This window comes from Cetorhinus maximus, chromosome 12 (genome assembly GCF_964194155.1).
Source record: "Cetorhinus maximus chromosome 12, sCetMax3.hap1.1, whole genome shotgun sequence".
In the NCBI taxonomy this organism is placed as follows: Eukaryota; Metazoa; Chordata; class Chondrichthyes; order Lamniformes; family Cetorhinidae; genus Cetorhinus; species Cetorhinus maximus.
The window spans coordinates 116,952,492-117,013,439 of NC_135890.1; the positions used below are offsets into that span (position 1 = coordinate 116,952,492).

General features: G+C 45.3%; 1 long non-coding RNA gene across 1 annotated transcript; it reads left to right on the forward strand.

Moving 5' to 3' along the window:
• The first annotated feature begins 38,341 nt into the window (after positions 1 to 38,341).
• LOC144687904 (uncharacterized) lies at positions 38,342 to 60,693 on the forward strand. Its single transcript, XR_013578239.1, has 2 exons — positions 38,342 to 38,431; positions 57,657 to 60,693. It is a non-coding gene; the product is annotated as an uncharacterized LOC144687904 (long non-coding RNA).
• The last annotated feature ends 255 nt before the right edge of the window (positions 60,694 to 60,948 follow it).

A 60,948-nucleotide genomic window follows, 5' to 3' on the forward strand; every position in this document is an offset into this window, starting at 1 on the left:
CCGCTGTCGTCAATGGGATTTATAATGGGCTCACCGCATTTTATGGCCCCGTCCCCACCGAAACGGGGCTGTAAAATTCTGCCCTTTAAGACTCTTTAAAATGGCTCAAAGCACTTCACAGGCACAGGAGCACTCCACTGAGCAACACAAAGAAATATTAGGACAAGTGGCCAAAAACTTGGTCAAAGAAGTAGGTTTTCAGGAGCAACTTAGAGGAGAGTGCTGGGGTGGAGGGGTGTAGGGAGAGAATTCTAGTGATCAGGCAGATGAAGGCATGACAGCACAAGAGGCGAGAATTGGAGAAGCATAGAGGTTTTGGAGGTATGGAAATCCCTAAGTGTAATACAATCAAGGGATCACATCATGCCAGTCATAAGTCTCCAGAACCAAACTTCACTCAATCCCAGAAACTCAGGACAACGAATCTGCTTATGTATGTGCTCCATTTACAAGAAACGAATTTTCTTTTTAATTATTTTCTGCATCAACATTAGTTTTCTTTTAATTTGTGCTCAGGACGTGGGTGAAACTGCTGAGGCCATTTATATCCACTGCATTTCCCTAGTCTTGTGGTTCTGAAACTGGATCCACGGACCCCTTATAATAGTTGATATTAATTGTGTTTAAGTATGCAGTGGGTGAGCATTAACTGGGGATTCACTTGTATCCCTATTAATAGACACAAACTGAATCTGTGGTGGTTGGGTTTGGAGTTGTATGCTTGTAAGATGTAGCTCTGCAAATAAATGCTTATAATGTGTAAAGATTGGCTCCTGTTCTACCCTTCACCAACTGGCTTTCTGGATTATAACACCTGGGGTCTATAGAGAATTTTCAGGGTATCCAGAAAATAATTGAGCAGCAGCCGAAGGGGGTCTTGGTGTGAGCCAGAAGTGACAGCTGAGTGCAGTTGCCATATCTGCAGTGCAGAATGGCCTTGCTGTCTCACCTCTGAGGGAGCACACATGGAGGGGCACTGAGTGTGACAGGAAAATCAGCCTTTACCAAGGCTGGTAGTGAATGCAAGGTGAGTTCAGCCTTGTTCAGGAGAAGAGCTACTTTTAAGTGTTTAAACAGGCACACCCATCTAACTGATATCTGTAAGTATATTTCTCAAAAGCATTATTAGCACACTGTTTGCATGCAGCACTCTTAAATTATGAAAATGATGAAATATTATAATTTAGATGGGAGACATATAGAATTGAATCATAGAATGGTTACAGCACAGAGAGACCATTCAGCCCATCCTGTCTGTGCCATCTCTCTGTAAGAGCAATTCAGTTAGGCCCACTCCCCTGCCTTTATCTCATAGCCTTGCAATTTTTTTCTCTTCAGATAATTATCCAATTCTCTTTTGAAAGTCATGATTGAATCTGCCTCCACCACACTCTCAGGCAGTGCATTCCCAATCCTGTGTAATTAAATCATGCCACCTCAGATCTATTTGTCAATCATTTTAAATGCTTCTCAGTCCTTCTGCCAAAGGGAACAATTTTGCCTCATCTATTCCATCCAGACTTGTCATGATTCTATAAATCTCTTCTCAACCTTCTCTTCTCTAAATAGAACTTTCTATTCTATTTGAGAAGGGATCTTTCAACAAAGAGCCACTGCCCTAGTTGAGGTGGGTTTTTAAGGAGCGACTTAAAGGAGGAGAGGGAGCTAGAGAAGTTTAGGGAGGAAATTTTGGAGCTCAGAGCCCTAACGGCTGAAAGCACAACTTCCAATGCTGAAGTGAAGAAAATTGGGGAAGGGCCAGAGCCCAAAATTGAAGGAGCACAGAGATCTCAAGAGATTTTGGAGTCAAGGAGACCACTGAGTGGATTAAGGGATTGTATCGTGACAGCATTGGAGAAGATGGTGGCATAGTCGTAATATCTAATGGCCTAGTAATCTAGCAACCTAGGCTAATGTTCTAGGGGCATGGGTTCAAATCCTACCATGGTAGCTGGTGGAACTTGAATTCACTTAATAAAGCTGGAACATAAAGCTAGTCTCAGTAACGGTAACCATGAAACGATCATCGATTAACGTAAAAACTCATCTGGCTCACTAATGCCCTTTGGGGAAGGAAATCTGCCATCCTTACAAGTGATTCCAGACCCACAGCAATGTGGTTGGCTCTTAACTGCCCCCTGCAATGTTCAGTTCAAGGGGCAATTAGGGATGGGCAAGAAATGCTGGCCTTGCCAATGATGCCCACGCCCCACGAAAGAATAAAGGAAAAAAATTAACCCCCTGGATCAAACTTCATCTAAACCCGGAGTTTCACAGCCAGGAATGTGCAATACCCCAAATGCTGCCAATTTTCTTCTTTGGCAACATTTTTTTTAATTTTCCCGAGCTGTGGGTGAAACTGGTGAGGCCGTTTAGATTTATTGCTCTGTCCTAGCTACCCCGAGAAGGTAGCAATGGGGCTTCCCCCAGGGAGCTTGCAGGGTGGCGGGACTGCAAGTGATTATGGAAATAGGGAGATTAGGATGTAATTACCATAAACTGACAGCCCAACGGGAGCAAACTGAACAGTGCCAGGGAAAGGATTGTGATTAGCTTTGTTGGTAACACTGGGCCCATAGGTGGCAGTAGTAGGATTCCCAATGACTCCAAGGAACATCTGTTGAAGTGATTTGTTTGAGTTCAGCTTCCAAGAAACGTTTTGACACGGTCAGGCTCCCAGTCAATAAGCAGCTGTCTGTGGAGAAAGCAGTTTCTTTCATTTCAAAGGCTGAAACTGATACAGACAGATGTCGATCATCAGCCTGCTCTGGTGCTGGGATCGTGTCACTGGTCTGTGCCTCGTTTTGCAGACCCGGCCTTCACTCAGCACCTTGTTTGTTCAGCAAATCCACAGTCAAACTGGTTCTTGACTTCCCACTGAAATTCTAAATCCACATCTGCTCGAAGAATCAAAGGTTCTGTACACACGCGGTTTTGAACCATTTCAGATCAACTGCAGTTGATTTTATCAGCGCACATTTACACAAGAACCCATGTCAAATCATTTAGTTATAAAGCCCCAGCTAGCTTGCTTCCAAACAAACAGCTTTCTTCACATGTTGACTGAATTAGTCCAGTTTGCCTAAAGTTTGATAGGAAGTAAAAGACACTGGGAGAGACGGAGCAAAGAGACATTGAGAGACAGAGCAGACAGACACAGTGAGAGAGCAGACAGGCACTGAGAGACAGAGCAGACAGACACAGTGAGAGAGCAGACAGACACTGAGAGACAGAGCAGACAGACACAGTGAAAGAGCAGACAGGCACTGAGAGACAGAGCAGACAGACACAGAGCAACAGAGAGAGACAGAGCAAACAGACACATAGCAACAGAGAGAGACAGAGCAGAAAGACACAGAGCAACAGAGAGAGAGCGAGCAGACAGACACAGAGACCAGCAGACAGACACGGAGGGACAAAAGGACAGACACAGAGAGATGGAGCAGAGAAAATAGGCACAGAGACAGAGCAGATAACACAGGGATGGAACAGGCAGATATAGAGACAGAGTAAACATACAGAGGGACAGAACACGCAGACACTGAGAGAGAGGCAGTCAGACAGAGGATACAAACACTGAGACAGTGCAGATACTGAGACGGAACATTGGAGCAGACAGATGCTGTGACAGAGCAGACAGACAGACAATGAGAGAAAGACAGAGAGATGGAACAAGCAGACAGCAGATTTATGTGTTGTGATATGTGCAAATGTGATCTTCCATTTTCTAGAATGCTGTGATACTGTGCTTCATAGTAAAGTAAATATAAACAATATCTAACGGCCTAGTAATGTAGCAACCCAGGCTAATGGGTCAAGGAGCCACTGATTTAAAAACCAGAGCTTACTGACATAAGAAAAAAAAAACTACAAATAGAAAGCTAATCTTTTGATTGTAATTAGCCAATACATCAAGAAATATGGAAAGACCATTCAGCCCAATTCTGACCAGTCCTCAAATCGACTATGCACAAAGTGCTCCACTCAACTATTTAAATAAATAGTCTTTACCCAGAACATGCTGCCTGACAGGGTGATGGAAGCAGATTCAATGGTAACTTTCAAAAGGGAATTGGATAAATACTTGAAGGAGAGGAAAGTGCAGGGTTAGGGGGAAAGAGCAGGGTTATGGGGAGTGGGACTAATGGAATATATCTTTCAAAGATCGGCACAGACATGATGGACTGAGGGGCCACTTTCTGTGCAGCAAGATTCTAAGATTGTGTGAGGACCTGTGAAGATTTGCTTGGCTGCCTTTAGTGAGCCAGAGAGGGGTTTATCCTGAACTGGTGATATCCCTCTGCCTGACCCAGGATGCTATTTGGGTCAATAATGTAAATGAGTGCCGCATGTCCCGATGGTGCTGGCCTGATGGGCCATGTGTTTGTGTGATTTTACCTGGGAGAGCCTGTAAGTTGGGCCATAGCTGACTGGAAAGCCTTTGATGAACCTAGGAGACTGAGCAGCTCATTTAGATCCTTGCAGCTCCCAGCCTTTGCTCTGTGTTGGCTGTGGGTAGCATTTTCACCTCTGATGTAGAAGGGGTATAGGTTCAGGTCCCAATCGAGTGACCTAAGAACAAAATCTAAACAGTCACAGGAGTGCAGCACTGCTGGAGGAGCTTTTTGATGTGACGTTAAAATGAAGCCCTGACTGCCCTCGTGGGTGGACGTAGAAGGTTCCATGGCACTATTTTGAAGAAAAGCAGCGGTGCTCTTCCTCATTCCCAGCCAATATTTATCCCTCAACAACACCAATAAAACTGGCTATCTGGTCATTGCTGTATATGGGAGCTTCCTTTGCACATATTGCTGCTGCCTTTCCTACATTATAACAGTGAGTGTGCTTCAAAAAGTACTTAGCCGGCTGTAAAATGCTTTGGGATGTCCTGAGGTTGTGAAAGGTGCTATATAAATGTAAGTCTATCTTTCTCTACGCCGGAACCACAAAAACAAGCTTTGCTTATAAGAGGACCAAGTGCTCTTTTCAGGTCTTCAGTCCCATTGAAGAAGACAGGGGGTAGCTCTGCGCACACAGAACAGACCTTTCCTTAGAAACGCTATTGTCACAATGTTGGGAAGGGCCAACGACATTTTCGAGTGCCAGTCACATCGTTGTGACATGAATGCATCATTGCCTCACATAGAATCATAGAACATACAGCAGAGAAGGCCATTCAGCCCACTGCCTCAGTGCCAGCACTTCACAAAACCACCAAAAATTAATCCCACTATCCCAGATTACTCCCCATGGTGCTGTGTCCTCATCAGTTTTAAGAAACTATAGAACTTTCCTGTATTAGATATCATGATCTCTAATGTAACCAGAGCCAGGGAGAAAAATCATGGGCCCTGGTGCTTCTCCTGTTTCCCAGCCCCTCATTCCCCCCCTCCCACTTTAAACCTTCCCCTCAATCATGCATGATATATTTTCCCCCTTTCAAGATTCACCAATCAATTCACCAAAAATCACAGAAAGGTCCTAGTAAAATGATGATGCCCATTGTTGGCATCTGGTTGCAAATATCTTCTGATATATGCAGCATGGGTCATTAATATTAAGAGCAACAACAATATGACGCAGTGTTAGTTTGTGTGCACCCTATAGGAATCCCACTGTGACTATGAAACAAGCCAGAGAGTACAAATCCGTCACACGGGATCAGAGGTGAGCTGGCAGGATGGATACAGAATTGGCTTGGTCATAGAAGACAGAGGGTAGCAGTGGAAGGGTGCTTTTCTGAATGGAGAGCTGTGACTAGTGGAGTTCCACAGGGATCAGTGCTGGTTCCTTTGCTGTTTGTGATATACATAAATGATTTGGAGGAAAATGTAAGTGGGCTAATTAGTAAGTTTGCAGACGACAGTAAGGTTGGAGGAGTTGCAGATAGTGAAGAGGATTGTCAAAGGATACAACGGGATATAGATCGGTTGGAGACTTGGCGGAGAAATGGCAGATGGAGTTTAATCCGGACAAATGCAAGGTAATGCATTTTGGAAGGTCTAATACAGGCAGGAATTATACAGTAAATGGCAGAACCCTTAAGTGCATCAACGGGCAGAGGGATCTAGGTGTACAGTTCCACAGGTCACTGAAAGTGGCAACGCAGGTGGATAAGGTAGTCAGGAAGGCATATGGCATGCTTGCCTTCATTGGCAGGGGTGTTGAGTATAAAAGCTGGGAAGTCATGCTGCAGCTGTATAGAACCTTGGTTAGGCCACACTTGGAATATTGCATGCAATTCTGGTCACCACATTACCAGAAGGATATGGAGGCATTGGCGAGGGTGCAGAGGAGGTTTACCAGGATGCTGCCTGGTCTGGAGGTTAGTGGCTATGAGGAGAGGTTGGAGAAACTCGGATTGTTCTCACTAAAGCGACAGAGATTGAGGGGCGACTTGATAGAAGCTTACAAAATTATGAGTGGCATGGACAGAGTAGATAGTCAGAAGCTTTTTCCCAGGGTGGAAGAGTCAATTACTAGGGGACATAGATTTGAGATGAGAGGAGAAAACTATAAAGGAGATGTGTGGGGCAAGTTTTTACGCAGAGGGTAGTGAGTGTCTGGAATTCGCTGCCAGAGGAGGTGGTGGAAGCAGGTACAATAGTGGTGTTTAAGAGGTAGCTTGACAAATACATGAATAGGATGGGAATAGAGAGATACGGACCCCGGAAGTGCAAAATGTTTTAGTTGACGGGCAATATGATCGGCGCAGGCTTGGAGGGCCGAAGGGCCTGTTCCTGTGCAGTACTTTTCTTTGTTCTTTGTTCTTTTACTTTAACAGTATCGTGCAATATTGATAATTTGACAGGAAAATATCCCATTACTTATTTATAACACTGTGCAGATGATAACACTGATTTTGGTGGCTGCTTCAGCCCTCATTAATATGTTCTGCATTGCATCATATGGACACGGTGACAATATTTCATATTTGGGGAAAAATTCAATATTTATAACCCAGATAAACTGCACAAGATCATTTCCATTCTGCAGATGTAGAAGACTTTCTTCTGCCAGGGAGGATGATATTATTCAACATAATTATTTCATACAAGGGGTGTAATTGGATTCTATTTTATTAGTAATCTCAAATAGAAAGATCAAATGACTCCTGAGCAACAAAGTGGAATGATTGAACAATGTAGGGCTTTACTGCCAGTGAGAAGCATTGGAGCCCTCAGGTATCTGCACAACACAACTTTTAAGACGGCAGAGGGCAAAGATTGAATGGTTAACAATTGTACCTGTGTTTTCTTGATCAGCAAGTCTGAAAACTCTGCTAATTGTTGCTTTTCATTACAAGATATTTTCTACTATGCAACACGTTTATCATAATATTTCAATACCTCAAAAAACTCATAAAAGCACCAAGATAGAGTAGGATAATATGTAGGTAGACAAAAGGACAATATTGAAGTCAATGGAAAAAACTCTTCAGAATCGTGTGCTGTGTAAAACAGGTGACTGATTCACCATGAGCCCATTACACACTCCTGTCCTGGCAACTTCACCCCACAAAGCCAGTAAACTTCCATTAGCAACAAAATAAACAGAACTCCAGCCATGATTCCACCTCTGTTCACAAGATAATTATGAATGACAAAGGCCATCTAGCCCAGCTCATCTCATCCATCCAAAATCACATATTAACATTAAGAGCAGGAGCAAGAGCAGGCCATTCAGCAGTCCCAGATTTGGGACATCATGAAAGGTGCTGTATAAAAATAGGTTCTATCTTTCTTTCACTACACCTGCATGCAGTAGGCAGAGTGATTGTAGCAATGGTGAAATTGGAGGCTCAATGCTGAGTCTCTAAGGATATTTAATCACAGAGCAATCAACTAATGTTAGGAAAGTCCCTACAAAGAAATCACTAGATTTACAAAACAATGCAACTCTGTAGCTAATACAACCTTACCATTCTGACATCTCTGGTGCCAACCCACTAACGTATAATTGTGTTGTACACTGTGAATTTACAGCCTATCCACAGGTTCCTTACGATGTTGCATTACATTTGTACTAAATAAATGAGCAAACAGTATTTTTTTAAATTCTAATTGTTGTTTGAGGTGTGAGAGAAACAGGCAAATTAAGTAGAAAAATTTAATTAATAAATAAGAAACTCCAACAGCAAAAAAAGTGTGACAGCAAAATCCCAAGAGAAACAGTTTCTAAAAGCACTTAAGTCATAGGGTTGAGTTTCTATAAAGGTCCTTTATGGTAAAAGCCCTTTATGCTGTTTCTCTAGGATTTAAATTGATTTTTTTCCCAAAGTTACAATGGATAATCGGGAATCCTCACCCCCAGAGAAACTTTAGTCCCACAATGTGACCATCTCCTGCTAGATTTTAAACAGGATGGTGCAGGGTACAGTGAACCTCAGATGGAGTAGAGATTTGTAAAACCTTTCTTTAAGCAATCTCTTAGTGACAAATAGGGATTTCATTCCCAGACTTTGCAAGGGTAATAAATCAAGTGATAGTGGGTCAACACCCTGTTTTGCATCACTCGCAGTTTTTATTTTCTTACATTTACTTTGATGAGGCCCAAGATTCTCAAGCCTCTGGTACATCAACACAGCGTGTCATCAGAATTGTGTCTACTTTAGGGCAGAATGAAAATTTAGATTGCTATTAATATGCTGTTTTAAATTCAAAAGAGGATTTTGAGAAGTTTACAGTTTTTAATTTTGTGGTACTAAACCTTCAAAGTCACCCCACCACCCTCAACCAACCCCCTCCTCAACCCAACTCCATCCCCAACCTCCACCTCACTCCCAAACCCCTAATCCCCCCAAACCTGCCCACCCACCTCCAACCTTCCTTCCACCCAACCTTCCCCAACAACCTCCCGCACCTCCCCCCCGACTCCTTGCATCCCCAACACACACAAGCAATGCAGCATCCAATTGATTCTAAAATTACAGGGATTTCACTTACCGAGAGATCTCTCATGACAGTTGCTGTGCTGCTGCTGATGTTTGGGCAGCTTTGTGGTTTTATATACGAATATAGACGAATTAGGAGCAGGGTTAGGCCACTCGGCCCCTCGAGCCTGCTCCACCATTCAATAAGAGCATGGCTGATCTGATTGTGGCTTCCACTCCACATTCCTGCCTACCCCCGATAAGCTTTCAACCCCTTGCTTATCAAGAATCTACCTGGCTCTGCTTTGAAAATATTCAAAGGCTCTACTTCCACAGCCTTTCGAGGAAGAGACTTCCAAAGATTCACAACCCTCTGAGAGAAAACATTTTTCCTCATCTCTGTCTTAAATGGGCGGATCCTCATTTTCCTTCTGGCGGGCTTTTCAAAAAAACAGTCGGAACCACGAAGCTGCCCGAAGTTGAGATGCAGTAGTGCATTAATGAGTGAAACTGACACTGACAGGTCATCTTAAATAAATCGGAACCTTCTGCCTGACAGTTCCAATTTTTTTTAAGCCCACCTTTCAGGTCAGAAGCTCTGGTTGCTCAGTGTGGACAACTTGAGGACTCCACTGAGCCTGGGGCCCGGTGTTGGGCACCGTCTACACCTCCTCTCCCAGTGCAGAGACTTGAGCCTGTAATCTAGGTTGACAGTCCCAGTGTAGTACTGAGTGAGTGCTGCACTGATGACAGCGCCATCTTCTAATGTCCATGTCCATATGCAGCAAGACCTGGGCCGGGATTTTCGGACCCCGTCATGGCGGGACCTGCTGTGGGAGATTCGGCGGCCCAGCCAAAAGTCCATCGACCATCGGTGGGGCTGGTCAATCCCGGCGTTGGGCAGGACCATAAAATCCTGCCCCTGGACAACATTCAGGTTTGGGCTGTAAGTGGTAAGTAACATTTGCGCCACACAAGTGCCAAGCAATGGCCATCTCCAAAAAGAGAGAATTTAACAATCTCTCCTTTCAATGGCACCACCATTGCTGAATCCCCCACTATCAACATCCTGGGGATTACCATTGACCAGAAACTGAACTGGACTATCCATATAAATACTGTGGCTACAAGAGCAGGTAATAGGTTAGGAACCCTGCGGTGAGTGACTCACTTCCTGACTCCCCAAAACCTGTCTATAAGGTACAAGTCAGGAGTGTGATGGAATACTCCCCACTGGCCTGGATGAGTGCAGCTCCAAAAGCACTCAAGAAGCTTGACACAATCCAGGACAAAGCAGCCCACTTGATTGACACCCCATCCACAAACATTCACTCCCTCCACCACCAACACACAGTGGCAGTAGCGTGTACCATCTACAAGATGTACTGCAGTGACTCACCAAAGGTTCTTCAATAGCACCTTCCAAACCAACAACCTCTACCACCTAGAAGGACAAGGGCAGCAGACACATGGGAACACCAGCATCTTCAAGGTTCCCTCAAAGCCAAACACCATCATGGCTTGGAACTATATCAATGATCCTTCACTGTCACTGGGTCAAAATCCAGGAACTCCCTTCCTTCTGCACCATGGGTGTATCTACACCACATGCATTGCAGTTGTTCAAGAAGACAGCTCATCACCACCTTCTCAAGGGCAATTAGGGATGGGCAACAAATGCTGGCCTTGCCAGTGACGCCCACATCCTATGAACAAATAAATAAAAACAAGAAATGAGATGTTGAACCATGTGTTCTCAGGTGGATGTAAACAATCCCATGGCGCTATATCAAAGAGCGGAGGAGTTATCCCCAGTGTCCTGGCCAATATTTATCCCTTAATTAACTTCACAAAAACAGATTATCTGGTCATCACCACATCGCTGTTTATGGGAGCTTGCTGTGTGCAAATTGGCTGCTAAGCTTCCTACAATACAACAGCGACCACACTTAAAATGTATTTCATTGGCTATAAAGTACTTTTGGACACCCTGGGGTTGTGAAAGATGTTACATAAATGTAGGTCTTTCTTTCTTAACATAGAAGGCCTTCAGTTGCTCCATCAACAGCAGCCATGTTTTTGGCCATTACTTTCACCCTCTTGCTGGTAAAACCGACCTGTATTATACCCGACATGGTGTTAACAATAGAGCAAAACTTTCAGCTGCTTTGGATAGAGCGCTGGATTATAACAGGGAGGGATCTCGATCTCCAGATGTGCCAGTTTCATCAACTTCAACTGCCAAGTATTCATCACCTTTTAACACATAATCTGGACTGAGCAACATCTTTTGACACCTACCAAGCGCCATTGTTACTCTGATCACCCTTCACACCTCCATTCAGACCGAGCTCCATGGCAGCTCCTCCTGAGAGCTGTCTGTTCACACTGTCTTTCAGCTCTTTGCTGTGAGGTGCATACATTCCGCATTCTTCATGCAGTAATGTGGAAAGTTTGATAACCGCGTTTCCAGTACCACATTGTTTGAACATGCAGCTCAATCCTTTCTCTTTGTGCCACTCTCATGCTGCAAGACATCTGCTCATGTAAGAACTGGAAACGGATTAAAGCCAATGAAGACATATGAAGTAATGTTTATTCCAAACGTGCAACCCATTGTAGCGGCAATTGGGGAACAAACAAAATCACAACATCAAGGAATTTGAAATAAAAGTAGAAAGTGCCACAGAAAGAAACGTAGGTTCAGGAGGAGGCCATTCAGCCCCTCAGAGCTGTCCTGCCTTCCAGTTAGATCATGGTTGATCTGTATCTTAACTTCATTCACCCGCCTTGATTCCATATCTCTTAATACCCTTTACCTAACAAAAAATATCAATCTCAGTTTGAAATTTTCAATTGACACCCCAGCCCCAGCAACTTTTTGGAGGAGAGAGTTCTGGATTCCCAGTGCCCTTTGTGTGAAGAAGTGCTTCCTGACATCATTCCTGAACTGTGTAGCTCTAATTTTCAGGGGCTTTTTTCCTTTTGTTTAGGACTCCCCCCCACCATGAGACAAAATAACTTCTCTCCATAACTACCCGTTCAATTATTTCTATCATCTTAAACACCTCAATTAAATCACCCTGTAATCATTTATACTTAAAGCAATGCAAGCTTGGAAGGGCAGATTAACAGTTCAGATTCATGTCTTCACCAAGGTTCAGCAAGGTCAGATTTAAATCCGAAAATGTACAGCTGGTTGGTCAGGATCTGAAAGGGAAGAGTTACTTTTGTCACAGGTTTAAGCTGCCGGCTATGCAGCAGCAGAAAAATCAGCCATGGCTCGTTGGTGGCACTCTCACATCTAAGTCAGAAAATCATGGGTTCAAGACCCACTTGAGCATAAAATAAAAGCAAAGCCTGCTGACCCCTATTCCACTATTAACACCTACTCTAGACCAAAGGTTTAGTCTTTAATACTATCATTATCACTCCCTTTGTCCTGTGTTTGGTGACATCTTTGTTATTTAATCTCCCCCTGCTCTCTAACCCATCCCCGACCTTCTATTTTGTTCCACCTGCGCCTCCCCTCTTTTCTCAACAGCATAAAAACCCATCACCATTCTCTCCAGTTCTGAACAAGAGTCGTATTGGACTTGAAACATTAACTATGATTTCTCTCTCCACAAGCAGAAGGACGGGCAATAAAAATGCTGGCCTAGGGCAGCGGTGACCCCGTCCCGTGAAAGAATTTTTAAAAGATGCTGAGTTTTCCCAGCGTTTTCTGTTTTCGCTTGGCTGACTCTCCAGTGTGGTACTGAGGGAGTGCTGCACTGTTGGTGCCATCTTTCAGATGAGGCATTAAACTGAGGCACCATCTGCCTGCTTGGATGGATATAAAAGATCCCATGCCACGATTTCAAAGAAGAGTGGTTGAGTTCTTCCTGGTGGCCTGACCAATACTATCCCTCAGCCAGCACCACAAATACAGAACATCTGATCATTATCACTTTGCTGTTTGTGGGGGCTCGAGGGATGTGCTGCCCTATGTGCCCAATGTCTGCGGGTCAAGAAACAGCCTGTTCAGTCACATAAAGATCCATGGCAGAAACTCACAACCTGAGGAGACCTCATCCTCGAATCAAGGGACAGCTGACGACAACGATCGTGAAGGGTGCTATATAAATGCAAGTCCTTCACAGCCCACAGCAACCTCCCACAATCAACAACGTGGTAGTGACCGGATAAAACCGTTTTCTTTGTGATGTTAATTGAGGTATAAATATTGGCCAGGACACCAGGGAGAGCTCTTCTGCTCTTCAAAATAATGCCAGGAGATCACAGTTTGATATCTAGCAGGCCAGGAACACAGAGGTTAAAAATTAGCCCTTTTCTGCCTGCACCTTGTAAATATTTCCTGTTTTTAAAAAAAATTAGCTGTATAATTCTTGTTGCTGTGTCACCCAAATTTAGTACAAAACGTGGTGTACGTGAAAAATTGCACAACATAGAATTGCCTGCAGGCAACATTACTGCTCCAATGTTTAACACCTTCTACCAATGTTCCTTTGTACACAAGGCAAAAGTAGTTGGAAAGCCATTCAGAAAGAACAGGATAACGATTTCATTAAAATAATGGTCAAAGGAATGTCATGGAACTGTATTAAGCATTTCAATATCATCAGGATAATACGAGCATATGAATTAGGAGCAGGAGTAGGCCACTTGGCCCCTCGAGCCTGCTCCGCCATTCAATGAGATCATGGCTGATCTGATTGTGGCCTCAACTCCACATTCCTGCCTACCCCCGCTATCCTTTGTCTCCCTTATTAGCCAAGAATCTATCTACCTCTGCCTTAAAAATATTCAATGACCCTGCTTCCACCGCTCTGTCGGGAAGAAAGTTCCAAAGTCTAACGACCCTTTGAGAGAAAAAAATTCCCCTCATCTCAGTCTTGAATGGGAGACCCCTTATTTTTAAACTGTGTACCCGAGTCCTAGTCTCCCCCACAAGGGGAAACATCCTCTCAGCATCCACCCTGTCAAGTAACCTCAGGATCTTATGTCTCAATAAGATCGCCTCTCATTCTTCTAAACTCCAATGGATACACGCCCAGTCTGTTACAGAACCTTGGTTTGACCACACTTGGAGCAACGTGAACAATCCTGGTCTCTATATTGTAATAAATGATTTAGAGACACTGGACAAGATGCAAAAAGTTTTTACTAGAATGATGCCAGAACTGACAGGTTCTAATTGTCAGGAAAGATTGGACACGCTGAGCAGTGACCCAGTAGAGCCTTTAAGATTATGAAAATGTTCGATAGGGTAGATGTACAGAAGATGTTTCCACTTGTGGATGAGCCCAGAACTGGGACTCATCAAGATAAGACCATTACCAATCAATTCAATAGGGAATTCAAGAGAAACTTCTTTATCCAGATAGTGGTTCGAATGTGGAACTTGCTGCCACACAGAGTAGTTGAGGTAAATGGTATAGAAGCATTCAAGGGGAAGCTAGATGAACACATGAGGGGAAAAGGAATAGAGGGATATGTTGCTGGGGTTAGATGAAGAGTAGGTGGAGGCTTGTGTGGAACATAAATACCGTCACGGACCAGTTGGGCCAAATGGCCTGTTCCTGTGTTGTAAGTATGTGGTAACAATTTGTGCTTTGCTTTAATGAAGAAGGTCAGGAAAACTTTCTGATTCCACAGGCCATACTTTATAATGTTCAGGATAGATGCCCATTGCCAATGGGCTATAAAGGGACAGAGACCCAGAAATTGGTTGCATCAGCAAAAGGCCTGATGCCTTTTTTTCTGTCATAACCGCTACAGCGGGCGGGGTGCTTCTGGCACCCATGCAATGCCCGCCACATTGGACGCTTAAGCTCCCATTTTGCACCTGAAGAACTGGCATGCTGCCAGCAAATTTCTAGGCCAGGTATTTCTTGCAGAAGTTTCGAATGGATTGAACATGGGAGTTAGAAATTGTCCAGTACCTGACAGCTCTGCGTAAAACATCCTCTAAACATTCCTAGAGATTGGAGAACTGATACACAAAAGGAATCCAATCAAACACAGTTGTGATCTCAAAGTCATTTCCCCGCCCCCCGCCACCACACTCACCCCATCACCCTGTACAAAGCTCTGGTTAGACTATATCTGGGCTACCATGGGTAGATCTGGGCTACACACCTGAGAAAGAATATATTAGCTTGGAAGGAACGTGGTGCAGGTTCATCAGAATGTTACCAAGGCTCCAAGGATCAGATTATGAGCAGAGATTAACTAGGCTTGTATTCTCTGGAATACAACAATTGACAGAGTAATTTAAATGAGGTTTTTTAGGATTTTGATGGGAATTTAAGGGTAAATGGAGAGAATCATTGGGGTGAATTCTAAATGGGGTGTGTATTGCTCACCTACCCAATTGAAAAGTCGGTCTTAAGATGACCTACTAGAAAAGGCTGCCCCGTAGTGATAATACCCTGGGAGCGGTCCTAACAAACTGAGAGAGGGAGTTCTGCCCCTCAAGGACAGAAACATAGAAGCATAGAAAAATAGAAGCAGGAGTAGGTCATTCAGCCCTTCGAGCCTGCTCCGCCATTCAATATGATCATGGCTGATCCTCTATTTCAACGCTATACCCCTGCTCTCTCCCCCATACCCCTTGATGCCTTTAGAGTCTAGAAATCTATTTCCTTCTTAAATATATTCAGTGATGTGGCCTCCACAGCCTCTGTGGTAGAGAATTCCACAGGTTCACCACCCTCTGAGTGAAGAAGTTTCTCCTCATCTCAGTCCTAAATGGCCTACCCCGTATCCTGAGACTGTGACCCCTTGTTCTAGACCCCCCCAGCCAGAGGAAACATCCTCCCTGCACCTAGTCTGTCCAGCCCTATCAGAATTTTATAAATTTCAATGTGATCCCATCTCATTCTTCTAAACTCCAGTGAATACAGGCCCAGTCGACCCAATCTCTCCTCATACGACAATCCTGCCAACCCAGGAATCAGTCTGGTGAACCTTCGCTGCACTCCCTCTATGGTAAGTATATCCTTTCTTAGGTAAGAAGACCAAAGCTGCACATAATACTCCAGGTGTGGTCTCACCACAGCCCTGTACAGCTGCAGTTAAGACATCCTGGCTCCTGTATTCAAGTCCTCTCGCAATGAAGGCCAACATACCATTTGCCTTCTTAACTGCTTGCTGCACCTGCATGGTTGCTTTCAGTGACTGGTGTACAAGGACACCCAGGTTCCTTTGTACATCAACTTTCCTGGGACAGGAAGTCTCAGCCTCGAGAGCTATTGACCAATCTGATTGGACAGCAGCCGAGTATTTCTAGCAGCACCAGAACTCAGCAGTGGCCACTACTGGGACTACAAGTAGTCCTGAGGAGAGGTTCTTTGGATGTTGGACTTGTTTCATTCTTTCACAGGATGCGGGTGTCGCTGGCTGGGCCAGCATTTATTGCCCATCCCTAGTTGCCCTTGAGAAGGTGGTGGTGGGCTGCCTTCTTGAACTGCTGCAGTCCTTGTGGTGTAGGCACAGCCACAGTACTGTTAGAGAGGGAGATCCAGGATTTTGACCCAGCGACAGTGAAGGAACAGTAATATATTTCCAAGTCAGGATGGTGAGGGGCTTGGAGGGGAACTTCCAGGCGGTGCTGTTCCCATGTGTCTGCTGCCCTTGTTCTTTGAGGTGGTGGAGGTTGCAGGTTTGGAAAGTGTTGTTGAAGGAGCCTTGGTGAGTTGCTGCAGTGCATGTTGTAGATGATACACACACTGCTGCTACTGTGTGTCGGTGGTGGAGGGAGTGAATGTTGAAGGTGGTGGATGGGATGCTATGAAGTGGGCTGCTTTATCCTGGATGGTGTCAAGTTTCTGGAGTGTTGTGGGAGCTGCACTCATCCAGGCAAGTGGAGAGTATTCCATCACACTCCTGACTTGTGCCTTGTAGATGGTGGACAGGCTTTGGGGAGTCAGGAGTCAGGAGTAACCACCTCCTTCCTTCCTGCCTTCTAACCCGAGGCCGTGAAATAGTGGGCTGGCCACCTTTGTTCTGTCTTCCCCAGCCACACATATTATTGCCGTGGAGGCTCTAGTGATGTCACTATGCAGCTTCTAAAAAGGTCCATGTCATTGTCTGCACTGACATGCACACAGTATCACAACACTTACCTGGCCACTAATTGGCCTGTTAAGGGCCTCAATTGACCTAAGGGTAGGCAGGCTGGCTGATACCTCACCCACCCACCGTATTACGGGGAGAGCTCCAGGTGGGCTGGGAGGCAGCGGGTTAGCCTCCCGTTCTATTTGACATGCCCCCGCCTGCAAATGTGCCGAGGCGGGGGGGGGGGGCATAAAATTTCCCCATTTTCTCCTGATGGGACAGTCTCAGACAAGGGGATATAACCTTAAAATATAAATATAAACTTAAAATCAGAGCCAAGCCATTCAGAAGAATGTGTTTTCGCTTCCAGACAGAGTTGTTCATAATCCTGGCATTTGCATTCACTCCGGACCAATGATTTGTTTCTTTACTACAACCACTCCCACTCTTTTGTTCCAGGACATCCTTGTCACTTAATCTCTCCCATCCTCTACCCTATTTCTGGCCTTCCCTGTTATTCTTCATCCCCCATTCCCTGTTTTTTAAGGTACAAAAAAACCCATCACATTCCTACTCTCCTTCAGTTCTAAAGAAGAGTCATATTAGACTCGAAACGTTAACTCTGTTTTTCTCTCCACTGATGCTGCCAGACCTGCTGAGCATTCCCAGCGCTTTCTGTTTTTATTTCAGATTTCCGGCATCCGCAGTATTTTGCTTTTATTTTATTCAGTGGAACAGGTGGGTAACAATTCATCACAAAAGAAGGCTGATGGAAGCGTGGAACTCTCCCCCACAAGAAGCAGTAGATGCTAGCCCAATTCCTACTCGTAAACTTTCTATCAATAGATTTTTGCTAGACATATGTACTAAAGGATATGGAGCCAAGGTGGGCAGATAGAGTAAAGATGCAGATCAGCCATGGTCTCATTTGAATGGCCGACAAGCTGAGGCTCTTCCCATTTCTATATTCCTTCCATTGCTCTCCCCACCTGCTCCAGGCTCATTATTTTATAAGGTCTTCATTTGCCAACTGAAGCCTCACAGGTTTCATGTTTCCCTTTAAATAATTGAAGTATAACTGTCAGTTTATAAACCATCACCTGTATTATGCAGAGTATCAAGCATTTTAAAACTAAAGAATTCAATTGTTCTGAGATTATAGCAGCACTGGATCAGCTAGCAATTCAAGATTAGCTCCTCCCTTCTCCTGCCAACCAAGAGGGACTGTCTCTTATTGTGATGCCAGCATACAGAAACCATGCCCTTTTTAAAATACTGTTTTTGAAAATGATGTGATTGGAATCTTTCTTAGAAAATGTTTTTTTAATCCCTTAAAGATTAGCTGCATGTTTTGAGGATTTGTTAAAGCTTTCCGGGACTCAGGGTTAGCACGGTGGAATAATAAGGTAAAGTAAAGATTTATTTTTCATGGTTATTCGAACATGAAGAGGCTCCATCTGAGGACCACAACAGCTAAATACCATCGTTGACCATCCCCCTCCCCCAACCCTCTCATTTCTTGATAAATTTCATACTCGGTGATTCTCCTCGAACACATTTTCAGCACTTTCACAAAACTAAGAAATAACACTTGCACTTCATTTAAAAAAAAACATTTCTTCAACTGATAGCTTTGTGAGAAAACTTGGAGGGCACGTTTTGCTGATGTCACTTTCTGTCACCGCCAGCCTGTCTTCACGTGACTGAGTAGGTGCGAGATGATTTTTTTTCAGAAAATGGTGGAGGTGACTGGGCCTCCCCAAGATTGGAAAAAGTGGGGTAAAAGATAAGACAGACATAGCTGTAATGATACATTAAACGGAGGCCCTGTCTGCCCCCTCGGGTGAACGCAACAAATCCCACGGCACTACTTTAAAGAAGTGGGCAAGTTCCCCTCAATGTCCTGGCCAATATTTATCCCTCAATGGATGTCACTTAAACAGGCTACCTAGTCATTTATCTCACTGCCATTTGTGGGAGTTTGCTGTGTTCATGGAGTACAAGGGTAAAGATGTAATGATAAATTTCTACTTAACTTTAGTTAGGTCACAGGCAGAGTACTATCTGCAGTTTTGAGTGTCACATTATACAAAGGACATTAAAGTCACAGAAAGTCCAGCATAGATTCATCAGGATAATACCAGGTTTGAGAAACTAGAATTACGAGGAGACATTATGATACTGGGAGGGGTTGGAAGCAGAGAAAGCTAAGAATGTATTTAATAGAAGCTTTTAAAATGGATGAGTTTTAATAGAGTGTTTTTCTTTTTCATTCAGTGGGTAACTTAGGCAAAATTACATTCCATCCCTTGTCGCCATGAGAATGTGATGATGGACCTGCTCCTTGAACCTCTTCAGTAAATGTATCAATGCTTCTCCCAAAAGAATGGCCTTTTTTTGTGCTGTAACTCATTAGGGGTAAAGGAAGGTTAGTTTTAAAAACCTGTAGCTTGTACATGGAAAGAAAGGCTGAGGAACTTAAAGAGCTGCACAGGGTTAAGGTCCTGGGAAAGTGTGGTTTGGAGCAGGAGGTTGTGTGATTCTACCCTCGCGCATTGCCGACTTGCTTCACCCCACCATTGGCAGCCATATCTTCAGCCATCTCGGTTCTAAGCTCTGAAATTCTCTCCGTAAACCTCTCCTCCTCTCTCTCTCTTCCTATAAAGCCTGCCTTTTTGGCTGCAGCTTTGGTCACCTGCCCCAACGTGTCTCAATGTCAAATTTTACTTGATCCTGTAAAATGCCTTGGAATCTTTGAAGAAGTTGAAGGTGCCATGTAAATGCAAGTTTTTGTTGTAATTATACAGGGGAGATATTGAGGGAAGATATTGAGAGGAGGAAAAGTGAGCAGGAGGGCATATTTGAAATCCAGGAATGTAAAAGGAGAAATTATGGCCATAATTATATTGATTAAGTCGAGGCAATAGAAGCTGTGACAGTGTTTGAGGTCCATGAAGCACAGCCTGAAGGCTGAGTAATGTTGAACCTACCTCACAGAGTAAAGAGTGGCCTCTCGAAAGAAGCAACATGTCAGCATTTGAAAGCTACTTACAGCAGTGGTTTCAGCTTTCTGAGAATTTTTTTTCATTTGGGAAAAAAAAAAGAAAAACCTTTTACTTTTCATGTTACTACCTGGCAGTTTTAAGAAAGAGCTCTTAACTTCTGGGCTTGATCTTTCTGATTAATTTGCATTGGTAAATATCATTGCAGAATCTTCAAAGACTGCTGTCCATGAGATGTCAAGAGGAATGCAGGAGGCCATAGGTGCACTGGTCTAAACCTTGTGTTGTCATGGCAGTGGAGCAAGTATACAGGCTGCCACCCAGGTAGACAGCGTGTTCAGTGGTACATAATCAAAGAACAGAAGACCCTTCCCAAGTCATCCCTCTTCATACCAGACAGGAATAGTAATGATAAAGACACATGATCCTACATTAGAGGGCACACTCCCCAGGCTGAAGACCGAGCACAGTAAACACAACCTTGAACTGGAGGGAGTTTTGAACAAACAGCAGCAAATGCCTGTGTGTGTATGTGTGTGTAGTAGAGAGGGTGGAGAGAGCTAATGTTACAACAAGGAGGGTGGGAAATCGGAGGCTCAGCTCATCGCATAGCAGAGCTATGCATTCTTCAGGTGCGCAATGTAACAGCGTGTGCAGGAGGTAGTAACGTGGGAAAAAGAGATTTACCCCAACTGGTGATCTGGGCATTTTGTAATATAGTATTCACACCTTCAACTTTGTAGTTCAGGTCTCTACAATGCAAATTGAAACCTGTCGCTGATTGCATTTCTCAAAATCGCAGCATATAAGTCAACCCCATTTTTCCATCCCCAAAAATCATGTTTTTCCATACACTCGGTATTCGACCCTCTTGCTATACTCATATTCATCGTCAGCCTCAATTGTTCAACCCACAAATGGATGCTTTACTTACTGCTACCTTATAACTGGATGCAAGGGATCAAGCGAACGATACGGGCTGTGTTGTGAAGATGAGCAGGAGTTAAGACGTGCCTTCTCTTTGTGTTGGGTGATGACATTTCAAAATGGCGACCATCCACTCCGCAGAGGTGGCTCACTTTTGTACTCAGCGTATAGGTTGACCCCCGTTCTTGGAGGGATTTTTCAAGGCTCCAAAGGTCAACTTACAGTCGACATCCGTAGCAAAATTCCCAGCAAAATTGCCACAAAAAACAAGTCAGGGTCGTATTCATTTCAGAAACCATGGTGTGGTGATTTGAGTCCGGTGTGGCTTTCATAATTGTTTTGTTTTCTTCATAATTTCAAGGATAAGATTGGGAAACACCACCATCTTCACAATCATATTCCTGAAATTGCATTCGACCTAGCGACTACACCAGAAGTGAGCCTGCGTTGAACTCGTGGAGTTTAGGTGTTGCCAAGGTAAAGTGGTCCCTTTGTGTTACCCCCCTTGTAGATGTCACTCTGACTTTCCTTTTCTTTACAGTTAAAAGATCCTGACCACCGCCCAGCAAACTGTAGACTTACCTTGCTCCATATTAGGAGCCGTCACAATGAAGGAAGGGAAAGCTTTAAAAGAAGAGGCACTTGCATTTACATAGCACCTTTCCCAACCTCTTGATTGAGCTTTGCATGGATTCAGTATTTGCTTCATGGTGGTGAAGACAGCAGCAGTGGGCACCAGGGTTTCCTAAAGCTTGGCAGGCACTCACACTGATGTGGGCATCAACCAGTCCTATGCAAACAAAGCTCAGCCTAACCCTGCTACCAGCACCGACGGGCACTATCCCAGCTTAACTGTAACCTGGGTATCATATAGATAAATATTCCTGTTTTACCTCCGCTCCAATATGCGTTTAACAGGTTCAATTTTGAAGTCATGCCCTGTATACCCGAGTGTAGGTTGTTAATATATAACAACTAATGCCAGTAATTCTTTAAAAATGATTCTTTCATGGGTTGTGGGCATCACTGGCAAGGCCAACATTTGTTGCTCATCCCTAATTGCTCTTGAACTGAGTGACTTGCCAGGCCATTTCACGGGGCAGTTAAGAGTCAACAACATCGCTGTGGGTCTGGAGTCACAAGTAGGCCAGACCAGGTAAAGGGCATTTCCTTCCCAAAGGGGCATTAGTGAAACAGATTGTTTTTTATAACAATCAACAAAAGGGGATTGCTATTACCGACACTGGCTTTTCAATTCCAGATTATTAATTGACTTTAAATTCCACCAGCAGTCATGGGACTAGAACCCTTGTGCCCAGAATATGAACCTAGACCTCCTGGATTACTAGCCTAGTGACATTACCACTACACCACCATCTCCCCTAATTCAGTAACACTAGTTCAGCAAAGATAAGTTATTTTCAATTGACAGAATTATTATTAACCAACACATATCGTCTATAACTTTGATGAGTAATGAAGAAACTCCTTTGTTTACCTGCTCGATGGATGCCTGATAGTTTGTTACTAAAAAGCGCAGTTTGAAGCAAAGAGAATGCTTGTGACTATTTGTTAGCAACTTTTCTCAGTTTTGGGCTTAGCAAAAGCTTATTCCCTGGGCACACGGCAGAGGGAAAAAGCGCAGAGGCCTGCAGTAGCTAGTCTCCTCTCAGTCTGTCTTGGTCTCAGTGTTTCTGGGGTTTGCACTGAGGTGGGGGTTGTGCCTTGAGCAGATGCACATCATGGTAATGCCAGCCTAATGAAGTGCAAGAGGCATCACACTGACTCCCATTCATTCTTCTGTGTCTCCAAACACAGGGAGACCCATTGATAGGGCACCTTTCTCCTTGAGACTGTCAAACCAAAGTGTGGAGAAGGCCTGGCTGTAAAAGTACACTGCCGGCCAGAAGGTAAACTGTTTAATTCCACAAGCCCACAGGACAGGCCTTGGAAATGGACACTTTCAGGGGCCTAAGATTTAAACAGGTTAGTTCCGTCTCATTGGTTAACTGTTGGTAGACTTTTGGTCCCATTGCTCACCAAGCTCCCTGATGCTCTGATGCTGCACCCTGATCAGCTCTCACTTTTAGCCATTTGCAGGCAAAATAATTTCAAACTAAAGGACGAGTGGAAAGTCTAACTGACTAACTTCTTCTACAAGTTGCAAACCATCCTGACTTGGGAATATATCAGCCGTTCCCTCACTGTCACTGGGCCAAAATCCTGGAACTCCCTCCCTAACAGCACTGTGGGTGTACCTACACCACATGGACTTCAGCGGTTCAAGAAGGCAATTGGGGATGGGCGATGAATGCTGCCGGTAATGCCCACGCCCCATGAATACTGCGAGATGCCCCTCCCCAGCAAATTCTGGACAATAAACCATGAATGTTGGGTAGTGTAAAATTATAGCACATAGTCTTAAGATTTAGGACAGTTGTCTGAATTGCCAGTTATCTTAAATCTGTGTCCACTTCTAAGCCACCCTCCCAGCAGAGGGAACAACTTCTGTTTCGAGTGTCATGGGGTCTTCAATATCGTCCTGATCATGCAGGCAGGACTTCAGCTGAAGATGAAAAGCTGCACCTCCAGCACTGCAGCTCTACCCCAGCGCTGAACGATTACGAGCTCAACTCCTAGAGCAGAACTTGAAGCCTCCCCTCTTACCCTAACCCACCCCTGAACCCTTCCAACTCGGAAACGAAAATATATCTTTAGAAATAACTTACTGGAATAAATGACTGGAATTATTTAGAAGATCACTCCACAAAGTGAGAAATAAATGGAGTCTGGCTTTAAAAAGGAAGTTTGGCAGCACAAAAATTTGATTGGGTCGGCGTTTGGATGTGAAGTGGATTTGGCCAATGATTGGAAGCAGGAATGCGAATGAGCGAACGCTGCTTTCGTCAAAGATGGTATGCAAAACCATTCAATCATATCGCACAAAGACACAGCTGAGGGCAGCCTGTTCCTTCCTCTGTTTACACCAAGAGGGAGAGGAGAGAAAAAAAAAACAACCTCTGAAAACATGGACCCAGTATCATCAGCCTCAATCCACCCTCCATTAGTCACTGTCACATTAGGGACACCAGCTGCAAGCTGTACCGCGCCTGCTTCATGATGCACAACAGTTTCTCATCGCATGAGGCTCCCTGACCTGCACACAACTGCAGTCACGTGTTGACCTGTTGTTTCTGCAGGAGTGTGCGATACCGCACCTCAGCTCCTACAGGCAATGGTCACGATGGTGGTCCCACGGGCCATCGATCTGGTCGGGCGGAAACGACTCTCGTTCCTCCGGCCTGGGTATTCTGCTGCGGGGAGGCAACTTCACCGTCTCCGAGGTCAAGGAGGTGGTGGGCGGGCGACTCCTGGTAGCAGACGTAATGTACAAGAACGCTCCACTCCGGTTAATTAACGTGTACGGCCCGGCACAAAGGGCTGAGCGGCTGGAGGTTTTTCAGCAGCTCCCACTGCTGCTGGCGACCTCCAGGCCGGTCATTCTGGGCGGGGACTTCAACTGCATCATCGATGCGGCTGGACGATCCGGCAGGGCCGGAAGCAGATTGGACGCTACGTCCAGATCCCTGATGGAAACAGTTAAGGATGCCAAGCTGCACGACGTCTTCAGCAACCCTGCAGACGGAGCGCAGCGTAGATACACCTGGTCGCGGCCAGACGGGTCCATTCGTTCCAGGATAGACTTCCTGTTTGTGTCCCGTGCATTCACAGTCAGATCCACCGAGGTCAAGCCGGTGTTCTTCTCTGACCACTGCCTCCTACTGGCGGACTGCCACTTGGAGGAAGACCTGAGGGTGGGCAGGGGGGCATGGAAGCTAAATGTGCAACTGCTGACCCCAGAGAACATTGAGGAGCTCAAGAGGGATTACAAAGGTTGGAGAACCGTGAAACCCCTCTTTGAGTCCCTGACACACTGGTGGGAAGTGATCAAGGGAAGCATCAAGAGGTTTTTCATCCTCAAAGGCACCCAGAAAGCTAGAAAGGAACAGAGGGAAATGTCCCGACTCCAGGAAAAGATGCAGAATCTGCTCCGGCTGCAGTCGATGGGGGTCGATGTCAAGGAGGAGCTCCAAGAGGTGAAGGGCCAGCAAGCCTCGCACTTTGCCTCGGAGGCCTCCAAGATCATCTTCCGTTCCAGAGTCCGCTCCGTGGAGCAGGATGAGACGTGCTCACGTTTCTTCTTCCAAAAGGTACACAGAGAGCGCTCTGTGATCAGCAGCCTGAAGGAAGAAGACGGCTCAGTAAAGTCATCACGGTCCGACATTCTGAGGATCAGCAAATCCTTTTATGCCGGACTGTATGACGTGAAGCCCTCGGACAGCACGGCCTCCCAGTCCTTCCTGTCCTCTATCACGGAGGTCCTAGACCACAGTACGCGGGAGAGCCTAGACAAACCGCTAACTCCTGACGAACTGACTAAGGCCCTCGAGTCCTTCGAGAAGAGTAAAACCCCCGGAAGCGACGGCCTGCCGGCGGAGTTGTATTCGGCTCTGTGGGACTTGATCGGCCCAGACCTGCTAGAAGTGTACGAGAGTATGCTCCTGGCCGGCAGCATGTCAGAATCCATGAGGAAAGGCATCATCACCCTCATCTACAAGCACAAGGGGGAAAGGGAGGAAATTAGAAATTGGCGACCCATTTCACTGTTGAATGTGGACTATAAGATTCTGTCCAAGGTCATCGCCAACCGGGTCAAATCCGCTCTGGAATTGGTGATTCACCCTGACCAGACCTGCTCTGTGCCAGGCAGGAAGATCTCTGACAGCCTGGCGCTGCTCAGGGATACGATTGCCTATGTACAGGACAGGGGTGTGGATACCTGCCTCATCAGCTTGGATCAGGAGAAGGCCTTTGACAGAATATCGCACACCTACATGGGGGATGTGCTCTCCAAAATGGGCTTTGGGGAGGGAATTCGAAATTGGATCCAACTGCTCTACACTAACATCAGTAGCGCAGTCTCAATCAATGGGTGGGAAACAGATAGCTTTCCGATTAAATCTGGAGTCAGGCAGGGCTGCCCTCTCTCGCCTGTCCTTTTTGTGTGCTGCATAGAACCCTTTGCCGAGTCCATCAGGAAGGATCCGGGCATAAGAGGAGTGACGATCCCAGGCAGTGGAGGCACTCAGGTAAAAGCCTCCCTGTACATGGACGACGTCGCCGTCTTCTGCTCGGATCCGCTGTCGGTGCGCAGACTGATGCACGTCTGCGACCAGTTCGAACTGGCCTCGGGAGCCAAGGTAAATCGTGGGAAGAGCGAGGCCATGTTCTTTGGGAAGTGGGCTGACCGATCCTTTGTCCCCTTCACTGTCAGGGCTGACGGCCTGAAGGTGCTGGGGATATGGTTCGGAGGGACCGGGGCATGCGTTAGAAACTGGAAGGAGCGAGTGGCTATGGTGAAAAGGAAACTGGGCATGTGGGAGCGACGCTCCCTCTCCATTGCGGGTAAGAACCTGGTCATCAGGTGTGAGGTACTCTCGCTGTTGCTGTACGTGGCGCAGGTCTGGCCCATTCCACACTCCTGCGCGATGGCGATCACTCGAGCCATCTTCCGCTTTATCTGGAGGTCGAAAATGGATCGTGTCTGCAGGGACGCGATGTACAAGCCTCTAGATAAAGGGGGAAAAAACGTGCCCAACATCGCCCTCATACTGATGGCCACCTTTGTGTGCGGCTGCATCAAGCGGTGCGTAGACCCTCAGTACGCAAACACCAAGTGTCACTACGTGCTGAGGTTCTACCTGTCCCCGGTGTTGCGAAGGATGGGTCTGGCCACGCTGCCGCGGAACGCTCCAAGTAGTTGGACCGTGCCGTACCACCTGTCCCTGGTGGAAAAATTTATGCAGAAAAACACCTTTGACCACAAGTCCATCAGGCAGTGGTCAGCACGTAACGTCCTAGAGGCCCTGAGGGATAAGGAGAGGGTGGACCCTGTGGGATGGTTCCCCGAGCAGACTGTCAAAGTCATTTGGCAGAATGCCTCATCGCCAGAACTTTCCAACAAGCACCAAGACGTAGCTTGGCTGGTGGTGAGAAAGGCCCTCCCCGTCAGATCCTTCCTACACGCCAGGAGTCTCACCCCCTCTGCACGATGCCCTCGAGGTGGCTGTGGTGGGGAAGAGACCGTTGTTCACCTCCTTGTGGATTGTGCCTTTGCAAAGAAAGTCTGGAGAGAGATGCAGTGGTTGCTGTCGAGGTTCATCCCGAGCAGTTCTGTGACACAGGACTCTGTGCTCTACGGGCTGTTCCCAGGGACACACACCGAGACAAACATCGACTGCAGCTGGAGGATCATCAACTCGGTGAAAGACGCGCTTTGGTCTGCCCGAAACTTGTTGGTCTTCCAGCACAAAGATTTGTCCCCGACCGATTGTTGCGGACTGGCACAATCCAAAGTCCAGGACTACGTGCTGAGGGACGCACTAAAGCTTGGGGCAGCTGCCGCAAAGGCGCAATGGGGAAGGGTCGCTGTCTAAGACCTTTCTACCACAGCGCACCGAGAGACTGGGAACTGTTTAGAGCCCCTCGGGCTGTACAGATCAAAATGAAAGGCTGTAAATGACTGTAATATTGTTTGTACTGATGCACCTGGTGATACATTTTGTAAAAGTTTAACCTGGATTGTACCCTTGTAATGTTGTTTTTGAAATGGTTTTGAATGTGATTGAAGATTTTTATGAATAAAGTATATTTTTACAAAAAAAAAAAAAAAAAAAAAAAAAAAAAAACTGCAGTCACGTGTTGCTTCCTCTGGAGAGGCGAAGGGGAAAGGGAAAAAATCATTAAGAATTCCTGCTTTGTCCAGAGGCCCAGAGAAGCAAGTACAGATCTCAAAACAAGGATCTAAGCTTCCAGCAGCAGATTCCATTAGTGTTATCATAGCTGGACTTCATTTATACATGGCATCATTTGCTTTTTAACTCTTCAAAAACTGCACTGGCATTTTTCATTTTCCATTTCTCTGGCTCCAACTTATTTCTTTCCTCCTCATGGCTCAGTGCCCTCTCACCTCTGAGTCAGGACGTCATGGGTTCAAGGCCCCCACTCTGGTCGTCTTCTTCTTAGGCTGTCCCCTCAGGTTCGAGGATGACTCGCTTCCACACTGAAAATAAGTCCTCAGGTGATTGAAGAGTCCAATGTGCGACCTACAGTCTCTGTCTCAGGTGGGGCAGATGGTGGTAGGGGGAACGGGTGAGTGGGGTGCCTGGGTTGCCACGCGCTCCTTTCGCTGTCGACGCTTGACTTCAGCTAGCCCCTGGCGATGAGACTCGAGGTGTTCAACTCCTTCCCGGATGCTTTCCCTCCACTTCAGGCAGTCTTGGGCCAGGGGTTCCTGGATGTCGGTGGGGATGTTGCACTTTTTCAAGGAGGCTTTGAGGGTGCCCTTGAAGCATTTCCTCTGCCCTCCTGGGGCTCGCTTTCAATGTCAAAGCTCCGAGTAGAGCGTTTGTTTCAGGAGTCTTGCGGATGAAGTGGCCTGACCAGCAGAGCTGATCGAGTCTGGTCAATGTTTCGATGCCAGGGATGTTGGCCTGAGCAAGAACGTTGAACTGTCCTGCCATTGGATTTGCAGGATCTTGCAGAGACAGCGCTGATGGTACTTCTCCAGAGTTTTGAGGTGCCTGCTGTACATAGTCCAAGTCTCTGAGCTATATAGGCGTGCAGGTATCACTGCTGCTCTGCTATTTTATGATCTTGGTGCTGGGCACTGTCAGAGTTGCCATCCTTCAGATGAGATGTTAAACTAAATCTGCATCTGCCCTCTCAGGTGGATGTAAAAGATCCCATTGCATTATTTTGAACGTGAGCAGGGGAGTTCACCCCAGTGTGTAATATTTATCCCTCTCCCAACATCGCAAATGGATTACCTGGTTAATGGCACATTAATGGGAGCTTGCAGTGCGCAAATTGGCTGCCATGTTTCTGTAACCACTACAGTGACTACATTTCAAAAGCACTTCATCAGCTGTGAGGCATTGGGATGTCCTGAGGTTGTGTAAGGCACTATATAAATGCAAGTCTTTCTTTTTTTGCTACTGCCTGAGAGTATGGTGGAGGCAGGTTCAACCGAAGAATTCAAGAGGGAATTAAATGATTATTTGAAAAGAGACAATGTGCAGGGTTACGGGGAGAAGGCAGGAGAATGGCATTGGGTGAAATGCTCATTCAGAGAGCTGGTGAAGACATGATGGGCTGAATGGCCTCTTTCTGTGCTATAACAATTCTGTGATTCTAAAAGGCAAATAATGACACAGAATATCTTCTCGGAACCAGACAACTTGGAGAATAACAGATTGGGACTCAGAGTGTTCAATGTCACCTTTTTAAGTTCTTCAACACTGATTGAAGGCACCCAGAATCTCTGTTTGACTTTGGCTGTGGGCATCATTATTTGGAAGAGTTCAACTGGCTGTGCCTCAGGCAAATTTTCACTTGTCTTTGGGTTGCCCTGTGATCTCAGCACAGATAACAACCTATTTTCGGACACTGACTCAATACTAACCAGTTTCTATTTCAAATGAGCTGCTATTAGTTCGATGACAGTGTGCCAGTCATCGCTTCTCTCTCTGAGTTATGAAGCTCCAGTGCTGTATAAATGCAACTTTTTTCTCCTACGATGGCCAATATTTTATAATCAGAGAGGAGTCAGTGCGTGTGCAAGGTGGGGGAGGGGCCAGAGTGAGCAACACATTGAGGACTGGAAGGATTTTAACTCCTGGAGCTCATTTCCATATTCAGTTTCAGACTCCCACCCGAATCTTGCAGGACTAGATAATCACAAGCACATCTCGACCAGAGCAGTAGCACCAGATGACACGACTGGAACTTGTCAGGGGGATAAATTTGAAGCTAATCTGCTGAAACAATATTTCAGAGTGAGTGGTCAATCTAAGGCACAGGCACCCTAAGGGAGACAGAGGAGGAAGTTAGCGTTTATTCATTCAAATGCAAATGAGAGATTTCTTTCAACAGACTTGCATTTATTTGCAGACTTTACACAACAACCAGACATCTCAAATCACTCCACAGCCAATTAAGTGCTTTTGAAATGTAGTCACTGTCGTAATGTAGGAAGCGCAGCTGCCAATTTGCACACAGCAAGCTCCCACAAGCAACAACGTAATAATGAACCCATAATCTGTTTATGTGATGTTGATTGAGGGATAAGCATGGACCAGGACACCAGGGAGAAGTCCCCTGCTCTTCAAAATAGTGCCATGAGATCTTTTACACCTACCCAAGCAGAAACATGCAGCCTCAGTTTGCCACCTCATTAGAAGCTTGGCACCTCTTCAGTACTGCACTGGAGTGTAAACCCTAATGATTGTGCTGAAGCTTCTGGAGTGAGACATGAACCCAGAACCTTGTGATTCAGAGGCAAGAATGCTACACACTGAGCCACACTGCCTTGCATTTACATGGCACCTTTAACTTGGTGAAACATCCCAAGACACTGCACTAGAACATAATCAGGTGAAATTTGACCCTGAGGCATAAGGAGATATTGGGACAGGTGGCCAACAGCTAGGTTAAAGAGGTAGGTTTTAAGGAGACCCTTAAAAAAGCAGGAGGAACTGGAGAGGCAGAGCGGAGGGAAATTCCAGAGCTTAGAGGCAAGACATCTGAAAGCGCAGCCACCAATGGTGCAAGTGATTAAAATCTCTGATGCACAGGAGTCCAGAATTGGAGGAACACAAGAGACCTCGGAGGGGTGCAGGGCTGGAGAAGATTACAGAGAAAGGGAGGGGTCAGGCCATGGAGAGATTTGAGAATTTTAATATCTCAAATTTCTGGGCAATGAACACACACATGATAGGTGAAGAGGGCTTAGCATATGGGCAACACAATTTTTAATGAGTTCAAGATTATGTAAATACCATTGAGTGCTACAGTTCATGAGTAATTTGAGATATGACGTGATGAGTGGAGTGTGCTTGGGAACAAGTGAATTTGGACCAAAGTTTCCAAAGCTCTCCACTGCAGGGGCTTTCTTCACCTCATTCCTGGGCTTGTTGAAGCCAAATTGATAGAGATTGATTGCAATAGTTAGTCAACATCATACAATATCATACAACTGGCACGATGGGAGAAGATGAACTTGTGTCTTCATTCATCCAGCAGCTCATGGGTATCACTGCTTAGCCAGCAGTGGCAGTTCAGGTGGCAGGAGGTCATCACTGGAGATCAATGGGAATGATCCTCCAGCACCCAGCTAAGTCTCGGAGAGGGGAATCACAATCAATGGATGGGGTGGGAGGTGGGTGGAGCCCCTACACAAGAGAGGCCTGGAGATTCCTTGTGGGATCGAGAGGAACATTCTTGATCTCCTGGGCCACGATGAATCATTAAAAAAGAAACACCTGACTTTTAAAAAATGTATTCTCAGAATGTCAGCATCGCTGCCTCAGCCAGCTTTTATTGCCCGACCCTAATTACCCTTGAGAAGGTGCTGGTGAGCCACCTTCTTGAGCCGCTGCAGTCCATGTGGAGTAGGTCCACCCACAGTGCTGTTAGTAAGTTCCAGGATTTAGACCCAGTGACAGTGAAGGAATAGTGATATAGTTCTGAGTCAGGATGGTGTGTGAGGGGGCCAAGCAGGTGACGGTGTTCCCTTGCGTCTGCTGTCTTTGTCCTTCTAAGTGGCAGTTTTTGGAAGGTGCTGTTGATCCAGCTTTCTGGAGGGTTTGGCCAGACAGGGAAAGCCACACCTGCTCCTCCACCCTGTCCTCCCTCCCCCACCACCCCACCTCCCCTCCCGACACACAGGCCTGAGGTTAAAATCATATGTCGAGGGTTGGTAAGGGGGAGGCGGGGGAGGGGGTAGTAATTACATCATCAAGACCTGACCTGCACATTGAATGCGGTTCGGCTGTCTTGGGGAGAGGCGTCCTCACCATCTGCAGGTTAAAATTGCGGTCGGCCAGATTGGGGTGGGAAATGAGCGAATAAGGGTCTAGTTTCAACTTTCACTTAAACTCCCCCCGTTCTGCCAAAGCTCAAATTGAGGCCGATGTAAAAATGGGGTCAATAGAAATGGGATTATAGGAAGATTTCATGGTTTATATAAGCATCCCTGATACAGGTGTTATCTCATATGGAACTAAAGTGCACGGACCAAGCTTTGATCCCCAAGACTGCTGTGTTAGCTCAGCTAATTTTCAATCTCACCACTTGGGTCGTAACCTAGTGAAGTGGATCACCAGGCTGTTATAGAAACCAGGTCAATTTTTGTTGCTAGGCCCTGTCAGCTGATTTTGTAAAGTATTAATATCTCCAGAAGGATTTTGCATTTTACAACTCAAATCCTGATCCTAGTGGTGGATGGGTTTTAAGGGTGATTTCTCCAACTGCATGCTGGTAAACCAATGTTGCCAAATGCTATTTGCTGTTAAACAGAGTAACCTCCAAAATGTTTAAACCCAGAAATTACTGTTGTCAATATTAGCAGATCATCACTACAGGCTTCTGTATGACGTGTAGAAATAAAGGCTTGCATTTCTGTGGCACCATTCATGACCTCAAGACATTCCAAAGCACTTTACAGCCAATGAAATACTTCATTATCGTAATGTGGGAAAACGCAGCAGTCAATTTGCACACAGCAACCTCCCACAAACAGCATGTGTGACAATGGCCAGACAATCTGCTCTAGCAAGATTAGTTGAGGGATAAATATCGGTCAGCTCCTCTGCCCTTCTTAGAATTAATGCCATGAGACCTCTCACATCCACTTGAAGGGGCAGAAAGGGCCTCGGTTTAATATCTCATACCATAAGGTGCAACTCCCTCAGTGCTGCACCGGCAGTGTCAGCTTAGATAATGTGCTCGAGTCTGTGAGTGAGACTTGAACCCGTGACGTTCTGACACAGAGGTAGATTGACTATTATTATGGCATACGAGTGAAATAAGTCACGGGTGCCTCTGTTAAATAAAGGGATTTCACAGAAGCGAGTTGCTCAGTTCGCTGAGATCAGAAGTAGTCCTTACCAAGCTGACAGGGTCGATTTTTGTGAGTGAGTTAAAGTTATATAGTCTGAAGCTTGCAGGACAAGCTTCTCCAATGTGTTCTTGAAATCCAATTTCACATCTGCCTGTCTGGCTGTTCATGTAGCAGGGAGGCACCCTTAACAGAGTTTAAAGCGCTACCTATCAAACAGCGGAAATTTAGTTCAGCCTTGTAATAATAACCAAAGTTATTAGAAGTACAGTGAGGACATTCACGCGAATGCTGTGGGCTCCTGGACGCTCAAAATACCAGAACTGGGGATGTTTCCCAGGGCAGCTGAACCATTTATGAATGCACTCAGCTATGACGACTGGATCTGCGACGACACCTTGGGAGTCCTAATGAAAAGTCAGGGCAGTGCTCCCCCCTTGATCACAGGAGGTCTATCTGAGGATGGATTCCTGCCAAGTTCACCAGGGAAAATAATATTGAGTTTTTCACAATAGCTTCATTCTGCACATTGTTCTTAATGTGCACGACTTCCTGTCTTTTCGCATGATCGCGTGGTAGAAGAGAGGGGACATATATAATTTTTTCCTTCCTTTTTCAATTTTAATGCAAAAAACAAAAACCCATATTGCACTTTATTTTCCTGCCTCCGATGGCATCTGTACTCCACAGGGAGATAAAATGCCTTCATCTGGTGTACTTGCACAGTAACGGCTGCACAATATTAGGTTTTGAGCTTCGCAGGCCTTTTAAAATTTACAAGTTATCTATTTCCTGCACCCTGCCAGTATTATCAACATTGGGACATCTGGACCCGGCTTCCCCCCTTATTGCTGCTCGGAGGAGAGCCATTTGTTTGGACAGAAATTGCTGTATTTTCCTGAGTTTCTCACCTGCAGAGCTGTGCCCTTCGCCCTGTGGGAAGCAGAAGTGCTCTCCGAGGTTCAGGTTTGGTAACCTTTATGGGGGGGTGGGGGGAAGGTTCGCGAGAACTGTCGGGGCTCCCCCAGGGCTGAGCAGGCAAAAGAGGGACATGGCGAAGCTGCTGGGAAAATAACAGCGCTCGGCCTTATTGGCGCACCCAAAACCATCCAATCGTTTGTGGGGAAGGAAGGGGTGCGACATGAGTTGTTGAATTCCCAGACAATTTGCGCCACTAGCCTCTCAAAAACAGCAGCTTGCCGTAGCTACAAGAGCAGGTCAGAGGCTAAGTGAGCAACTGGCCTCCTGACTCCCCGAAGCCTGTCCACCCTCTGCAAGGCACAAGTCAGGGGTGTGGTGGAATACTCCCCTGGTGCCTGGATGAGTGCAGCTCCCACAGCGCTCAAGAAGTTGGACACATCCAGGATGAAGCAGCCCCTCTTGATCGGCATCCCATACTCCACCTTAAACATTCACTCCCTCCATCGCCGATGCACAGTAGCAGCAGTGTGTACCAACTACAAGATGCACTGCAGCAACTCGCCAAGGCTCTGTCGATTACACCTTCCAAACCCACAGCCTATACCATCCAGAAGGGCAAGAAATGCAGCAGACGCATGGGACCGCCCCCACCTGGAAGTTCCTCTCCAAGTCACTCACCATCCTGACTTGGAAACATATCACCGTTCCTTCACTGTCGCTGGGTCAAAATCCTGGAACTCCCTCCCTAACAGCATGATGGGTGTACCTACACCACATGGACTGCAGTGGTTCAAGAAAGCAGCTCGCCACCACCTTCTCAGGGGGCAGTTAGGGATGGACAATAAATACTGACCTTGCCAGCGATGCTCACATTCCATGAATGAATAAAAACACCCCAGGAGTGTCCAGAAATTTTTGCATTTGCACTGTAACTAGGAATTAAATGCACTGCAGTGAGTTAGGGCTAGTACTTAATGATGTAAGGACCTGTTTAGATTCCTGCAATGTCACTTGAACTCTCTGGCCCAGAACGGGTGCAACTGAAACTGTGGCGTCTCATTCCTGCAAATAGTAAATTGTTCCTAGACACAGCTGAAGGCAAAGCCACCAATGGTGGTGGGGTGATGAAATCAGTGATGTGCGAGAGGCCAGAATTGGAGGAGCACAGATACCTCAGAGGGTTGTTGGGCTGGAGGGTGTTACAGAGATAGGGAGGGATCTCTATCGAGGCCATGGAAGAATGTGAACACAAAGACAGACACAAATCCCATGTAGAGAAATTATTAGAATATGAGAGGTCTAAACAATATTGATATGCCCTTCAGCAGAACATGTAGGAGAAATGCAAAGCTCCCATCTGTAACATTCATAACTATAATTACAGCAACATTGTTTTGAGAAGGTAGGAGTTCTGTCAATGTATTTTTTGACTTGTGAAATGCTGGCAAAAGAATTGGAATACGCAAATTGGAGTGTGTGACTGACAGGGTTAAAGTATTAATGAGTCGCGGCGAACAGACTGAAAGATTGAATGTTTCAAAACAGATTTCAAAGTGAGCTTTTGAATGCATATCATATGAATACACAACACACTCAAATTCTTCTCTTCATTGTTTTCACAGAAGTGTTAGCCCATTTATTTTAAATAGGTTTGGGCCTCTGTTTAGGAACAAACTTAATAAGGGTACATTAAACATTCATACAATGATATTGTAATATCCAACTTTATGTTTTTAAAGGTTCCCATTTACAAATTTGGATCTATAGAAAGAGCTTTGCACACTCTCCATTTTGTTTTGCAGACGGTTGAATAAACTGGAGTGCCTTACGCCAAGATGTTCCCTACTGAGCTGGTCATGATCTGAAGTTCTGTTTAGGCATTGATTTCTGGATGCTTTCGTGTTTTTCATTTTGGCTGACCATTTCCAATAGGTGTGTCAGCATATACATGGCAAAATTTTTCTTTTTTAAAGTTAATGATTTGCCAGCCATTATTAAACAAACATAATAAATGATAGGCAGTCGACGTGGTCCATGTTTTGTGTTACCATAATAATCGGTCCACGAAACAAAATTGGAGATACTCCTGGGTAATTAATATTGCACAACTCCAGCATTGTCTCCTTTTCTTTCAATATCATTTGCTTTACTTTTAGGGGTTAAAAAAAGAAAGATCTGCAAATGTCACTCCCACCCCCCTCCCCAATTTTTTAGAGCATTTGATTGGGGTGCAACATACTCCTGAACATTCCTTGTGATGAAAGATGCAAAAAACCTCAGTTAATGAGGCCTTTTAAAGTGCTGGTAACTCAGTGATATCTTAATCCGATTGCAAGAAGTAAATCACTGGGCATGATACTTGAGGAATCTTTTTGCCTCTTTGTGTTACTATTTTTCTCTCCCGGGATCCCTCTTCCCATCTTCAGCCACACACTGCATGGACATCAACACCTAAACTCGCCATCCTCCTGATTGGCCTCCCTGAAAATAGTTTGCATTCCAGGCACAAAGACTCGATGATATGGACTTGAGGGCTTTGTAAGCTTCCAATTTAATTAAGGCATTTTGGAAAAAAAGGAGCCCTTTTCATACCTTTTTTATTATTAAATATTGGACTTTAAACCCTGAATTAATTGAGAAGGGAGCTCTACCAAGGTAATAAACCTTGTTTTTTTTTCACTGCAGAGTCCTCACAACTTTAGGAGTCCTTTGAGCTTGCCTCAGTAATTTATTTTGAAATAGCAGGCAGAGTGTTTTTACTGGCATAAACCAGCTTGAAAGAAATCCATGCCCCACCCCCCACCCCGTGCAACTCAACTCCCCAGACTCATACGTTTTAACTCCTGCTAAACATTGGGCCCAGAATTTCTGGAGGGGGGCATCTTTTGATGTGCCCTGTGAGTTAATTTTTTTCCGGCACCCTTCAGCTTGAAATGTCTTTGGGGATGTGGGCATGTTCACTGATGATTGCACAATATTCAGCACCATTCACAACTCCTCAGATACAGAGGCAGTCCACGTCCAAATGCAGCAAGACCTGGACGATATGCAAGTTTGAGCTGACAAGTGGCAAGTAACATTCGTGCCACACAAGTGCCAGGCAATGACCACCTCCAACAAGAGAGAATCTAACCATCACCCCTTGACATTCAATGGCATTACCATCGCTGAATCCCCCATTATCAACATTCTGGGGGTTACCATTAACTAGAAACTGAACTAGACTAGCCATATAATCTGTGGTACAAGAGCAGATCAGAGGCTAGGGATCCTGCGGTGAGTAACTCACCTCCTGACTCCCCAAAGCCTCTCCATCATCTACAAGGCACAAGTCAGGAGTGTGATGGAATACTTTCCACTTGCCTGGATGAGTGCAGCTCCAACAACACTCAAGAAGCTTGACACCATCCAGGACAAAGCAAACCTCTTGATTGGCACCTCATTCACAAACCTTCACTCCCTCCACCACCGACGAACAGTGGCAACAGTGTGTACCATCTACAAGATACACTGCAGAAACTCACCAAGGCTCCTTAGGCAGCACCTTCCAAACCCATGAAGAAAGGAAAAGTAAGATTACAAGAAATGTTCAGCGGTATGATGCTACCCAATCAAATGCTCTAAAATTGGGGACGGAGGTGGGGAGAGATATTTGCAAATCTTTCAAAAGCTCATTTTGAAAGCTGTAGTGAAACATTGAATCTTTCAGTCTGTTCTCTGCGACTCATTAATATTTTAACCCTGCCAGTCACACATTCCAATTTGTGTATTCCAATTCTTTTTCCAACATTCCACAAGCCAACTCCTACCTTCACAAAACAATGTCACTGTAATTATAGTTCTGAATGTTGCAGACAGGAGCTTGCATTTCTCCTACATGTTCTGCTGAAGGGCATATCAATCTTGTTCAGACCTCACATCTTCAAACAATCATTTCTCTCCGTGGGATTTGAAGATTCTCATCTCTGTGTTCAAATCCTTCCAAAGCCTCACCCCCTCTCCATCTCTGTAACATCCTCCAGCCCTACAACCCTCTGGGATATCTGCGCTCCTCTAATTCGGGCCTCTCACACATCCTTGATTTTCATCCCTCCACCATTGGGTGGCTGTGCCTTCAGCTGTCTGGACCCCAAGCTCTGGAATTCCCTCCCTAAACCTCTCCGCCCCTCTACCCCTCTCACCTTTAAGATGTTCCTTGGAACCTATCTCTTTGACCAAGCTTTTGATCGCCTATTCTAATATCTCATTATGTGGCTCAGTGTCAGATTTGATAATGCTCCTGTGAAGCACCTGAAGGTGTTTTATTCCAGGGGTGGCCAAACCGTGGCTCACGAGCCACACTCAGCTCTTTTCAACATAAAGTGTAGCTCAGTGACCGGGGGGCTGGAGTAGGCCCAATGCACAGTGAACAAGGTGAGAGGGGCAATTGGCGGAGCAGCCTCGCGCTCTAACATAAGGGATAGCGAGATGACTGGTTTGTGACCGCGTCTGGGATCCTTCCCCTTTCCTGTGTTTTGTCATTTGTTCATGCATTAATTAACCGTTCAGCAGATGCATGCAAAACCTTTGCTGCCACCTAAACACAATGCATTTCTTGGTGAAAACAGCGGGCGTTCCAGCAGCAGAAGCAGGGCACTGAGTCTCACCTCCACTGGGTGCAGGTTTTCAAGCGGTGGGCTGGTGAAGAAGGTAGTTGGTGTTGTTCTGGAGCTGAGGAAGGAATGCTAGATATCGGGAAAACAAGCTACAAGCGGCAGGGAGATAAATAAATACATATATTAGTAAATGTTCTTGCATACATATTCTTTTTATACTATTTGCACTTACATTTTTGCTAAATATATTTCCTCATGTAAGTGCGTGCAGTAGTGATAAAAAATGTTGTCTTAAAAGGTTGTCTGTCCGTGTCTTGTGGCTCTCGAATGCCTGAAGATTATTGTATGCAGCTCTAAGGTTCAGAAAGTTTGGCCGCTCCTGTTTTATTCCATCAAAAGAGCCATAAACAATTCTCCTAGAGTTATACAGCACTGAAACAGGCCCTTCGGCCCATTGTGTCCGTGCCGGCCAATTCTCTTGTCAATATCAGGTCAATGTCATAAATTTGAAAGTGGACATTCAGTGGTGAACGGGTTACTGCAAAAAGCCGAGCCAAAGTTAAAAGACCCCATGACACCATTTCAAAGAAGGGTGGTGAGTTATCTCTGGCCAATATTTATCCATCAATCAAAACATCGCACATACAGATTATCTGCCCATTATCACATTGGGATCTTGCTGTGTGCAAATTGGCTGCCGTGTTTCCTACATTATAACAGCGACTACATTTCATAATGACTTCATTGGTTGTAAAGTGTTTTGGGACATCCCAGGTTTGTGAAAGGCACCAAATCAAAGCAAGTCTTCCTTTACTTTTTAATTCTTTGGAAGTGTTAGGCCTTTTCAGGTTTCAGGTGTGGGGCTTTCTCTTTCACGCAAAGCCTGAAAAAGGGAATCTGCGAACATCTAATCAGCGGAATTAGCAAAATGCGCAGAGCCAAGAAAACATCATTTGTCAAATTCTTAAAATAAATTTAAAAGCTTGTTGCTTCAGTTCGATGCAGAAGTGCACTCTTGAGGTAGCCTGTAGGGAGAATAAAGGGGGACTACAGCTTTAAGGAGTCTGCATTGTAAATTCAAGCTGTTTCCACTTGTGAGGGAATTCAATCTGAAACAGTCACTAATACATCCAATAAAGAATCCTGTAGAAACTCCTTTACCCAGAGAGTGATTAGAATGTGGATCTTGTTATCACCGAGTTGTTGAGGCAAATAGCATAGATGCCTTTAAGAGGAAGCTAGATAAGTACATGAGGGAGAAAGTAAGAAAAGGACATGCAGATAGGGTAAGATGAAGTAAAGTGGGAGTAGAGGGTGGAGCATGAACCAGGTGGGTTGAGTGGCCTGTTTCTGTAAAATCTCTGTAATTCTATGCGAAACAGAGTAAAGTTTGCAGATAAGCAGCTATAAGTGTTTAAATAGACAGAGGAGTTAATGTGAGAGGTATATCATGCTCACTTTATTTTAAGCACTGTACTTGATGTGCTGTGATAGCAGGTTGGCTGGTCAGATATCTATCAGGCATGTCAAATGGAAACTTGGCAGCTGTCAGCACTGTGTTTGTTCTCTAATGGCTGACTCGGGGCCAAGATCCTTTTTAGTCATCACTTGTAAACAAACATTAACAGTAGGAGAGCGAGGATTCAGGAGGATGCCTCAAACTCGACACTGCAACACATGACGATCCATCACTCCTTTGTAAATTGAAATTGCAACCTCACTGGCATACTCTCCCCCCACCCTTCCCCTCCCTTTAGAAAGCAATGTTTGATGATGCCCACAGCTCCCATAACCAAGTGGCTCACCTCAGCTGAGAAGATGGAACACGTGTATTCAGTGGATATTTAATCACTCAGGCCGCTGCTGCTGCTGGGCACCTTCTCATGGTCAGTGACTAATGGCCGCAGATTGAGACTCAGAAACGTACTGCCACCTAATTCCCCTTGATGCTAGAGTCTGACACTGGCCCAGGTTTAACATGCAGGAGTGAGGAAAAGGACTTCTCAAATTACTAATGGTAAATAATAAATGTTAGTCTTTGTCTCCTTTTGTGCCTGAATTTTAGTGAATTCCTTTCCTAACATACAAAATATGTACACTTGTCAGCGTCATAAAATTATTTAAAACATTAAATTCCATTTAAAAAATTTATGATATATCTTGTGTGAGGCATGTATAATTACCTAAGTACAATTTTTTAAAGTAATATCAGAATCTTGTGTACATATGTAGAAGTCCCTGCATTTCAGTCTCTCTTTTTGTTTATCTTTGTGTGAATTTTTGTAAGTCTATGTATGTCACTTTGTTTCTATATATATTGTGTGCCTCCTCATAAGCCAATGGAAATCAACCCCTGCAGTGTATTATACTGGCCTCTTCTCTCCATCTCAATTCACCTTTCACTCCCTCTTTCCTGCAGTTCCCAGCTGAAGATCTCGCGGCTAAACTTTTGCCTCTAGCCATGTTCCCTTTTCAACTTCAGCCCTGGAAAGATTGTCTGCAGCCTCTAGAACCAGGCAGTGCCTGTCTTTCCAAATGAAGAGTTGTGTGCTCAGTTTCACACTCGATGATGCCCTTGGCAAAGGAGCAAGCTAGATAGTTCCAAAATAGATATTCCCCTGAAGGCTTTGGGTCTTGCTGAGGTATATTCCCATTGGCACCCATTAAGCACCTCACCTTGGCAGACTTGACAATAAGTACAGGTGAGTTGTCCTGCTGCGAGGGGCACCACAGCCAATCATGGCATCGCCCAAAGCCCAACATATATCTTCCCCTGCACTCAAACCAATTGTAACTCCCCTACCATCACCCTCATAAAGAGCAGCTCAGCTCCACACAGTTCTGCTGAAGGGTCATGAGGACTCGAAATGTCAACTCTTTTCTTCTCCACTGATGCTGCCAGACCTGCTGAGTTTTTCCAAGTAATTCTGTTTTTGTTTCAGCTCCACACAGATCTGACTTGGGACTTTATAGTTTAGTTACTTGCTAAGTAAGGTCCCAAACCATTGGAGGAGCCTGAAATACATTTCCACATTGGGTGTGTCCTGGTATACTACCTGGTACACTAGCCATATAAAAGTGTTTGGTTTTGAGTTATGTTTTGTATGTTTTTTTTCTATTTATAAAGAACATTTTACAGCCAATGAAGTGGTTTTGAAGTGTAGTCACAGTTGTAATATAGGAAGCACAGCAGTCAATTTGCACACGGCAAGCTCCCAGAAACTGTAATGTAATAACCAAGTAATCTACTTTTTGGTGATAATTATTGAGGTACAAACATTGACAAGGACACTGGCGATATCTGCTCCCCTTTGAAACAGTGCCTTGGAATCTTTTACATTTACCTAAGAGGCCTTGGTTTGACTTCTCACTTGAAAGATCCCATCTCCAACAGTGCAGCATTCTCTCGCTACTGCATTGCAGGGTCTGCCTGGATCTTTTGCTGAAGTCTCCTGAGTAGGATTTGAACCCACAACCTTATGACGCAAAGGCAAGAGTGCTACTAACTATACTACGGCTGATACATAAAGTGGCCCTGGGTGAAACCTTCCCAGATTTGCACTAAGTTGCAGGCTGGTAAAATGATGTTTCACCCACTGGCCGTAATGGCGGCTTTTCACGCCGTATTGTCCCAAACTCACCGCATTAATTCTGCATTCACGGGAAACATGCCGTTTCCATGGTGGGCGGGCTCTCATTCACCCGCCATGCCATTACCTCAGTGCTTCAGCACGCCGGGCGCCACGTTTAAAATGCAGCCACGCGTACACCTCTCAGTGCTTCCAGCCCAGGACTGCCGCATGGGAGACAGGATGGCCCTAAAAGACAAAAAGACTGCAGCCCCTGCTTCAGTGACATGCCCCTCAAGCACCTTTTGAACGCCGTGGAAGCCCACTGTAATGTCTTCAACCCCTGCTCGGCCCACAGGATGGGCAGCTGCCAATGCCCTGCAAAAGAGGACAGCCACACAGTGCTGCTACAGGATGAATGGTCTCATCCTTTCCGCCAGGGTGAGTCACTCCTCTCATCACTCTCAACTCATACACTCACAAATCCATCACACATCCACAGGGATCTCACAGGTCAAGGGACAGCACCACTAAGTCTCACACACGCCCTCATATCTCCATCAGGCTTATACCCTCTTTAGCTCAAGTCTTCATCCTGTCCATGTCTCTGCTCACCACACAAACATTCCACACAGTGCCCTGTGTCCTGCTCACACTCTCTCCATCTGTTTTCATGCAGGAGAAGCTGGCTCACATCAGCAGGGAGAGGTCCCAGGCCAGGGGTGGAGTGGCCCACATTAGGCCCCTCACTCACGTTGAGGAGCATGCCATTGTGCTGACTGGTGAGGACATGGACTGTACCTGCAGCAACAGTGAGGCCGGCGGTGAACATCCTCATGAGGATCCTGCACCACATCATCCCCCTCTCAATGCAACTGTGAGTGCTCTCTCTCCTGCTTCTGACTCTGCTGCCATGCACTCATTATCTCTGCTTTGGTTCACAGGGAGCTCTGCCAAGTGACCGACACCCTCAGCCAGTCCCTCAGCTCCATCCACATCCTCACCTCCAGTCAAGAGGACACCTCCTCCATTGAAGAGCTGAAAATAAGCAGCCTGGAAGACCCATCACAGCGCTTACCCACACCCTGCACCAGCGCAGGGACACCCACCTCAGTGGGACCTAGATCTAGAGCAGGCTCGGGTTCACAATCTGGTGGTCACCACACAGACACGTGTCAGCAGCAGCAGGAGGAGGCAGGTTCAACCTAGCTCCCCGGCACTCAGAGGACTGCTGGGGAAGAGGCATGTGTGAGGTCCGAGTCTGATGACGAGCCTCTGGAATTGGCCTTCCAACTCATCCTGGAGAGTCAGCAGAAGAAGGGAGAACATGACACAGAGCTGTTGGGAGCCCTCAAACGGGGTGGCACACAAGTGGGAGGAGTGCGTCCGCCTGCTCTCTGATGAAGTGGTGCCCACATGTGAGTGTATGGTGGACACCGTGAGGAGTATGGTGGACGCCGTGAAGACCCTAGTGCAGCAGAACACAGAGATGTGCGCAGGCTTGTGCTCCATTGCAGGAGCCATGGGTGAGTTCCTGCAGTGGCAACACTAGAGGGAAACAAGGCACCTTGACATCCCTCCAGGTGCTCCTTCCCCTCAAGGAGTCAGGCTGGGGCCCCTAGGAACTCAAAGGGAGGAGGAGCAGCAGCTGGACACCCCTGGGTCATCCACTCAGGAATCTCAGAGGCTGCCCTCTCCCTCCAAGTCCCCTTTGCCTGTGAGCCCCTCAGCCTTGTCCTCAGTCACTGCGGAGGGAGCAGCTGGCCAATGAGTGATTCTGGAGGGGCAAGTGTGTGTGTGGCAGGGCCTTTCGGAGCCTCGTGTAAGCACTCCCCAACTCACTCAGATCCTTCACATATCACACTTCCCTCAATGTCCTGAGCATTTTCAATGCTGTCTGCTGGTGTTCATTTTCAGTTGTCCATCTGCATCTCCACCCACCCAATGGTCACACTCCCCTATAGCACCTGATCCCGCCCACCATGACTGTCGTTTCACTTTCGATTTAGACAGGATGGTCTTGATTTGCCTTTTCGTCAGCTCCCCCATCTTTTCCCCTGCTCCAATCACCCATTTCCTTTCCCCCAACACAGTTGACCCCTCTAGCATCACCTTCCACCTCCCCTCCATGACCTACCAGCCACAACCCTTTTCCTTTGGGGATGTCCGGGTGAACGTGCACATCCCCTTCCTTCCCGAAAATCCCACCCTCATCCACATTCACCTCCCCGACCTCCTCCTTCCCACCCCCAGAGTCCATGTCTGTCTCCGAGCCCCCACCACCCATGCTCACCATCCCTTCTACCACTACCATCGAACCCTCACCCTCCCACCCTACACCCTCACTCTGCCCTCGGTCATTCTCACTATTCCCTTGTACCACACCCACACTCAGTTCACTCGCCAGGAGGCAGCCATGGACTCATTAGAGCCCTCCCTTGATTGTTCACCAGGACATCCCCCCTCCGGACCCCTTCCCCTCTTGGAACCCCTTCCTTCCCCCACCTTGGTCCTACCCCCTCCAGACTCCACCCCCGCTTATTCCTTCCCTCTTCCTGACTCCTTCAGACACCCTTTCTTCTTCCACCACCCTTAACCCTTCCCTCCTCCTGACTCTTTCCTCCATTTACTTCTTCCTCCAGCCTTACTCCCTCCCCTCTCCGCACTCCTTCCCCGCTCCGCACTTCTTCACTTATAACTTCCAACCCCCCCCCTTACACCGACCTCCTCAGTCACTGTCTTCTCCCCTGTTACCCCCTCCTCCCCCATACTCCCTCCCACTTCCCAACCTCCCCATGACACCTTCATTGCCCCCTCCCAACCTCACCCCATCCTGACACCTTCATTGCCCCCTCCCAACCTCACCCCATCCTGACACCTTCATTCCCCCCTCCCAACCTCACCCCATCCTGACACCTTCATTCCCCCCTTCCCAACCTCACCCCATCCTGACACCTTCATTCCCCCCTCCCAACCTCACCCTCTCCCAGTCGATCCTAGACCTTCCTCTCCCACCCCCCGGTACATCTTCCTCTCCCAAACACAGCTGGACCTTCCTCTCCACCCCCTCGACCATCATCTGTTGTGAGCATCGACAGTGACTTTCCAACTTCCGTGAGCTGCTTCACGACAGAGCCATGTCCATGAGAAGCCACCCAGCAAGCCATGGACGTTCCTCCATCATCTGCTCACTGGATGTCCGTGATGTGAGCCAGGCCCTGGTGTTAAGTCCCAACTTCTACACGACACAGTTGTCAAGATGCGTTCTGCACCGGCATGCATCATGCTGACATGGACGAATGATCCAGCGGTGGAGGTGGATCAAGGCAGGCTGGCCTTATAACGATATGCTGATGTATTACAATGAGGTTCCCAATGTATGATGGCGGGGAACGCAGCCCGCCATCGATGGGCTGAGCAGACAATTGCAAACTGGTTTCGCGACGTCGTGAAACCGATTTTTGGCCTTCCCGCCATATTGTCCGCTGGGTGCAGACGCTTCCACCCCATATGATGCATATCTCCTAGTGGTGAAATGAAAGTTGCAATACTAGATCTGAAACGTGGCCCCCTTCTTTGCTGTAAGGTTCTATGAAGGGTTTAATATGTAAAGCAGTACTACGGAAATGCATTAGTCACAGCACTGTGCACGGGATTCATCAGAGTACTCATCCCAAACTGTCAACACAGATCCCATTCAATTAATTAATCCTTTTCTCACTTAATGTTTTTTTTAACTCTTATTACTTAGAGAGCGTACTGTAAATACTTCAAGTCAAGCCTTTTGCTTTTCGTCTTACTTTCAAACAGATTCGTATGGAACATGCCATAAATCTTGATAAGCTGAATGTTGATAGCACATGCAACAAAACAAAAAGATTCCCTCTTAATTACTTATCATTTGGGAGTGATAGTCTACAGATGTAGTGCCAAGTGTGTTTTTAAATATTTGAAAGGGTCTCTATTTTTTGTATGCTGCCAGGACCTGTTGCTTAGAAATAAAGCCAATATATAAGTTTGACAAACAAAATATGCATCACAATCCTAGCCCTTTTCACCAATTGTGAACCTAACTTTAGTTTTAAATTACAGCTCAAACCTGGTTTGTGGTTTGGAATTGCCTGCTGTGCAGCAAGTAAAATTCGCCTTGGGCATGTTATTGTAGAAATGAATTTTATATGAATGAAGTGTTGTATAGAAGTTATAACAGGCTTATTGGGAAATGAGTCAGATTACATATTGGGCACTGAAGGAGGATTATCAACAACAAAAATGTTAATGCAGAGAAGATTTACCAGAATTAACCAGGGATGAAGGGCGTCTGTTATATGGAAAGGCTGGAGAAGCTGGGATTGTTCTCTTTAGAGCAGAGAAGGCTGAGGGGAGTTTGAGAGAGGTGTTCAAAATCATGAAGGGTTTCAATCGAGCAAATAAAGAGAAACTGTTTTCAATGGCAGAAGGTCGGTAACCAGAGGACACAGGGGGCAGAAGGAGCCAGAGGCAACAGGCAGAATTTAATGCCCTCCCCCAATGGTGAGTTTGGCAGCAAGGGCAATTAATTGGGTGGGAAGGTGGTACGAACATACGAGCATGCTAAATGGGAGCAGCAGTAGGCTATTCGGGCCCTCAAGTCTGCTCCGCCATTCGATAAGATCATGGCTGATCTGTTTGTGTTTCGAATTCCACATTCCAATCTACCCCCGATAACCTTTGACTCCCTTGCCTAACATAGATGGGGACCTTGCCACCATCCCGCTCCACCCTGACTAAGTCCATGGCGGGAAGGCCTGTGGGTGGCCTTCCCATCCCACCACCAATGGTGGCCTTTAATTGGCCAATTAATGCCCACTTAAGGGCTACATCCCACTGCTGCTGGTATTAATACAGCAGCGGGAAGGGGGCTCACCATGGGGGGAGCATGCTAAGCAAACCCTGTCATGTTTGCTTGTGTGCTCCTGGGGTGGAGTGGTGGGACAGTGGTGGCGATCCTTTGTCCAAAGTCCTTCAGTGCCTGATCAAGGCACCCAGCATCAGGACCAGCTGAGAGTCACATTATGCCCTAGCAGCACACCTCCCCTCAGCAAATCTCAGCGGGAGTGGTGTCCACCCCCAGGGTCCATGATCGTGGGGAAAGCTCACCTCTAGCCTGTTAAGTGCCTGAGTGGCACAAGATTTGGTGGACCTCCTCTGAAAGAGATGACATAGGGGCCTTACCAGCTCTTCAGCTGATGGCCGAGACCCCCATCGCCTCCATTAAATCCAGCCCGAAATGTATAGAAAATATTGATGCAGCGAACTATCGTGATGCAGAATGCGCTGTCCGAAAGGATGGTGGAAGCAGATTCAATAATAACTTCATAAAAGGGACTTGAAGGGGCTATGGGGAAAATGCAAGACAATTGGATAACTCTTTCAAAGGATTGGCACTGGTAAGATGGGCTGAAAGGCCCCCTTCTATAGATATCCCACAGCATTGGCCCTGCATGATTTGTACGGTTGGGGCCATTGTACCATGTAATGTATTATTCTGCTGCTAATCAACTGTATGGAACCTAACCTGTCTAGCATGGCCAAACAATCAAGCTCTGTGACAGCCTGTAATCAATTGCTCTTAGCCATATCTTGAGCTCTGAGATTTCAGTTGCTATGCAGTTTCTGTACAGTTTGGGTATTATTGGTGTTTTTTTCTAACTTTGTGTGTTTTTTTGTTTAAGTGCACCACCAGAAATACTCTATGCATTTGTGATACATGAAATGTGACAGGTAAAGTGTAAAACTAATAGATCTCCTTTGGTATTGCTCAGAATAATTTAAATTTTGCAGGGCTTTATGACAAGCAAATTGTATCATTTAATGTACAACCTATTGTACTGCTAAGGTGTATCTATGTTTAAGTAGGTGGCTCATCTTTAGGTGACAAGGTCTTCAGGTCGTAATTCAACACAAATCTAAGGTCAATTAGAGTTTAACTGCTGTTGCTGTTGGCAGTTTGCAATTTTTTTTAATTCATTCATGGGTTGTGGGCTTCACTGGCTGGGCCAGCATTTATTGCCCATCCCTAATTGCCCTTGAGAAGGTGGTGGTGAGCTGCCTTCTTGAACCACTGCAGTCCATGTGGTGTAGGTACACCCACAGTGCTGTTAGGAAGGGAGTTCCAGGATTTTGACCCAGCGACATTGAAGGAACGGCGATATACTTCCAAGTCAGGATGGTGAGTGACTAGGAGGGGAACTTCTAGGTGATGGTGTTCCCATCTACCTGCTGCCCTTGTCCTTCTAGATGGTAGTGGTTGTGGGTTTGGAAGGTGCTGTCAAAGGAGCCTTGGTGAATTCCTGCAGTGCATCTTGTAGATGGTACACACTGCTGCTACTGTGTGTCGGTGGTGGAGGGAGTGAATGTTTGTGGATGTAGTGCCAGTCAAGAGGGCTGCTTTGTCCTGGTTGGTGCCAAGCTTCTTGAGTGTTGTGGGAGCTGCACTCATCCAGGCAAGTGGGGATTATTCCATCTCCTGACTTGTGCCTTGTAGATGGTGGACAGGCTTTGGGGAGTCAGGAGGTGGGTTACTCGTCGCACTATTCCTAGCATCTGACCTGCTCTTGCAGCCACAGTATTTAAATGGCTAGCCCAATTCAGTTTCTGGTCAATGGTAGCCCCTAGGATGTTTTTAGTGAGGGATTTAGTGATTGTAATGCCATTGAACATCAAGGGGTAATGGTTGGATTTTCTCTTGTTGGAGATGGTCATTGCCTGACACTTGTGTGGCGCGAATGTTACTTGCCATTTATCAGCCCAAGCCTGGGTATTGTCCAGGTCTTGCTGCATTTAGTCATGGGCTGCTTCAGTATCTGAGTTGTCATGAATGGTGCTGAATATTGTGCAATCATCAGCGAACAACCCCGCTTCTGACCTTGTGATGAAAGGAAGGTCAATGATCTATATCCCAGAGTACTAAAAGAAGTGGACCTGGAAATATTGCTTGCATTGGTGGTCATCTTCCAAAATTCTATAGACTCCGGAGCAGTTCCTACAGATTGGAGGGTGGCAAACGTAACCCCACTAGTTAAAAAAGGAGGGAGAGAAAAAGCAGAGAATTATAGATCAGTTAGCCTAAGATCAGAGTGGGGAAAATGCTAGAGTCTATTATAAAAGATGTGGTAACAGAACACTTGGAAAGCATTAACGGGGTTAGACAAAGTCAGCATGGATTCATGAACGAGAAATCATGCTTAACTAATCTGCTGGAGTTTTTTGTGGATGTAACTGGTAGAATAGATAAGGGAGAGCCAGTGGATGTGGTGTATTTGGATTTCAAGAAGGCTTTTGATAAGGTCCCACAAAAGAGGCTAGTGGGAAAAAACAAAGCACATGGGATCAGGGGTAATATACTGGCATGGATTGAGAATTGGCTGACAGTCTGGAAACAGAGAGTGGGAGTAAATGGGTCTTTTTCCGGATGGCAGGCGGTGACTAATGGTGTATCACAGGGATCAGTGCTTGGGCCCCAGCTATTCACAATATATATAAAGGACTTGGATGAGGAAACCAAATGCAATATTTCCAGGTTTGCTGACAACACAAGACTGGGCAGGGTTGTGAGTTGTGAGGAGGATGCAAGGAGGTTTCAGGGTGATTTAGACAAGTTGTGTGTGTGTAGGCAAACACATGGCAGATGCAATATAATGTGGATAAATGTGACGTTATATGCTTTGGTGTGAAAAAACAGAAAGGCAGAGTATTATTTAAATGGTAATATATTGGGAAATGTGGATATACAAAGGGATCTGGGTGTCCCTGTATGCCAGTCAATGAAAGTAAACAGGTAGGTGCAGCAAGCAATTAGGAAGGTAAATGGTATGTTGGCCTTCGTTGCAAGAGGATTTGAGCTCAGAAGTAGGGATGTCTTACTGCAGTTATACAGGGACTTGGTGAGATCGTGCCTGGAGTACTGTGTGCAGTTTTGGTCTCCCTACCTAAGAAAGGACATACTTGCCATACAGGGAATGCAGTGAAGGTTCACTAGGACTGTCGTATGATGAGAGATTTGTATGACTGGGCCTGTATTCACTAGAGTTTAGAAGAATGAGAGGGGATCTGATTGAAACGTATAAAATTCTAACAGGGCTAGACAGACTAGGTGCAGGGAGATAAAAGCAAAATACTGCAGATGCTAGAAATCTGAAACAAAAACAAAAATTGGTGGAAAAACTGAGCAGGTCTGACAGCATCTGTGGAGAGAAAGACAGAGTTAACGTTTTGGGTCCAGATGCCTCTGATGAGTGCTGAAGAAGAGTCATCTGGACTCGAAACGTTAACTCCATCTTTCTCTCCACAGATGCCGTCAGACCTTTAGATGCAGGGCGGATGTTTCCCCTGGTTGGGGAGTCTAGAACCAGGGGCCACAGTCTCAGGATATGGGGCAGGCCATTTAGGACTGAGATGAGGAAAAATTTCTTCACTCAGAAGGTGGTCAACCTGTGGAATTCTCTACCACAGAAAGCTGTGAAGGCCGGGTCACTGAGTATATTCAAGAAAGAAATTGATAATTTTTTGGATATTACGGACATCAAGGGGTATGAAGAGAAAGCAGGAACATGGCGTTGAGATAGAGGATCAGCCATGATCATATTGAATGGTGGAGCAGGCTCGAAGGGCTGAATGGCCTAGCCCTGCTCCTAGTTTCTATGTTTCTATGAAGCAGCTGCAGATGGTTGGGCCAAGGACACTATCCTGAGGAACTCCTGCAGTGATGTCCTGGAACTGAAATGACTGACCTCCAACAACCACAACTATCTTCCTTTGTGCTAGATATGACCCCAACCAGCAGAGAGTTTTCCCCTGATTCCCATTGACTCCAGTTTTGCTCGGGCTCCTTGATGCCACATTCAGTCAAATGCAGCCTTGATGTCAAGGGCAGTCACTCTCACCTCACCATTGCCAAATTCATATAATTCTCCCGAATGACCTGTACCTGACCATGTCAGGAAATCACTGACTTAACTTATCTTTCTGTTTAAGTTATTTTTAGGATTGTCGAGTTACAATTTGTTGGTGTTTTATACAAAGTGTGTGATTTCTCTCTCTCTCGTTCAGCAATTCTGCCACTCTTCTGTGAGATGGAAAATAAAGCTGAACAGCTTTCAAATTCAGCCTCACCATGGTCAAATGCAATGTCTAAAGACTGCCTGGTCATTTACCCGCTCGTTTATTCAGTTGTTGTTTGTGGGTTCTTGTGTGTGCAAAATGATATTGCAGCAGTAATTACATTTGCTCAGTTGCACAGTAGTTTGAGATGTCCTGAGGTCATGAAAGGTGCTATATGAATGCAGGTTCTTTCTTACTGACCTTTCAACCAGAACTGCATTCCACAACTGAACAATCCTAAAAACAAAAAGTAGATGCAAAGAGTCATAAAGTCAGCAATTTCCTGACAGGGCTGGTTATTCACTGTCAGTCGTGAAGGCTTCCGTCACACCCAGGATTGGGAATCCATGTGCACCTGGCAATTTTCAAACTTCCATTAGCAATAGCAGTTTAACTTTAATTAAATGCAGATTTCATTCCTGCTCTGTTACTTTAAACACGTTGACATGTGTAAATCCCGTTCTTGCTTATCAAAGAATCATAGAGTCATAAAGAACAGGAAGAGGCCATTCAGCCCATTGGGCCTGTGCCAGTTCTTTGGAAGCTCTTTGCCCCCATAATCATGCAATGTTTTCCCTTCATGTATGTGATTAATTCTCTTTTGAAAGCTACTATTGAATGTGCTTTCACTAATTTTTCAGGCAGTATGTTCCGGATCATAACAGCTCATGGTGTAGAGAATTCTTCTCATCTCGCTTCTGGCTCTTTTGCCAATTAACTTAAGCCTGTGTCCTCTGGTTACCAACCCTTCTGCCAGTGGAAAACTTTCTACTTAACATGATGACTTTACACTTATTTGGGAAGACAGTGACGTAGGTTATGCCGCTGGACTAGTAATCCAGAGGCCTAGTTGAATTTTCTGGGACCATGGATTCAAATCCGACCATGACAGCTGGTGGAATTTAAATTCAATAAATAAAATCTGGAATTAAATACTAACCTCAGTGACTGTGACCATGAAACTATCATCGATTGCGGTAAAAACCCATCTGGTTCACTAATGTCCCTTTAGGGAAGGAAATCTGCCATCCTTACCTGGTCTGGCCCACTTGTGATTCCAGATCCACTGCAATGTGATTGACTCTTAACTGCCCTCTGAAATGGCCTAGCAAGCCAATCAGCTCAAGGGCAATTAGGGATAGACAACAAATGTTGGCCTTGCCAATGACACCCACATCCCATGAAAGAATAAAGAATTTGTGTTGATCACCATTGACTTGGTATCCATATTGGATGTTGATCACTATCTGCTTCCCCAGCCCCACCCCCTCCACTTTGACATTATCTGCAAACTGGGCATGTTTCACCCTCTTACTCTTTTACATAATAAAACAACCGCCCAAGCACTAACCCCTTGAGACTCCACTTCCTCATGGATTCCACTCTGGGACTTCACAGCACTCACTAACATCAAATCTGCTTTCTCTTTGCTGTCTACTTCTCTGCCACATATCAATCCAACCTGATACTGTGCCTTCCATCCCATTGGCACGTACCTTGTTATTTGTTCACTAGTGTCAGATATATTCCCAAAATCCAGGTAGATAGATAGTATCGACTGCTACATCCTTATCCCTCAGATCTGCATCATCCTCAAAGGAATCTGATAAATCGGCCAGACACAATCTGCCCTTTCTGAATTTATGCTGGCTCCATCTTTAATCAGACCCTATCCTTCCAGCTGTTCCATTATTTTCATCTTCCACCAGACGTTTCCCATAAAACTGATGATGTGTGTTCTGCACATTTCACTTATTCTACTTTATAAAATGCAGCATTCAATATGCACAGAAAATCTTGTTGGCAGATGACAAATAACAGAATGTGTGCATGTGTTTGACAAAGTGCCAAAATAAAAACAAACAACAAAACATAATCAGTTCTTAGGAGATCACAGGTTAACTTGGAATTACCCCACAACCAGTGAGGCTCACTTGCTTACCATAGTGCAATATGCACATGTTCTGACACCATCACCTCCTTTGGACCTAATCAGTTTATAAAGTTGACTTACGCTAACTTGCAAATGGTCATTTTCTTGGAATTAAGGATTCTGTGGGACATCACAGTGGATGAATGATTTGTCTATGTAAAGCTGTGCTCAGAATAGTTAACATTTATGGCTCTCCAAAAAAACAACTCCAGTCGGACAAATTAAGCCTAGAAGATAATCCAAAAAAAAGTATGCTGCAGGGTTAAGTCTGATGAACAATATTGCAGATGCCAGACCAACAGAGCATACCTAATTCTGAATGCTACCGGAAAATATCAATGCATTCTATTGCCCCAGTTGCATCACCCATAGGTCAGAGAAAATAAAGCGCCATTAATTAGGACACAGATCTCTACGAGCAGGAAGCTGATTGTCAGTAAAGTACTTACTGTAAGGAACTTAACATCATTAACTGTAAGGGGTGATGGTGGTAATGTCACTAGACTAGTAATCAGGCTCAAGCACTGGGGGCATGGGTTCAAATCCCTCTACAGTAGCTGGTGGAATTTAAATTAAATTAATGAATCTGGAATTGAAAGCTAGTCTCAGTAATAGTGACCATGAAACTATTGCCCTTTAGGGAAGGAAATCTGACATCATTACCTGATTGTTCTGCATGTGACTCCTGGCCCACAGACTGTGGTTGGCTCTTAACTACCCCCTGAAATGGCCTAGCAAGCCACCCAGTTCAAGGGCAATTAGGGATGGGTGACAAATGCTGGCCTTAGCACATCCCAGGAAAGAAAAAAAAGTGACGCTATTATTCCTGGCCTGAATGGAGATGATTGGATAATTGCCCCATCAATCACCTACCCCTGGAGACCACACTGCCAGTATTGCGTTTACACATGTAATTTTTATGTAATTCATTTGGTTAGAGAAATCACCTTGCTTTTTTATAGGGAGACGTTGCTGTAGTTTCGGTCATGAGCTCCATTTGCTGTAGTTCATACAGACTCTTAAATTGTTGGAACAGTTAACTGCTTAATATAATGCATTGTTTAAATAGACATTGTTCGCTGTTTGCTGAATAAATAGATTCTGCTGTAAAATGGTCTGTACAATGTGAGTCCTGCCAAAAGCCTTACCCAATTGCAACACATTGGTGATACAGTGGCGTCAACGGACACTTCGTAATTATTCAGCAAGTGCCGTAAAGCTGAACGAAGTCACCTCTCCGGGAGGCTCCATGCCCAATATAAGGTGTGGAATTGACAGCGTTTTATTGCAGTTACAGTGTTCCTCTCGTGTTGCTGTGCAAGATATACGCCGTGCACCAAGTAGTGCTGTGGCAGAAAAACTGCAGCACCAAGTGAATGAGTCAGTGAAAGGATTAAGTGAAGTTTCTCTTTCACACATACACGTATAATTCACAAAGTTGAAAGGCTGAAAGTTCATTTTATGCTGTCGTACCAAAACAACATGTCATGTAAGAATCATCGGCTGACATTATATGGTTTCAAACCTGTCATAAATTATGGGAAGATTCGTGCTTTTTGAATAACATTTTTCAAGAGATTGCAGCAAAGATACCTCAAATGCCAACCCTACCCATAGATTCTGCTTTGACCAAAGTGATTGCAAAGCTGCAGATATCACCTGCGGCAAGATTATGAATCGCACCTGAATCACCCATTCATCATAACTACTCACTCCAGTGTTTTAATATTATCATTCAATTGGAATCTTATTTGCAAACCAGTTATTAACTTGTTTTTCTGATGTCCAGATGGGCTTTTCTGGGCAATTATTTTAATTGTTGGAGAGTGAAACCGACAGACACAACATCCAAGGACTTTGTTTCCTTGGCACATTTTAAAAAAGGGATATTCGTGTTGTTTAAAAAAAAAAGCGGAAAATGAAAATAACTATTTCTCGCCCCGGAAAAAGGCCTGACAGTTTGATGCCAAAATTTGCTGATGAGCTTTTGACAAGTTAAGCTGCTTTCTAGTGGATCAAAGAGTCATACAAGCAAGAATGAAAGATATGAATAAATTATTGAGTGAGTGACCGATTTTAAGGCAGTGTAACACTCTACAATAGATCCCACAAACATGTACATTTGATGCACAGCCCAATCCACCCGTATGTCAGCTCTGGCTCTGACACTTTCATCTCAAAGAGGCTTGATTACACAATCTAGGCGACACTTCATTGCAGCACTGAGGGAGTGTCTCACTGTCTCCAGCACCGTCTTCCAGCTGAGACCTTAAACCGAGGTTAAAAACAGAAAATGCTGCAAAAAAACTGGACAGGTCTGGCAGCATCTGTGGCGCAAGGAACAGAGTTAACGCTTCGAGTCTGAAGAAGGGTCACGCGGAATCGAAACGTTAACCCTGTTTCTCTCTCCACCGACGCCGCCAGACCGGCTGAGTTTTTCCAGCATTTTCCGTTTTTATTTCAGATTTCCAGCATCCGCAGTGTTTTGCTTTTATCTTTACATTAAAACCCAGGCCCTCTCTGCCATCTCAGGTATATAGAAAAGACCCCAATGAATATTTTCGATGAGAACATGGGAGGCGAAATCCAACGTGTATCCGTCAACCAACACCACTTTAAACAGATGACCTGGTCGCTGATCCCATTGCCGTTTGTGGGAGCTTGCTGTGCACAAATTGACTGCTGCGTTCCCTACATTACAACAGCGACTGCACTTCAAGAAAACATGTCATTGGTTTCAAAGTGCTTTGGGGCACTCTGAGGCTATGTAAGGCGCTAGGTAAATGCATAAAATTTCTTTGTTTCGCAGATAAATCAAACATTACAACCTTGGTTTATTTTTCAACTTGGTTACAGCATGTAACCTTTTTCTCTGCTTGAGTGGGAGTCTGTTGGGTGTCCCCCTCGCCCCTGTTCGGTTTGTGCCCAGATTCCAGTGCAAGCGGCCAAACTACCAAAACAAAAAGGATGAATGAGGGAATTGTAATCATGCGTGTTACTCCCTAAAACCCTCCCGGTTGTGTTTTCCGCAGTCTTTTTTACACGGGTTAAAGCTTCAAATCACCCGAGTCAGACCCTGACCATAAACTGGCCACGGTCAGCAAGGCGAAATTGTCAGATTCTGACTGAGTGGGTTTGGGAAGGGTCTTTAAATTGCACTCATGTCCTCAGCCTCATCAGCACACATTGATGCATTGTAGAAGCTTTTCATATCACAAATATTTAATTTCTCAAGACACCGGCTACAGTTCGCCAATGAACCATAAAATGGTCCAGTGTAGTTTTTACGTAACTTTAGTGATTTTACATCAGCTTACTCGCAGGTGGAGGACTGGGCATCCTTTTTAAAAAATATATATTTTTGGTAATTAACCCATTTCAGCTGAACTGCACCAGGTTCCGACTCATGAATACATCAAGCAATACTTCTGAAGGGAACATAATTGATGCTCTATTATGCTGCCCGATTTTGTTAGTTCATGGAAGATTTTACGCCTGTAATTATGCAATTTTTATAAAGTTAATAAACTGGCAACATTGCCACAGTCTCACAGGGTTGTTACAGCGCAGAAAGAGGCCATTCGGCCCATCGTGTCTGCACCGGCTCTCCGGGGTGAGCATTTCACCCAGTGCTATTCCCCTGCCTTTTGCTTGTAACCCGGCACATTGTTTCTTTTCAAATCACCCGAGTCAGACCCTGACCATAATAAACTGGTCCCTAATCCCTTCCTGAATGCCTCGATTGGACCTGCCTCCACCCCACTCTCAGGCAGTGCATTCCAGTACAACCAGCACGATTTCAAATGCAAGAGCTTTATCCTAGGATCTTCCATACTGCAATATCCAACACAACCTCACTTTTCAAAGTTAAATTTGATACGATTTTTTTGGTCAGCTTGTTTATATCTGTTCTTCGAACCAAATTAAATCAAATTAAGTTTAAGTTCAGCAGCAGCACTGGCTGAAAACTGTTCACCCACGCTGGCTTTAGAACACAATAGCACAGGTACCACTGTTGTCTTTAACTAAGTAGATCTGTGAAAATTTTGAAGGAAATTCGCCAACTGAATTTTCACTAGAAACCAGTGGTCACTTTGAATTTACACTGTACGCAGAAAGCTACACCCTTATCCTTCAGCACAAACTTTCGGTTGACACTCAATACCATGGGGACAGAGTCACAGGATCATAACGGCACGGAAGGAGGCCATTCAGCCCATCGCGTCTGCGCCGGCTCTCCAAACGAGCATTATAACTCCTTCGAGTGAAGTGTAAAACCAAGGCCCTGACTGCTCTCTCCTCTGTAGATAAAAGATCGCGTGGTATTATTTTGAAGAGGAACTGGGAAGTTCACTCTGGTATCCTGGCCAATATTTATTCCTCAACCAGCATCAATAAATCCGATTATCTGGTCATGAACGTCTTTGCTGTTTGAGGGTATCTTGTGCGGAACTATAACGTTACAACACTACACAAGTGGCGACATTTAATTGGCTGTAAAATGCATTATCTTCGTGAAAGGTAAATGCAACATCTTTTTCTGTCTTATGTTTACCTAGTTTGTAGTTGTTAAGCAACCAAATATCTTATCTCTCTGGATGTAACTGCAGGATATAAAAATCTGATTTGACATTATATTTAAGGAAGCATTTCAACAAAGGTTACTTTTCTTCTAGGCCAACCTACCCCGGCAACTTAATAATGAGACCAAACTTTGGAGCAGAAGTAAAAAGAAGATGCTGGGTTTCGACAGTGAAGTCTGGAGATCGGTTTTCGCCAATTTCTTTGCTTACCACCTTCAACCTAACTGCAAACCAGGACGGCAATGCTAAAGGTGACCTCACTGTGAAAGGCCGCTCTAAGGGTCTGCCAATTCATTCAGTTCCTTTGTGAAATATTAGGCATTAAGATATTAGCAACACTGTTGACAGCAACAGAAAACTGGCTCCTCTTGAAAGCAGCAACGGCGTCTGGTTTTTGAAGGGATAATTAAGATGGGTGTCAATGGGAGCACCTCCTACACACTGTGCTAATCCAAGTAGCACCGATAAAGCTTCCTGGCAATGCCCTGCCTTCCCAATGCCGACACTGTCATCTGCTCACACATCATTGAGAAATGGCCTTCAAACGCATAACAGATTCCTCTAAGTCAAGTTATAAACATTTTTAAGCATTTGTGTCATCCTTATGCCCTCTGCTTTCAGCAGCTTGCAAGATATACAAATTGAGGCTGCTCATTTCAACCGCAGCTGCTCTTGTTTTCAAGCTGTTGAGGCTAGGTCAGCGGAAAATTTCAAAACTGAGATTGATAGAGGTTTCTTAGGTAAGGATATTAAGAATTATAGAATCAATGCACCTCGATAGAGTTAACGTACAAATCATCCATGACCTGATTAAATGGCGGAACAAGCTAGAGGGGCTGAATGGCCTCCTTTGTTCCCTATATGTCTATTGTAAACTCTTGCGGAACCAACGGAACTCCAAAAGAGTCAGCAGCATTAACTGTGAAAGGTAATTTTCCCTTCCCATTACAATTGCTTAATAAATTCAATACGAAGTAAATGCACGTGTGACTGCAAATATGTTATGCAGATGAAAATGTAACATACTCTGCTACAATTAATATTTGAGTGTGAAACGGGTAAATCAAAAGGAAAGGTGTGCCATTAAAAGTAAAAAGACGAGTAAGATGTTCGTATCTCTGATGTATTGTAATCAAGTCACAGGGACGGTTACCTGTCAATGAGGAGATTCTGCCGAACAGTTAAGTTACTTCTAAATGGACAGAATCAATGGGCAATAAATAATATTCCACCAGCAAACAAAGTCACATTGTTTCCACTCCATTTTGAGGTAGAAAATTGTGCCCCACTGTCTTACTTTTTATATCGTCCCACAACATGCCCTAAACAAATAGGTGACCTTTCTCCCCGTGAAATGAGGCACCTGGAAGTAACAGACCAGGCCAGGCCAAACCTTCCCTCCCTCACTATGGCAGGACACCTTCCTATGGTTGCCACCTCCTTTGGATGATACAATTGAAACTGTGAACCAGGTGATTGTGGATCCAAGGTGCAAAAAGCCAGTGTACAATGAGCCAACAATGAGGTTGTGGGTTCGAGTCCCCCACTCCAGGGTCTTGAGTGCTTAATTCAGGCTGACATTTCAGTGCAGTACCGAGAGAGTGCTGCACAGTCAGTTCAACTCAGGTGGATGCAAATGATCCCATGGAACTATTTTCATAAAGTGTTTCCTGGCCACTATTTATGCATCAACCACCTTCACTAAAGCAGACGATCTCTTCATTTGTCTCATTACTATCTGTGGGAGCTTGCTGTGCGCAGCTTTGCCCCGAAACGGGCATTAGAACAGTGACTATACCTCAAAAGTAATTCATTGGCTGTAGAGGTTTTGGGATGTCTTGAGGTTGTGAAAGGCCCTCATTCTAAAGAAATTCATGAGTCCAGTGTAAATCCAATTGCAGGACTTTAACTGAATGGCTATTTGTGGCTAGTTCAAAATATCACTGTATATGGAATCACCTCTTGATAGTTCAGTTCCTCAGGCAGAATGTGCCATTGAGTCTGTGTTTCGTGAGGAAATCCTCGCCCCATGTGGATTCAGATAATTTTCCTGTCTGCAAGAATTCTGTACTCAGGGGGTTCGCTCATCTGGGATCCGATCCTCACACCAGCAAAACGAGAGGGAAGAAACCTGTGCCAAACACGGAGATCTGTAGTACCCCATTTTTCAAAGCATGTTAAACGGCCATTCAAAGTTCACTCATTCCCCCTAAAAAGTACTCTTTTAATATTTCATTTCAATATTTATAGTTGCAGATCATTGAAAATGGCAACCTGAAGAACTATTGCCTCAAATCGGCCCTGTGGGTTTAGCTAAGCTGATCTTTTGAACAATGTGAAGTGTTGAGGTTTCCGCTTGCAGTTAACGGTTCTGTTTTATCCATAGGATTCATTCAGTGTCCTGAATATATACACACTCGGCTGCGCTGTTACACAACGCGGCAAGGGTGGGCTGGGCTAAGACAACATCTCCTTGAGGTCAAAGTCTTCTCTGCTCATCAGTGCAATGTCATTACAATGCGAAGCCCAGTTCAACGAAACACGTGCATTTTTTTTTGGAACACAGCAGAATTTTAGCTTGTGCTTGAAGTCCAATAAGAAAGTGCCACCGAGACCCCACATCTCAAACCCCAGTGAAATCTCTGATGGTTGAATGAAGGATATGGGGGGCCGCCCTTTATTCTTTTCCGGATCAGGAAAACATTCCAAAACTGCGATGTGGAAGAATCTTATTCTCAGACTTCCGGTTTCAACCAGCAACTAAATCCAACCCCTAAACTGACGAGGGGGTTTGATGTCCCTGTGTGATCCGCAAGCGCCTTAAAATTTTTACGAAACTGTAGATTTTGTGATGTGGAAATTGTATTCTAATTCAAAACATAATTATATTTATAAAGTAGAAGTCCAGAGAGCATGTTTTTCCCCTGTATACACCAGGACCCTGGATCATTGTTGATAACTATTTAATAATTATCAAATGGCAAGTATTCCTCACCGCCGCATGTTACCCTCGGGAAGTTTAGATCCTCCTTGTCCTGATTAACTCACCGTTTAATTTCCTGTACTTATTTCATATCTGGGCTATTTTCATGAGTGTAACTATTACATAAAATATTTCCATTTCCTGTAAGTGTCAAATTTATTTCCTGTAACACATTCCTTGTCACACCTCCCCTGTTACACTTTCCCGTTTATGGTAATATCCCTGGTTTAAAATAATGTCACCTGCTGCTCGGGAACTTTCATTCATTCATGGGATGTGTGCTTCGCTGGCTGGGCCAACATTTATTGCCCATCCCGAGTTGCCCTTGAGAAGGTGGGGGTGAGCTGCCCTCTTGAACCGCTGCAGTCCCTGTGGTGTAGGTACACCCACAGTGCTGTTAGG